At 40.9% G+C, this 72,089-nt stretch overlaps 1 protein-coding gene and 1 long non-coding RNA gene across 2 annotated transcripts; both read right to left on the bottom strand.

Moving 5' to 3' along the window:
- Positions 1-20,792: 20,792 nt before the first annotated feature.
- On the bottom strand, positions 20,793-22,971 carry LOC308382349 (NACHT, LRR and PYD domains-containing protein 1 homolog; the record flags this gene model as incomplete). Its single annotated transcript, XM_080860069.1, has 3 exons — positions 20,793-21,058; positions 21,479-22,389; positions 22,910-22,971. 3 exons carry the CDS (start codon positions 22,969-22,971, stop codon positions 20,793-20,795), a joined length of 1,239 nt encoding a protein of 412 aa, XP_080716195.1.
- Positions 22,972-60,358: 37,387 nt separating this feature from the next.
- Positions 60,359-61,315, bottom strand: LOC308382431. Its single transcript, XR_013969054.1, has 3 exons — positions 61,202-61,315; positions 60,639-60,704; positions 60,359-60,474 (listed from the first exon to the last, which is right to left on the bottom strand). It is a non-coding gene; the product is annotated as an uncharacterized lncRNA (long non-coding RNA).
- Between the last annotated feature and the right edge of the window lie 10,774 nt (positions 61,316-72,089).

Below are 72,089 nucleotides of genomic sequence, written 5' to 3' on the forward strand. Positions count from 1 at the left end.
TTGAAACACAAAAGCTGTAAACCTTCAACAAGCGGCCCCTGCAAGGTCCACTGCCTCCCCGGAGCCAGGCGTGTTCCAATCGCAGATGGAAGTGGAACTATCCCTCCCCACCCCCACCACTCTGCACGTAGTCTCTCTACCTGGTCTACCTAGAGAAACCCTCGGCCAACCGCACCCACCGCCACTGCATTGCCGTACACCTACTCTACCCAATAGCCTATGCTAGCATTTATATACAATATACATTATTGCCTCCACCGAAATGTTTCTCTGTCCCTACATCCCTTACCCCTGTAACAGTAACCCTATTGGCACAGTAATCTGGTCTTGTCTGTATCATGTATTTACCACCAGATGTATGTATACATATGTCCAGTGACCAAATGCTGGCTGTGTATTGCCCCTGTTGCTTCCTTTCCGCTTCTGCCACACAATCCTTCCCCTTCCCCCCTTCCCCCCGTCCCACCTTCCTGTCTCCACCCGGCCGACCTCAAGCAGATGGGTCCCCCCTTATGTGCCGTGGTTCTGCTTAAGGTTTCTTCCTGCCTTACAGGGAGTTTTTCCTTGCCCCTGTTGCCGTTGTGCATGCACTAAGGGGGTTCAGGCTCCGGGCTCTGTTAAGCGCCGAGAGGCAATTGTATTGTTATGGCGCTATACAAATAAAATTGAATTGAATTGAATTGAATTAAACCCCATAATCAATCGGGGCTATTGGGGCAGGTCAACATCATGGCAAAGCTGTTGGAACATTTTAAAGCACAAAAAAACAGAAAGAGGACAATCGTTATATACTGGGGAGGCTGATATCGTGCATAAAGCTCTGTGGGGAGTGCAAACTTTGAGGCGATGTTTGAGGGCGACACCAGGCTGAAAAGCCACTGCGATTCTGTAAGTCAAACTTTTTTTTTCTGGAGCTGATTGATGTATCAATGCAATCTGCAAGAACAAAGTTTTGTTCATTTACAGGCATGTTTTGTTGCTGTTAATTGTTTCAGTCGTGCCTTTTGCTTCATATTGTATGCAACACGTGTGCCACAACCTTAATAAATTATGCAAGTTATTTGAGCTATGTGTCTGTCTAATCTGTTTACTTTGTTGCAATCATTTTACTTTAATGCTGTATTATGGGCAACATCTACAATACAATCAATAGTATAACTTACTAGTCTATATAGGCCTACTGCTTATAATAATCAGCTACCTTTTTTTTGTATCGGTGACATGACGTCATACAAAATTGCCCCACCAGAAACTGGACCAAGCATTGGTTGGTCGCCATGCTTCTCAATAGCGCAGATAACAACTGAAATCCACCTAATCTAAGCAACAGAAAAATGCTAAATAAGCATTGCTGAGACAGTCCCAATGTTGAAATGAGCTCTCTTCCCAAATACTGCATTAATTAAACACACAAAGCAAAGTTTAAGAGCATTGGTTTACATGTCCATTAAATTAGCATTTAAAAGGCCAAGCAGGTTTTGACTGGTATTTACTTTGTCCTAAAACTCCTGGATACAGTTTTTTTCATGCAGTGCATATTTAATTGAACTAGGCATTGATATTGAAATAATATAATGAAATTTCTAAATGTTTTGCATAGCGTATTTAAAATACCAACCGTTAAACAGAAGAAGAATACGAAACATAGCCTACCTTCAACTTGGTGAAGCAGAAGAAAATAGGATATTCTTGAGACTTTTTATTTAGATGCCCACGTCAACTCCCTCTGTAGCCTCCTCGTGGGCCACATCCTGTTATATTGGCACTTTGATGTCAACCTCTGTGTTTACAGATAATTATAGCACCACAAGCAGACTGTCTTATAAGCAGATGTCTTATGAGAATCCAAAAGAAGACACACACAAGCAGGGGCGGACTGGGACAAAAAAATCGGCCCGGGCATTTTGAACCAGACCGGCCCACTAAATTCGATAACACACCTTTTTAATCTTGAATGTCTACACCAACCAGGCTTATCTCGCAGGGCGTCTGCTCTATAGTCTACTAAAAAATAAGAAGAAACGGGACGCCCTACTTTTAGGCAGGACGGCCTAAAGACGCCCTATTTTTCTCCCGTTTTACCTGTTAACTTCGCTGAATGTGATCAAAATTCACCGTTTCAGTCGCTTCAGTGCTTAGCGAAGTCTAGAATCATACATATGACCTGCCAATTAGAAAATACAAATAGCATTGCTGTATTCCCGCTACAACAACGTTACATCATGATTCCAACGAAACATTGATTCACGGGCTAGCAGAAGCTCCAGAAGACAGCTGTCTCACCGCACGTCACTGAACCTACTACTGTATGGGTTCAACAAGAGTTTGTGTGTTAAGGTGGTGGTCTTAATTAATCTAAATGCAATACACATCATACACTTTAAAGCTTTGTTCAGAATACGGAGGTATAAGATCGGTCGATATTTTCCATGAAAATAGCGACTGAAGAACCCCCTGTTCTCGTCTCCGAGAGGACAGGCTGTATTGCTCCCTTTTCTAGAAGGGAGTCTATTTCCTCCTGTAGGAAACGCGCTTGATGAGGTGGCATTAACGTTTGAACTACGCCCCTGAACTTCGGGGGGGACGGGAAAACTGGAGCGTATAACGGGCTATCATAATTCGGTATCTGGACAAATTGGCATATTTTCGGAATACCAGGGTTTGGGAATACTGGGCTTTCGGAACAATTGACATGGCACCGCGCACCACTCAAACACACAACATAGAGTGTAGGCTAACGGCTGGCTGTTTCAGAGTACAGTAGGCTGAGGGCTAGCAACAGCTACAGACTTGTCTTGTATTTAGCTATGCAAACGAACTTGGCCATAGAACATAGGTTCTAAGTCAAACATATTTTAGAGACGTTTTAATTCATGATCAGTAAGCTTACCGTAGGTCGTTGTATCGTATCTCCCTGGCTGTAGCCACCAGCACTGTCATCCACGGGAGCTGATGGCAAAGTTTAGCTAAAGGTAGAAGGTGTTTGCTGATATGATTGGACGAGACCCTAGTCACTCAAGAAGACGGCCAATGGGCCGCAGACTAGCGTGCGCGTGTCAAGCATGTCAAGGCCATGGGCCACGCTGTTTACCGTCCTAATGCATTATGTAGGCAGGTCCAAATCGAAAGGGGTTTGTGTTGGGTCAGCCCAGGGGATGTGATTGGGCCAGCCCAGTGTCAGTAGGGCCGCTGATGAACTAATTTCGTGGGCCAGCCGGTCAGACCATTATATGGGGAAAAAAATAAAAAATTAAAATTCGGGACCATCGGCCCATATTGCACCCCGGCCCAGCGGGCAAACGCTCGGTATGCCCGATGGCCAGTCAGTCCCTGCACACAAGACTGAGAAATCACCTTGTACATTCAGTACATTTTGAGTGTCATGGATTTACTGCACTGTATTATCTCTCTGTTTGATGACACCATATTAGCATACAGTGGGGAAAATAAGTATTTGAACCCCTGCCGACTTCGCAAGTTTGGCCACTTGCAGAGAAATGTGTGATCTAGAATTGTAATGGTAGGTGTATTTTAACAGTGAGAAACAGAATATCAACAAAAAAATCCAGAAAACTGCATCTTATAAGATTTATGACTTTATTTGCATTTAATGCAAAAAATAAGTATTTGAACCCCCAAGCAAACAGCAAGAATTCTGGCTCCCAATGGCCAGTTATGTGCCCAAAAAGCACACAGATTAGTCCTCATTAGGTCTAACAAGGTATACCTGATCTCAACTGGTGACCTGTATAAAAGAAACCTGTCCAAAGACTCATACTTCACACCTTCAACCTCACCACCATGGGCAAGACCAAAGAGCTGTCCAAGGACGTCAGAGATAAGATTGTAGACCTGCACAAGGCTGGAATGGGCTATAAAACCACCGACAAGCAGCTTGGTAAGAAGCAGATAACTATTGGTGCGATTATTCATAAATGGAAGCAACACCAAACAACTGTCACCCGCTCTAGGTCTGGGGCTCCATGCAAGATATCCCCTCGTGCGGAATCAGTGATCATTCGAAAGGTGCAGAATAACCCCAGAACTACACAGGGGGAGCTTGTGAATGATCTCAAGGCTGCTGGGACCAGAGTCACCAAGAAAACCATTGGCAACACACCACGACGTAATTTTTTGAAGTACTGCAGCACTCGCAAGGTCCCCCTGCTCAAGGAAGCGCATGTACAGGGCCATCTGAAGTTTACCATTGCACACTTGAATGATTCTAGGGAGGATTGGGAGTCAGAATTTGGTCAGATGATACCAAAATCAAGCTCTTTGGCATCAACTCGACTTGCCGTGTTTGACAGGGGGGGGAATGCTGAATATGACCCCAAGAGTACATCATACCCACCATCAAGCATGGAGGTGGAAACATTATGCTTTGGGGCTGTTTCTCTGCCAAGGGTACAGGACGACTCCACCACATCAAGGGGACTGGATGGGGCCATGTAACGTGGAATATTGGGCTTGAACCTCATTCCCTCATTCCATTGAAAACACAACCTTAAAGATTTGGAGAGGATCTGGAAAGAGGAGTGGACCAAAATCCCTCCTGAGATGTTTGTAAACCTGGTGACCAACTACAAGAAACGTCTGACTTCTGTGCTTGCCAATAAGGGTTATTCCACCAAGTACTAAGTCATTTTTGTCAGTCAGTTTTGGGGGTTCAAATACTTATTTTTTGCATCAAATGAAAATAAAGTCATAAATGTTATAAAATGCATTTTTCCGGATTTTTTTGTTGATATTCTGTTTCTCACTGTTAATATACAACTACCATTACAATTATAGATCACACATTTCTTTGCAAGTGGCCAAACTTGTGAAATCGCAAGGGGTTCAAATACTTATTTTCCCCACTGTATCTATTTCTGATCACAAAACGTTTTATTCCGTCAGTCAGCATGACGTGTTGATTGTGTAAAATCAGCGTAAAATGAAAAGTCTCGTTGTGTGTATCTGCCCCTCAGTTGCTCTTTCTGTATATGTTCCTGAGACACGAACACATTCTCTCTCATTCTCTCTCCATTACAGCTGAGTAAACCTCTGTGCAATATCATTTAAATGTAAACCAATTCGAAATTATATCACCTAATAGTAATTGCATTACCTCTAAGTTAACAGTTGGTGACATATTACAAATTTAAAACTAACAGTTTAGATTGGCTACACTAAAATACAGGCCCCACAGTAGAACCTTAATGCAACCAAAGTCAGAACACCTTTCATTATTGAGATTTAAAATAATTTTTTCAATACTTCAAACGTTTCTTTTTTATGACTCGATCCTCTTCGGCATGGAGGATGCCAAAACCTTTGGCACTCATGCAGCCCCATGTCATCACACTCCCGCCTCCGTGCTTCACTGTAAGGACTTTGCATTCGCTGTAGCAGTCCTGGCCGGGTTCAGGCCAAACATGCTGAACCCCATCTGATCTGAACAGCTGTTCTTCATAAGACTAAAAGATTAAACTTTGACAAAAATCTCCCCTTTACGTTGCTTTGGACAAAAGCATCTGCTAAATGACTAAATGTAAATAATATTCTTTCAAAAAGAGTACATGAGATGAGGTCAAGATAAAAATGTTTTTCCTGTGGCAACACTTGCTATCTCATCTACATGCAATGCAGGTATTATCTCCTGTCTGCCAGAGAGACACAGGCAGTACCAGACATAGAAGGTATTGTTTGTTCTTACTCCTTGGTCCCCTTTGGCATGGAGACAAAAAACCCTTTTGCACTCATGCAGCCCCATATTATCCCGCCTCAGTGCTTCACTGCCGCCCCGGGATGATGCTTTCGCTGTGGTAGTCCTGACCGGGTTCAGGCCAAACATGCTGAACAACTCTTCTGCATAGAACTGCAAGATTAAACTATTTTTAAAGCCTGGTGAATATTGGGAGCACATTATTTGGTCAGATCAGACCAAGAAATAAAAATGTGGCCTCTGTCAACATTTTCCATCTCAGCTGCATGCGATGCTGGTATTACATGCCTTACCTGCCTTATCATTTCCATCGGCTCAATTTTAGACACAACAACAACAACAAGAACTTGTGTCCTGTAGATGAAGCATTCACCACAGAGCAGAAGTACCTCAGCAGCCAGTTCACCAGGTTAAAATCTCATAAAGAATGCAACGTCAAATTGAAACTTGCAAACATCAACAGACCAGGCGCCCATGGGGGTGAGCGGTGATCCGTGGACCAAAACACAGTATCTCCCAAAGTCTGGGCTTGATCACACCCAGCTGTCATCCATTGTGACTCAGCACGGATAGAGAGGATCCGCTCTGGCTCTCACTCTGTGTTTGTGTTTGTGTTTGTGTTTGTGTGTGTGTGTGTGTGTGTGTGTGTGTGTGTGTGTGTGTGTTCCGTGGGAAAGCATTGATCTCATCTTCATGGCATCACCACAGTTGTTTCCTCCCTGTTTCACATTTAGTCCTTTTTACAATTTTGACATTTAGTTGTAAATTGAGTTGCTTCTAAACAACAAAGTCTCTTTTATACAAAGCATCTGTTATCTTCTTGATGGCTCTCATGCCATGCAGTCCCCTAATTTCCAGCTACTTACATTTTGAGCATATGTTGACTAGACTTTGTTTCTTCAGGTTACCCTAGTTTTTGCTGCTTTGAACTAAACAAGTTCAAGTATTTTGTTGTCAGATGCACAGAACAATACAGAGTCAGACTGGGCACTGAAATTCTTAAGAATAGACACTGCACAATAACCTACCATAGCATAACATAAAATAACATACACGTAAGTATTCTGAACATAAATTACACATATAATAATTATATAATAAATCTACTAAATATAAATAATAAATAAACAATACAATCTGCTCAACATATAATACTCATATAGTAACCTATTCTAACCTAATATACCTATACTAACCAAAAGGTAAATAAAGTGTGCTGGTATCAGGTAGTCCAATTTTACTGAAAGTGCAAACAGTAGACTTAACTGTAACATGTAAAGAGGCGATACTGTATCACTGTCCATTTAAAAGCCAAATGGCCCTTGGAAAGAAACTGCTCTCCAATCTAGGTGTGCTTCAGCAGTGCAATGAGGAAAAAAGTCTAAAGTATGGATGGTAGCAGTCTTTAAGGATCCTGCCAGCTTTTTTGATGCATCGTGTGTTGAAGATGTCTTGCAGGGCTGGGAGCTCCCTGATGATGAACTTTAAAGTCCCAGCCGCTAAACAGAAGAAGAATACGAAACATAGCCCATCTGCAACTTGGTGAACCAGAAAAAAGTAGGATAATTTTTTATTTAGATGCCCATGTCATTAACTCCCTCTGTAGCCTAACTTGTGGGCCCAGCCTGTTATATCCAAAAGTGGCACATTGAGGTCCACCTCTGTGTTTATGCATAATTGTAGCATCACAAGCAGACTGTCTTATAAGCAGATGTCTTATAAGAATCCAAAATAAGATATTTTCACCAGATGTGCCAATGTGGAGCAAAACACTTCTTCACCAGTTTTCAGTGGATTTCATTATGGCAACTTCTCAACCAAGATGGCGCCGCGGATGGCTGGCGCCGCGGATGGCTGACACGCAGGGCTCGAAATTGGCACCCGCCAAGCGCCAATGGCGTGTAGATTTTGGGGCTGGCGACTAAATTGTCTCCGATGCTCCGCCACTTGGCGAGTGACATTGCGGAGCAAATCTCCCGAGTATTGCGCCCGTCATGGTTGAAAATAGCTTGCAACGCCAATACGAACAGTGGGAGAAGGGAGGGGGTAACATAAAGTTCTTAGAATTTTAATACAACAATTTTGCCAGCGAATAAAGTTCTAATACTTTGCCGCGAATACAAAGGTTATAAAGTTCTAATATTTCGAGCGCGATTTTAAAGTTGAAACCGACTTAGTTGACCACACGCAAGTTAACGCAGTTAAACGAAAGCTAAAATAATGTGCTGATTCATTGCCGTTGCATCACCTCAAGCAAAGGTGCAGAGAACATCTAGGGAGGAAGAAACAACAGCAGCTACAGCTACACCAAGGGCATGTTGCAGTAGGTGGCTCATTGTATTTTGTGTAAAACATGTATAACATCAAGCCTTTCGCCCACTACACTTTCATGCTCCGGTAAGTTTTTTTCCTTTGCTCTCGCACGCCCCCTTCAGTGAAGCAGAGGTACTGTTTGCCTTCCCTTTGTTTTTTAAATGCGGTTTTTTTGTCAGATCAGTAAGACTATAGTATAATAAGCTTTTGAATATCCATGCTGTAGTGTTAGTTGGACAATATTTATCTATCATATAGGTGTCATTTAAAAGCTTAATTTAGATTTTTTTTTAGTAGACCTAATGCAGCGCTTCTTATGAGGTTAAATGAATTCATCTGAAGTACATTTTTCATAGCCAACTCTTGAATGTGCTTTAAAAAATTGTGGTCATGCAAAAGTAAATTAAATAATGAATGTATCGTGAAGGAGGGCCTTTAAGGATTCCCGGGTATAGCACACGGTGTTGTGCTCTCTCATGCTTTTTATGTTTTTGTTTATTTATAGGGTCATCAGTACTCCATCTACGATAACTTTTTTTCAGAGGACAACTTATGAATGTTTGACATTCCATTTCTCAAACTCTTTCACCGGACTTCACAGACCAATGACAATACAGGGCATCTCATCCACTGTTATAATACAACCCCTCAACTGCCCGTTTGCCCTCCTCGACTGAAGTTGCCCCTCCAAAGGAAATATCTATACTTTTAAAAATAGTATTACGGCTGCAGAACTTCATGTATGCCTTAGATAAAATAAATGCGAAATAAGTGTCCAGGGGACGGGGTGTGGTGGCGACGGTTAGTGAGAGTTTAAAATTATATTGGCAAAATATGCGTCCAGGGGACCGGGGCATAGCAGCGGCAGTGACAAACATTATTCCAGGGCAGAGCGACTGCCCTTCAAAATTCCTGTGCACGTCCCTGCATGATAGTTGTTTTTGCAAGACAAGAGATAGCAAAAAGTGCTGTTGTTCAAACTTGTTCTATTCTCTATAACACATGTATCTAACCATACTTAAAGTCCTCCGCTGACTGCAGCACTCATCTTTCCCTACAAGGGCCCAGAATCTGTCCACTCTCTGTTCCTGCGGTAACTCCTTGCTGATATGTTTTTGAGACATGTTGACGGATGCCATTTTTACTGCCGTGCCCTATGCTGAAATTGATACGATAAGCTTTGCAAAGAGCATGACTATTATCTAGATGACTGCTCGATATGCATGGAAACTTTTCTTTCCATCAAAACTTAAATTTACAAAAGTATTTCACCTTCATCGGTTATACACTGGCATCGACTTCTGCCATTTTCCCTTTCAGTTTGAACTTTTTCAACAGAAAAATCAACTGCGCAATAGGATGTAGGTTGCCAGATTGACAAATGGGTTGAAAAGAGGAAATTGTATTTATTGTGTAAGTCATGATTGTATTTCATACATGGTCTGACAACTTAAGCTCATTGGACAAACATTTTGATTAGATTTTTAATAAAATACGTTTGGAACCCGTAATATACGGGGGATTACCGGGAGAAATGACAAAACGGGAGAAGGGCTGGAGATGGTTCAGAAATGCGGGATAAACCCGGGAAAACGAGGGACTTGGCAGGTCTGGTGCTTAGTCCACTCTCGGGCTACCAACATATTTAGTTGAAATGGGTGTTGAAATTAAATAAAACGGAATATCGAAATTGTTGGCATAGTCTATTTAAAGTCCCAGCCGCTAAACAGAAGAAGAATACGAAACATAGCCCTCCTGCAACTTGGTGAACCAGAAAAAAGTAGGATATTTTTTTATTTAGATGCCCATGTCATTAACTCCCTCTGTAGCCTACCTCGTGGGCCAAATCCTGTTGGTGGCACTTTGATGTCAACCTCAAGTCTTTCTTTATGGATAATTGTAGCATCACAAGCAGACTTAAAATCATCCAAAAGAAGGTTTTTGCAAGACAAACAAACAATTTTAAATCCTTATTGATAATGGTAAGCCTACTTTACATTGGTGGACAGTTAAACAGTCTGTTAAGGAGCATCACAGTATGTTATTTTCACGGGACGTGCCAACGTTGACAAAAACACAACTTTGCCAGTTTTCAGTGGTTTTCATTATGGCAACTTCTCTTAAAGAGATATGAACAATTGTATTCAACCAACACCGACAACATAATTCAGTATTGGAGTATTAAAGTCTAGAGTCATTGACTGACTCAGGTGATGATGCTGTTTTTATAGTCCTGCTCATAATTACTAATGCAGATTTCTTACAATACTCCTCCTCTAGTAATCTCTTCTGCTGGTGGTAACAGAACTCTCTTTTTTTGTTCTGTCTTTTACACCTCTGCTCCACCAGAGGGCGCCCTCACAGCAGAATCTCCTGCTCCTTCCGTCTGCTGCAGGTCCATAGTACACCTGGGGGAATCCTCAGAGTGGAGGTTGTTATGGAGATGTAATCATAACTCCTTTAAGGTGGAGTCCTTGATTATAATCCAATACACCTTTGATGAATTCAGTTCTTTACACTATCCTCTACCTGTCCACCCAGTCTGTGTGATCAAAACAAAACTCCTGTGTTCCTGCACAGTCATATGGACATGGAAAGCAAGTAGCTTCGACCGAGCACTACACTATTCAAGTAAATCAACAACATGGATCCATGTGTACAGAATAAGGTGATGTATATGATTGGCTGTTGAGCTGAAATATCCATAACCTTTTGCCAGAATCGTGGACTTTGCCTTTAATGACCCAGTGTGTTGTTTGCCATTAAAAACAATATTCACCGAGAAAGAGCAGAAACTGAAGCAGAGAAAGCACACACTGGTATTGAAACGTGTGACCAACAACTGCTTTGGTGTAGTTCTGGATGTACTCACAATTTTTGAGAGCAAGAAAACAGAACAGAACAGAATTAGAATGACAATCATTATCAGTCCTTAACATAATCTGGAGCTATTGATAATAATGTCAAAACATCTTTAACAGAATAGAGCTATTAATGATAATGTCACAGCATTATCCGTTTTTAACAGAATAGTAGAGCTACTAATAATACAAATAATAATAATAATAAATAATCAGTTCTTTAAACCAGCACTAAGGAGATTTTGGCTTGGAGCTCCCCCTAGCCTCAACCTGTTGAAATGTGCTTTCCACGTTTATGACAACCTAGCGATCAACTTCTTTGCTAACACAGTCATGAAAACATGGCTAGCTCTGAATCAAACTTGTATCCAAATGTGTCTTTCAGCTCCCGAGAGAGAGAGAGAGAGAGAGAGAGAGAGAGAGAGAGAGAGAGAGAGAGAGAGACCTTCACTTGACAGATTTGGTCTTCAGTGCGCCAAAGGCCAATTAAAGGTGTAAGGGCTATTTAGCGTGGTTAGCTATTTAGCGTGGTTAGCTAGTAAAGCACATTTCATTTCCATTTAACGTCCATCGGATAAATGACTTCTTTGTCAATTCTTAGTATCTCTTTAATGAGAGCATCAAACCTCCTCCCCTTCCTTTTCCTCCCTCTCATCAGTTGTAAATACATGTGGGTTGTTGCACTGCATCATTGGATCACAGTGAAGTGAATCATCCAAACCAGACTTTGTCAAATGTGATTCTCCGTAAACCGTGTAGATGTAGAATCTGAACCCATTTTAAACACTGAGTCGTGCCTTACAAATCATGGCAGTGAACTATATCACGGAAATCTGTCGACACACACACACAGCTGGAGTATCGTAGAATAAAGATCCACATCTGAGGGCACACACACACACTCAAACACACATTTTTTTTTATACAAACAACCTCCTTTTTATATAGCTAATATGTATCAGATTTCTGTAGACATGCCCGAAGTGCATGACTGAAACACAAACGGTTATTTCACTTTGCTATGTCACTGCTTACAGCTGTTAAACCACAAATCAAATGAATACTGGTAATACAGTTAAACTGTGTGAAGTGTGGGTCAACCTGGAATCCGTCCACTGTGTTTGTTTATAATCATTTAGTTAGATTACAAATGCTCTTTTTTGTATTTATATTATATACACTTATCTTTTTAATGTTACACAAAAATGAATGCTGCCAACCTCTTCTATTCAATACTCCAAAGACCTTCAACCTTGCTATTAACAAGGTAACTTTGGTTGTAGTTTTAAAGTGAATTATTAATCAGATGATGTGGCGAGAATAGGATCTCACTACACATTTTCTTTCAATCAGAAGACCAGAGGCAGGATGTAGAAATCTGGAGGTTTATTATTGTAATCAATAAGCTACAATAAGGAGATGGTCCATGGATTAGCTCGATCTCCTCGTATGAATGGTCTGCAGGCCATTTTAAGGCCTGTCAATTGTGGGGTGTGTTCTATCTGGTTGTCTGCCAAAACCAATCAGAAATAACTATTCCCTCTTCTCTAACTCCTCTGAAACCTCCTTGGTGTGTGTGTGTGTGTCGTGACAGGCACCCCCCAGGACCCCCTCCTTTCTTGGAATGTGCCTGTGTAGTAACTTTATTGCTCCCTCTAACATCAGTGAATCCTTTCTAAGGCTAAGTTACTATTTCCCCCTAGTATGTCTTTCCTAAGTGAGACTTTCATACAGATGAGTTAATCCATGTTCATCTAAACATAAAATAGATCCTACATATCCCCCCTATGTGTCTAATTGACACACAAAATATTTTATGATATCATAGAAAGTACACACTATCAATACACTTGCAGAAATAAAAGCCCATCCTAACGTCTGCACAGCAAAAACCCAATAGCTAACCTTATTTTAAACATCTGTAAATTTAAACTATCAATACGTGTTCATACGGAATTCCATTACACTCCAATATAACATATTATTTTTCCTCCAGATTAACACTCGTTCAACAATTATAAAAGACCATCGGGTCAGTCCCGAATGGTTAAGGCACATAATATGGTGTACAACATGTGAAAGCATATAAAAAGAAAAAACATAGATCTTGTGACAACACACCCGTATACTTCAGTAAATCTTGTAAGAGGTATATAACTGTCCGTATCCCGTATCTTACAGACACAATTAGAATATAGTACCATTATATTTGTAAAATTTTTATTTTCTAAAACACTTCATCATTCAAAAATCATTATAGCAATAAAATACAATCATCCCCAGACAATTTTCCTGGAGAAGTCTTCATACGCAGAACGGCAACTACTCTAACAATACCGAACCCCCCTATGTATATAACATATATGATCCCATTATATAATACTACAGCGTACTAACCACCATCCCATCAGTCTATGAATTGTCCAGTGTATGTATTCAGTGTATATTGTATAACTACCGGTGTGCGAAGTCTTCAGCTTCTGTAAGCCGTCGAAGGGCAGAGGTTATGGCTGAGTTTTCACTCACGACCATCCCGCTGGCAAGGCAGGGCCAGCACTTAACCCTGACGCGTTATTTGTTTTTTAATTTTTAATCCAGGACTTATTTGGTCTGGTCACCCAGTTCCCACACATCACCGTTGCAGTCAGGTTTGCCTCCTGACCCATCTTGTTCTGAGCTGCACAATACCTGTAACATTTCCAAAGCCTTATCTTTTGCACATGACATTGTTAAACCAACTTTATTATCGTCCAAATTATCAAACATCACAATCATTTAAGTGAACCTAGAGGCTCTTGCCCGTACTGCAAGGAATTTAAAACAGGGAAGACCACAACACACCACTGCTATGACCATGTTATGTGTTGCATCAGTTCCCTTCCCCCAATGATAAAAAGCATCCATTCACTGCAGCATTTCCATAACCTAACAGCACCTCGCCCAGGTCGAGCTGCTGCAACAGAATGCTCCCCATTCTAACCCTGAAACTATAAATTGAGGTAGTCCCACCACCTTGTATTCCTGAAATTTTACAAAAAGTTAGTACAATATTACACAGTAGAACCTGACTTCTCACCACCATTGGCTGGAAGCTCTTTTTATTTAAAACCTTCAACTATACCCAGTCTGCTGACTGGACCAGTCCATATGCGTCCACCTGTGTATATGTAATCTCAAAAAATTAGAAACAACAGATACACATAATTTCCACACGCCCTCTAAACATGCACTAAAAGTGTGCTATATGATTGCCAACATTTGCAGTAAGTTTATTTCATACTTCTCATAAATTCTTATTGTTATACTAAAATCATTGCTGTAATGCTAAAAACATAATAATGTCACATATTAAAAATATACTTACCCTCTCTCAGTTTTGGTCCTGTCCTCAAACATTCCTCAATCCATCATATGAATCCATTCATATCTCCCATAGCTTTTCATATCTATGTAGTACATAACTACCTATACAATTACACCTTCCATTGTAAAATATTACCCAAAAGTTTTATTGGTACTCCTTTTCTCTGATTAAAGATGCTACAAACATAGCATTATGCAAATTTTATTTTCCAAAACTTCCCATAGCCTAAATAAAATGACCAAAAGCCCATGAATCTAATTTTCTGTAACCTCCCCCCTTACACACTTAGACCTAAAAGTGTGTGCACATAAACAAGGCAGATAACATATATGGAATTACCATGTGGCCACGATAGTAAGTCCATAATTTACCAAGCCTGCATTTTAACCCACTTTGAAATACACTTGGTCTATTCCCCTGACCTAATGTCATCACAGATATACACAATATCATTGACTACTAAGCTTGACTATAACTGAATTACTGAGGACACTGTTTTGCAAGACATCCTGCACACGTGGCTTATCAAAGCATAAAGGCTGACCCCCCTTAGTCACATAATAATAACAAAAGGACTTATACTGGTGTTCACAATTTGTATACTACATCAACCCTACTCATACCAAGATATATCACTAGTAAACTTAAACCTAACAGGGCATGGCATTCCTTCCTCATGCCCATCACACACTGAAAGTACAATTATCCATAGTATACCTTCCTTTGAAGCCATTTCTCTTCCTCAACCAAAATCACTTATCGTAGATATTACAGCCAAGCCTGTAAGAGACACTTAAAACCACATATTTACATACACTTTTGAGGAGTTGACACAAAACCAAAACAATTCCTCATGCAGATCTTTAAATATAAGCCATTTGACTCCATACTCAAACTGGCCTGCTTCTAAGTTTCACTGACGCATGCGCAGGGGAACCCCTTCTCTGTCATTCTCCACCCAACTCTATAACTAAGAACACTGATAAGAGAAGCTCTCCATACTCTACTCTTTTTCTCCTTCTCTCTTTTGCCACTGTATCTATCTGTTTTAACATGTCTATCTTTCAAAATATAAATGCATATCCGGTTAAATCTGTTAGTGTTGGTGTTGAGCATAATCTAATCTTTTAAACCCTCAACAATCCTATCTATATAACATATTGTAGCTATAGTCACTATTAAAATGTATAATTTACCCTTAACCTGTGTATTTCTGGTGTAACAACAGTCTGAAGGACCATAGTATCACCTGCAGCTCAGTTCTCTATCAGCTTGGTTTAATAACATATGTGGTGTGGGAAGTGCTTGAAGAATCATGGTGAGGCGTGGTGTCTGATTAGTCAAAGAAAATCCATCTGAGGTACACTCAATTTCAACTCCCATACAGCAAAACACATAGTGCCCTAACAGATTAATAAGAGTATGATTTTAAATCAATATAGGCATCCTTACTTTCTTCCCACTCACTTCAATTGACACTAGAGCTGTTAAATTCCCTAAGACGCTTTAAAACTGCATACCCCCGTACAGGGAAACTAGACCCCCGGTTTCACCCATTTGTGGCTGAGCATATCCCCGTCCTACCACATCGTACCTCTAGGTGCACATCCTTGAGAAAAGTCCTTGTTGTGTGTGGTCATGCCAGAGGCCTATTATCCTGCCACCTCCCTTCACCCCTCTCCCTCTGCCTTTTCTCATGAGGAGGCCCTTTCCTCTGAGGGCTGCTGCCACTGATGAGATGGCTGTGTCCAGTTCGATTGTTCATAGGCTGAGGGTGGCTGAGGGTGCCATAAACCTGTTGGGGAGGGGGAGCTGTGGGGGATATTGAGCAGACACTGGTCCAGGACCAGACCCAGTGCAGGGGCTTGAGCTGTCTCTCAGCTGTCCCTTTCACATAGTCCAGTTCGGTTTGAATTCAGATCTTAGGCTTAGATCCAAGCAAGATGTTTTCTTTCCATCTCACTCTCCAGACGAGTTATATTGGAGCACTTTCTTGCAAAATGGGTAGTCCTAGAGGTCAGCCCAGCCACAACTTGATGTCCCCAAAGTTAATCATTTGTACGTGTGCAGACCTTTCTTTTATCCTTTCTATCTACACTTCCCTCAAAACCTATTTTTTATTCAGCTCTGTTATAAAGCATTGTTTTGCTATTTCTGATTCTTCCCCTGAGTTACTGCCTCTCTGTCCTTACTCTATTCTTGAATTCTCTTAGCACTTTCCCTAATGGACTTTGTGCTGTCTCTTTCACTGCTGTTTTAAACCTTAATGGGAGCACTAGTGTTAACAAATCTGGCTGTGGACCTTTGTCCTTTTCCACCTCACTACTAAAATTACCCAAAAGTGCATCAATTACTCTTTATTTTAAGTTGTACTGTTTTCTTGTCTTGATTTCCACTACGTGTCCCCTTTTCTGGACTGATTCTGACACCCAGACATGTCCACGCCTCATCCTGCATTCTCCGCAAATGTATTATTTGTTTTGTCATTATATCAAACATCTTATGTCCTAATCCTACTCGTCCTGACTTTAGTCAGTGAAGCCTGCCCTCTTATTGCTTGTGCTACATGATCATTCAATTCAGTAAACTTTATCTCTCTCATGTCCCAGAATGATTCTAGGTCTGTTGTGTTCTGTCTCTCATTTCTCCTGCATGACATTCCTCCCTGGGACCCCTGTGCCCGTCCATCGTCAAATTCTGTCAATACTATGTCAACCCCCATGACCTTGTCTCCACACCTCTCTCTTTCCTGTGTTTCCTGCCTTCTCTTTGTCTCTCGTTTCTGACAAACCCTCTTCTGGTCATCTCTTTATAAATAACCATAATTCTTTTCACCTTCCTGTGTCTCTTCTGCCAAACATACTGGTGGGGATGGAGTCCCCTCTGACCTCACCTCCTCTCCACTGTTTACATTTTCAACATCTTTATGACTGGCATAGTCGGCAGATGGCTCTGCGGATCGCTTTCTCAGTGTTGGCACCCTGACCTCACAAACATCTGCTGGTGATATCTCAATACTTATCTCCCCTTCTTACTAGTGTCAGTGATACTCCAAAATGTTCCTCTTCTCCTCAGCTTTCTCCTTTGTTAACTTTATAAATTCCTTCAAAGTCTGCAGTATCACATTTGCTTATGACTAATACAATACAACTACCTCCTGTAAAAGTGTATTTGGTTCCATGTCTAACAAAGGCATTTCTAAATTCAAACAATATCACAACACTATATCTAATCTGACTTTCCTCTCACCCCCTCTCCTTCTACATACGAACGTGTGTGTGAGGCCACAGTCCTCTGTGACCCCTGAGCTAACAGCCCCCACCTTTGTGCTTTTCTGTCCCTGTCTTTCTATTCCAAACAAATCTGTTATCAGCAAGGTTTTCTTAACAATCAATCACAATGGTTTGTTTAAGAAGTCAAAGTTACTTGTTTACGATGTCACGTCTTATAATCAAACTACAGCACTTCGGGCAATGTTAGTCATGATGGCACTCAGTACTTTTGCGCAAATAATTGGTCTACACATACACAACACAATTCCTACTTCCACTTTTCCCAATTCAAAGTCTTATGTAATCACACAACTTCTCTGCTAATCAAAAACTATTTCAAGACACAAGGTCTTACATCTATTTCTGATTCAATAATACAACTCCTACTTTACATCTGTCTTACACATGCTCTACATAAAGAAATCTCCTTTTTATCTATGTTTGTCAAAGCATGTATTTTCCAATCAATTGTTCCTTCAAACCATTTCCAAACCTTTTCAATCTCCTAACTTACTTTAACACACAAGAACAACGGTAATCAAGTAATTCACAATTTCACAACTTATGCAATGACACGTTTTGCCAGTCACAACTTATCCAAAAGATAACTTTCCACGTCTGTTTTTCACACACTATGTAAAAATTGAAGAATCAACATGAATGTTTTGAACTGAATGTGTCTTGCATATGTCGGAGATTTCTCATTCATTCATTTACCCAGCATCCACATCAAACTAGAAGCATTTAGAATAACTAGAAATCTCAAAATGAAACTTCTTATAATTCACTGAACTTTTTATCAGGAATGTAAACAATCCTTCAGTGAATTTATAATGCTCCTTATTAATCACTGCAATTATTAGGTACTTTAATTTTCACGACCTGCAGTGATATCACAGAATTTTCAATCAATCACTCTCACTCATACACCTTGTGTGTTCTCCACCTCTCAGCTATTGAATGTAATTAACCTTTCAGTTTAAGTGTTTCACAGATCAAATATCACAATAATTCACAATGCTTATATTTCCTGAAAAATAAAACAAGTTCAGCATATCCCACATCAACCAATGATTTTGACCAACAAATCCACTTTTCTCCAGCTTACACACCCGCACAATTACTGATTACCAATATCAGTATTTGATAACAGACCAAACATTAATCACAACTCAATGAGTCATTTTACAGGTCCTCTTATGCTTAAGAGAAACTTTCACTCAACAAACTCCACAAGACTAGCCCAAAACTATCCCTTGTACATAAAACAAACTCCACAAGACTAGCCCAAAACTATCCCTTGTACATAAAACAAACTCCACAAGACTAGCCCAAAACTATCCCTTGTACATAAAACAAACTCCACAAGACTAGCCCAAAACTATCCCTTGTACATAAAACAAACCTTGCACAGACGAGGTGTACATCCCCTCTGTGCCTAGACGAACAATCAGACAATTCTCAATTTGTCTACCAATTTCCTATTGGTTTCCGGACGCGCTATTCCACATTAATATAAAACAAAAACCTTCCTGCATAAATAGTTCCCTAACACATGCAAATATAATTCCCATGCAAAAATGATTACCCAACAGTTTCTTACCACAGATCTGCAAACTGGTTCTATTTTAACCTGAACAGTTTTACCACAGACCTGCAAACTGGCTTTTACCCCCAAATAAAACCCTTTTTCCTAATACACTCCAGATCTACACATTCAGCCTCTGGTGAGTTCTTGCCTGAAGGACTTTTGTCCGGCTTCTCTTGTGCTGAGTATTCTAATTGACTTATTCAACCAGACTATTATTAAAACTTGCTTACCATTTTTTTTAAGAAAGGTGCCTTCTGGTTGAATTCATCAATCGGTTTACTCGCACCCCGGAGCTCGGTCCTTTGTCAGGTCCCTTCTTGGTCGGCCAATTATGATGTGGCGAGAATAGGATCTCACTACACATTTTCTTTCAATCAGAAGACCAGAGGCAGGATGTAGAAATCTGGAGGTTTATTATTGTAATCAATAAGCTACAATAAGGAGATGGTCCATGGATTAGCTCGATCTCCTCGTATGAATGGTCTGCAGGCCATTTTAAGGCCTGTCAATTGTGGGGTGTGTTCTATCTGGTTGTCTGCCAAAACCAATCAGAAATAACTATTCCCTCTTCTCTAACTCCTCTGAAACCTCCTTGGTGTGTGTGTGTGTGTCGTGACAGGCACCCCCCAGGACCCCCTCCTTTCTTGGAATGTGCCTGTGTAGTAACTTTATTGCTCCCTCTAACATCAGTGAATCCTTTCTAAGGCTAAGTTACTATTTCCCCCTAGTATGTCTTTCCTAAGTGAGACTTTCATACAGATGAGTTAATCCATGTTCATCTAAACATAAAATAGATCCTACACAGAGTTCCAAATTGATAGCACTGTGGAGGACACTACACTGTGTGTGACGACCCTAGGTGTTCAACTTAATTGATCTACCTTTGTTTTGAATGGTTGATACCTGTCCAATCGAGTGAAATTGCCAACATGTTGGTGCTGTTGTCAGGATAGTACTAGTGTGTCTTGGTGGCCTTCGTGAAGACGGTATCACTATTTACACACAATTGTACCAACGTTTTTCTGGCGCCTGCTCACAAAGTAAGGTACCTAGATTACTTTTGTGCCTGTGTAAGGATAGTACCAATTGTACCCACAAAAGCATACCAGGGCCTTTAGGCTGTATTTACACAACCCAGTAAATAATCAGCTCTGAGATGACACAAACAGGACAAGTGCCACGCCAGTGTTAGCAGGGAAACACAAGGTGGCAGCACTGTGGTGACCACACAAACCTAGAGATTTGGAGTACTGTTGAGCTGGCATCATAATTTTGTGAATATAAAAGTCATACGTGATTCTTCATCATAACTTAATCACCACACTGTCCAAATTACTGGAGCTTTTATTTATTTGTTGATATTTACATACCAAGATCATGTTAGTTGGTATTTTACCAATTTAAAATATAATTTCTAGTTTGAAACTATACATTTTTAATATTGTTTTTCAATGTTAATAGATATTGCAGAAAGTACATTGTGGGTTTATAAATTAAATCACATACATTCATTAAAAAACTCATACATCAAATATTTGCAGAAAACTCATCTATGCAGTGATCAAACATTTAGCCGAAAATGATCAAGCCCTAATGACCTTAGAGGCACTGACTGAGTTCTTCTTCTGTTTCAGTGCTGACACACTGAGCACAGGGTAACACGGGCGCCCCCTGCAGGAGCTCACAGGCACAGGTCTCTGTAAAGGTAGGGGTCCAGTTCTTCCAGCAGGGCCAGCATGATGCCACAGGCTGAATCTCCCTTCTTGTGCACCATGTCGATGAGGCAGGTCACCTGGTCTTGCAGCACCTGGTTCGCCTGCAGGACCTCATCTGCCTCCCTGGAATTCAACACAGGGGGATTCTGGGCCTGGAGATCCTCCAGCATGCTCCTCAGAACACCTCTGGAGGTTCGAGCGCTGAGGCTGGGCCGCAACCTCCACACTCGCTCTGATTACAAGAGAGAAGATGGTGTGCTGTTTGCTGATTTTGTGCTATTATTTTTGACTTGGGTAAAATCCACTCTAGCCTCGTCTGCATGTCATTGTCTTCATCCTTTAAAAAAATAAATACTTCTTACAGTATATCCCTAGCCTTCAAAGTTTGCCTTAGTGAATTATCTTCTCATATCGCTAGCCTTCAAATCTTGCCTTAGTGAATTAGCTAGCTAGCTACCATCAGGTGCCAACAATGACAAGCCCTGTAACCGGTGTGCGTGTGCCATCTAGTGTGCCATGTAGTGTAAAGTAGTTCTGCTGCTTAGATGGCACACAGTGTGTGCGAGTGTGTGTTTCTTTTGTTTGTGAGAGTACCTGTGTGTGTGTGTGTGTGTGTGTGTGTGTGTGTGAGCAGCTGTGTATTTGGAAGTACCTGTGTTAGGTATTGAGCCAGCCTCCCTCTGGCTGACCTGTCCTTGACTGCTGCTGGGCTGCCAGTCGCGTCTGCGGATCTTAGCTCTCCAGATGGGCTCGTTGGGCTGAGAGCTGATGACCTCCATATCAAAGCTCTCCTCTGGCTCCTCTATGTAGACCTCACAGTAGTTACCAGTGGAGAGCGGCCACAGGTTCATTCTCTCAGGGGTGATCTCCGACTGGCATGACGTCCTCACAGAGACGCTGGCCCTCAGCATGATTGAGCCCACAGTGCTGGGTTTGTCGATCCAAAACCGCTTAGTCTCCTTCTCGTGGATGGCCTTAATATGAGCCGGGTCGTTGGGCACTATGTAGGCGTGGAGAGTCAGGGATGTTGAGCGGTTGCAGAAGAGCAGCACCTCAAAGTGGACTTTGGGAGGAAACAGACAGTCATACACCAGCCCTAACAGTGAAAAGGAGGGGTGGAGAAGCCTGGCATGGTATCGGGCCAGCTCACACACCTCCACACACACTCCGCTATCCCGCCCATGCAGGACTCTCACAGCATCACGCACAGATGCTTCACAACCCCCCAAACAAAGGAAATGGGGCAGATGGATCTCCTCCAGATTTCCTGACATGAGCTTGATGTCCATCAGAGAACTAGCTGGTCTTAGCTGCATGTGGGCCAACTCTTCAGCAAAGACATGCCAGTCCATAAAGTGGTACTGCAGGGTGATTGGATCAGTACACGACCAGCGCAGGCCAGACTCTGAGCACTCAAAGCTCCCTGCAGGAGAGCTCAGGATGTAGGTTGAGACCCCCTTCTCTTTAGTTACTTCAGGCTCCACCAGGACGCAGTGGCTGGTATCTGGAACTTCATCACAGGATTCACAGCTCCTCTGTGGGTCATCTTTGTGGCGATCCTCCCTTTAACACACACACATATATGTATACATTTATTTAGAAATATCTAGGAGGTTCACACAGATAACGGCAAGACTAGATTACTCTCCTCTCCTGTCTCGATGTAGAAACAACTCAATGAAGAGCCTCCAGCTTATACAGAACGCTGCTACTCACACTCACTAGAACTAAGAAATATGAATATCTCTCACCTGTACTTGCCTCCTGTACATTTGTTGTCCCCTATTAACCACCAATATCACTTTGCTACCATAGTGCAGGTCTCCTTTTAATTCCAAGAATATCAAAAAGCACAACAGGATGCAGAGCCTTCAGCTATTGAGACCCCCTCTTGAGGAAAAATCTTCCTTCTTCCATCGGAGATGCAGACACCCTTCCCATAATCAAATCAAGACTTAATACATTCCTCTTTAGTGCATCCCATACTTATGAATAATACATCAAAATCCTGTCACCTGTCGCAACATTCTTCAAGTCTTCTCGCTGGCCATGTTGTTGTTTCTACAGAATCTGCATATTGTACCAGGAGGGAGTGCCTTTACGGATCCTGGGTACAGCATACGGGCGGCGTGTGTTGCCTCTCATGCCAGCCAGTTGTGCCCTGCTATTGTATCCTGTCACCTTCAAATGCTTATATACTGTGAGTAAAATTCCCCATGCACCAAGTAAGCCAACATACCTAAACATAACATAAAATTCCCAATACTGGGCTATAGACAGTAAATATTGTACCTTGAAGGATCCCGGGTACTAGCCTGGCCATTACCAGCCTGTGACTCCATTTCATTCCGTCTTTCAGTCTGGGCCAACCCAATGCATTTTGGTTTCCGAGATGGGCGGGTGCTTATCTTGAGGTTTAAAATCATTGGAGTTCCCTTAACCAATCAGCAACGTTTAGTAAGCATTCGGTAGATTAAACTCTTCCCAAAGCCAGTTGGGAGAAGAGCTACGACGTCCTTTCCAATCATAAAACTTACAAGAAAATACTCTTGTTCTCCTTTTAATTTTCTGATGTTCTCGAGAGTTGAGACAACTTTTCCGATAGCTTTTCGTGTCTTTTCCTCCAAGGCGAGTTTTGCGTCACAGCTCTGAACTGTTCGCTGATTGGTCCTGCAAAATTTTGAGTTCTGGAGTGGAGACGATTGTCAATGGGGTTGGGCCAGACTGAGTATGAGCTTGAAATCAATTCAGGCGGAAATACGTAGGCTGGTGTCACCAGGCTACCCGGATACAGCATGTTCACTAACTTTACAAACCTCTGACGGCCTAAATGTCAGACCTTTAACTAAGCTAATCAAGATACTGGTCTTGAGATACAGCACTTGTAAATAAAGAATATATGAGGTCTTCTTATGTGTATTTCAAATCTCCATTTTCTTCTTCCCATAATTGTGGCTCAAGACATTCACAAGATGGGGAGACCTGAATACCATTAAACCACACATTTATGACTTACAAAAAGCTACAAACTGCACATCTGATTATGATCAATCATGAGAGCAGAATCTTTATTTGAACATTCAGTTCTGGTGTATTGTTATTCCTTGAGATTCAGTTGAAATTGGTCCACTTCAATTCATTTTAAAGATATAATACTGAAACTTACTCCCACACCTGCAAGGTTGTGATAGATGCCATGGGACCTGGAATCAGATTTAGATGGGAAACTGTGATCAATAAAACAGTCCTGAGGTAGATCATCTCAATGTATTTGATCAGATCTGCTCGCTCATTTCCGATCCACTTACTGTCATGGAGATCAAGCTTTGTCAATGATGTAGAAAGTCGCAGCTCTTTCTTTTTTCCTAAAATTTTTTTTTTTTAAGCCAGAATAGAATACAATAACTAGATGTCAACATCAGCTATTAGTCCCACTGGCATATGTTTGTGTCATTACAGTTTACAGTACACATGCAAATATTATTAAAATGTGATATTTGGACCTACTTATGCCTTCCACCAACCCCTCCAGTTCAGATTTCTCTATGGGAAGACAACAGGCAACGAAATGTAATCGAAGTAAATATTGCTGTTACTTGAGCCTCATTGAGGTAAATCACTTTACACAAACCTGGTACTACCTTATTTATTACGGTCAATTCCAAATCATAAATTAATTGATTCATGGTTAGGGTTAATGTTTTTTAACAGTTAGTATTTCCATAAACTACATTATACCCAAGGTCATACAATAAAGTGTGACCACAATGTGTCTTCAGACTATTTGGCTGAATTCATTCATAGAGATAGACTTCTTGTTTCCACTCACTCCTCTTCAGTCCTCTCCTATCTCTGGATGACAGCCCGACTGGGTTCACAATAGATCTACTGAAATCTGTGTGACAAAGCATGTCAGCCAGTTCTCATCAAACCATCACCATCACCACCGTCGGCTCAACAATTTAGATATGTATTCATAAGTAAAGTTCATAAGTTATATGCTATTACAGAAACACTGACCTATAATAATACATAATAGAGATTAATACATTCTAAAGATTATTACCTAAAGATTGCACCGGATCAGCTCTATTCTTTGATAGTATCTCCCTGATGAGATGTAACCCTGATTCCAAGGGTGTGAGAAGATTTGTGATATCAACACCATCCTCTAGAAGATGCTGTATTTCATCTGCGTTTTTCAAGAGATGTGCAATCAGCTCTCCTGTATCCTGATCACTGAGCAGAAAAATGAATCAGAGAGGTTTAATAATGTCATATTGTTGCATTCATTGATCCATTCTCAGAAACAGAGTGAGATTTAAAAAAAAATTGATTTGTAAATGATGAAGAGACTATGAACAAATGCTTTTTATATGGTTTATTAACAAAGGTTATTCTAAAGCGTAACCGAATTGGATCACTTCATACTTCTTTGTATAAACTGCAGATTATGTTACACTTCTTTAAAAACTGTTTTCATATCCATGACTATGACCCTTTAACACAGACAGCAGTCTCCAAATTATAATAAATCAAACATGTTTTTACATTATCAAAAGAAGTTACAGGTAAAGTTGTGTGACCTTTTGTTGTCTTGGGAGGTCCTGATGAGCTGTGAGACATCATTGAGGCTCTGTTTGTATTCCTTTAGAACACTGTTCAGTCTTTCTGCACTCCAGGTCTCTTCAGTCATGTCTGTGGCTGCTACAATACAACATGAGGAGAAAATATCTTGTGTAGGGCACAGCAGGACATGTTGTCATACATTACAGTTCATTTTTCTCACAATGACTGGACTGGACTACTCTCTAAAGAAGCGCTGTATAAAATTGATGATGATTGATTGACTGACTGACCTAGTTAAGCAGGAAATAAGGACAGGTGGCTAGTGAAATGCCTGCATGTGTGTGTGTGTGTGTGTCTGTGTGTCTGTGTGAGTGTGTGTGTGTGTGTGTGTGTGTGTGTGTGTGTGTGTGTGTGTGTGTGTGTGTGTGTGTGTGAGACCAATGCCCATCTCCCACTTGTAAGAGTTTTTTGTACACTCTGCATGATGGTTTAGGACTTGGAAAAGTACGGCAGTACGAAGTTTTTGTTGTGACAAGGTAGAGCTTTACTTGATAAGTTGAAACACAAATACAGTTCAGTTGAACAAGACCAATTTCATCAAGTCAAAACACAACCGGAGTCTCTGGAGTCTGATCTGATACAGAGAAAGTCTCAGTTCTTATAGCCTATCTTTACAGCGAGATTTCACTTTCACACAAACTCATAATCTATTCATTGTTATCCATCCTGTAATCATTTTCACTATATTCATTTGGTTTTTATATCACTATAGAAACCAAGGTTAACAAGGTTGAAGGTTCACAGTAACAAGGCTATTCACATCTATCACGGGTTACAGTCATCAGAAGAATCATGGCTTTGGAACGTGATAAGCATATGACATGGCTGTGTGTGTGTGTGTGTGCATCAATAAATCTTTTATTGGGAATCTTGCAATTGGCACCTCAGAGAACAGCCCTTGACTGTTCTGTGAAGTGCACACACACTCTCAGACACACACACTCAGAGACAAACACACTCACAGGCACACAAACTCACACACACACAAACTCACAGGCACACAGACACAGACACACACACACACTCACAGGCACACAAACTCACACACACACAAACTCACAGGCACACAGACACAGACACACACAAACACACTCACAGGCACACAAACTCACTGGCAACCACACTCACAGGCAAACTCACTGGCAGGCACAAACTGGCTCACAAACACACAGAGTGTGCAGTATGCAAAATATGAGTTCTCTGTTAACCACTGTTATGCCACTTGCTGAGATATCCATCTGATAATAAGTTGTAAAATCTTAAAGCAGGCAGCTAGAGAGCGTGGCTCTCCTGGACCTTGAACTGCATCTTATTACCATTGACTGAAAAGGATCCTCTTTAGATGGCTTCTGCACCTCTGCACTGCACTTCTGCTGCAAATTAGTTAACTGTCCACTTACAATAGAAGCTGTTCTTGTTCTGTTGTCATTTTCTTGATATATGACCTTGACCTTCCTTTAACATTTTGAAATGAACACATGAAAAACACTAAAAGTTGCTTTTAAAGACAGAAATCTCCCCTCTGAATAATTAATAAAAGCCAATCCTACTTGATTTAATCCTGTGTTGATTCAGTCCAGATTGATGTGTTAGATAGCTGAAGAAGAGGCAGAACAGGACGTCTAACGTCTGACGTTGTGATTGTAGATGAAGTGCAGCTGGGAATGTGAACGTGACTGTGTGATTGAGCTGTAGCGGAGTTGAGTTGTATGAGTCCAAAGGTGAAGAAAGGGGGCGTGGCCGGAGCTCGGTTCAGGAGAGACGTGACAGCAGCTGCTTGTCACACAGCAGGACATGCAGATTGAACTCCATTTTCCCCCTTTACATTAATAAATATAGTTCTAAATTAAGTGTTGGTCTTTTGAGTTCATAATGTTGTTTCCCTACGATCAGGGTTGTAACAGTAACTCCTGCAGGTAGCCCAGCAGATTATCAAATATCAGCTTGCATTCTCTGGGTTGCTGGTGAAGTGATAGAGCGCTCTGATTGGTTCCTCTGGGTTGCTGGTGAAGTGATGGAGCTCTCTGATTGGTTCCTCTGGGCTGCTGGTGAAGTGATGGAGCTCTCTGATTGGTTCCTCTGGGTTGCTGGTGAAGTGACAGAGATCTCTGACTGGTTCCTCTGGGTTGCTGGTGAAGAGAAGGAGCTCTCTGATTGGGTCCTCTGGCTTGCTGGTAAAGTGACGGAGCTCTCTGATTGGTTCCTCTGGGTTGCTGGTGAAGTGAAGGAGCTCTCTGATTGGTTCCTCTGGGTTGCTGGTGAAGTGACGGAGCTCTCTGATTGGTTCTGTGTGTTTCAGTGGAAGATCAGTCAGTGCTTCAGTACTGTGCCCCTTTCTGCCACCTGACAAGTAGAAGTGAGATCCTCTCAGTGTTTCTAGTAGAAGTGAGATCCTCTCAGTGTTTCTAGTGCACACAGATCAATGCCAACATGGCTAACATACACAGGGCAAAAACCGGTTTGGCTAGCTACAGTAGCCAAGGTCAGTGCTGGTGAGTGATATGAACGTGTGGAAAAATGTGAGGCAGATATCACATACTGAATTGTTAATGTTGATTTTTACCACTGCTCAGAAAAAACACTAAATAAGTAATCGTGATAAAATATTGGGTGATTTCAATATATGACCAAACTAATTGTGACTATGATTTTTGCCGTAATCAAGCAGCCCAAGGCCTTGCTATGTTGGCCGCTTCAGTGAGGGCCAGTCATTTTTTCCTCTTCTGTGAATAACTTAAAGCAATAGTATTTTTACCACTTTTTAAACTGCTTTTGATATCATCTAGCCTGCTAGTTTCATACCAAAACTCCTGACTGATTCTTTTATACAGGTAGATAGGGTAGTGATATTCACAAGATTGGGAGTTTCATTATCTGATTCAATGGGATGTTTTAATATTCAGGTAGTATCGGGTAGTAATACACACAAGATTGGGAGTGTCATTACCTGATTCAATGGGATGCCTTTCATCACCCTGGACAGATCTTCTTCAGTTAATCTCTGTGTGTCACACATTTCCATACACAAAAACACAACATCTGAAACTTTGTTTCTAATTTAAATATACCAACACGGAAACATTGAATAAACTGTAAACTCCAATCCATCGTTTTTTTTGTTTTTTTGTTTAGCTTATTTCCATAGGGTGCCAATCATGCCAAATGTGGACTTTATTCATACTACTACAGCTCCCCCTAATGGTGAAGGACAGTAAATGTTATGTCATGTTGTCAAACACAAGGTGGCAGACCTCCAAGGAGCAGTACGTCAGTTTGCCTGGTCATGTCTAGTGACATTCTGTTGAAGTGTATGTATTGTGCTGGTCTGGAGATGACTGGTCTCATCTAGTGACATTCTGTTGATTTATACGTTCTGTGCTGATCTGGAGACGTGGTTAATGAGAGAAAAGAAAAGCCATGAAAAGCATTAGTCTGAGAGGAGACTGCTTTTACTTCATGCAAATACAAACACAGACTTGCATTCTTGCATGTATTTGACAAGTATACTGTGTTATTTTCGGTGTTCTTAGAAGATTAATGGAATCTATAGAACTTGTGAATACTGAAGCATTAGAAGTGAACATTAAACAACATGACTTAGTTTTCTGTTGGGGAATACATCATTTTTTACCTTAGTTTCAGATGGTTCCAAATTAACTGTATTCATACTCCTAGAGCTCCCCCTAAGGGTAAAGGAGAGTAAATATTACATAATGTCACGTTGACAAACCCAAAGTGGCAAACTGATGACAGCTGTAGGTGGGAGTTTTAACTTGATGTAAGAGATTTAACTGGATTATCTTGCATTCAAGCACACACACAGCAGCAAACAAATACACTAAAGCACATATGCAGATGTACACACACTCTCTCTCTCACACACACACGTATTTCACATGTGTTATTTTAGGTGTTTTTAGACTAAAGGTATCTATAGAACTATCTCAGATGATTGATAGCATGTACACATTTTTCTATAGTACTGAATACGAAGTGCCATATAGTATACTCATTTTGTTTCCAGTCCATGGCCAGTTAGCACTTGCGTCTCCGGCAGTCATCCTTCTTATCTGTTGGCTGCAATGGGTAGTCTGCCACCTTGTGTTTGACAACATGACATATTGTAACATTTACTCTCCTTCACCATTAGGGGGAGCTGTAGTAGTATGCATACAGTAGTACTTATTATTTTGTTATTACTTAGTTGATATATAAAATAAATTCTATTAATGAAAATTATAGAAGAAGTGGTAGACAGGACGTCCAGCCCACTCAGCAACAATAGCTGGGAAGCCAGGATTTTCTGTTCTGTTCAATTTGAGTGTAACTCTTGTGTATTTAATAGCACAAGGGAAAAAGGGGTTACACTGGTATGGCAACAAGCTTGTAATTAATGCTTATTTGACTGTGAACATCGTAAGTAAATATAACAGGAACATGTACATTGTGTTCATAAACACAGGCACTGCACTGCCACAATCTGAAAGAGCATAAAGGACCAACACACAAAACAAGTGACTGTGTGTTTATGAAATGCTGTAGTTACAGTAGGGTCGAGGCTGTTGCTACTTGTTTAGTCAGTGAGAACAGCCGTGTATCCAGAACAATTATTGGTTGCTGACTCCACCGATCACAGTTCTGAAGGATCACAGTTCTGAAGGGTCACAGTTCTGAAAGCTCACAGTTCTGAAAGCTCACAGTTCTGAAAGCTCACAGTTCTAAAAAAGAGCACAGTTCTGAAGGATCACAACATCTCCTCAATCTAAAGTATCACCCCATTTATACCTGGATCTAATAATACACCATTACAGCTTTGGTGATATACAGTAGATGCATAGGTGTTCAGTGTTCATTTGTGTTCTGATTATGCCACTAACTTAAATACAAGCTGTTTAAATGATACATCATATCATATCCAAGAGGGTCTCACCTATTTTAGGGATCTGACACTCCAGTCAGAATTTGGCACTTTGATGTCAAATATCAAAATATCACGTTATCTCAATTTTAATTTGTTATTATTCGTTTCTATGGGGCCCTCTGTTGGACACATGATGCCTCAAATTATTTTTTTAAGGAGGAACAAGAGGCCTGTGAGGGACCAAGGTGCCACGCCACGCTTTGGGATGTGGGCGACTGGACTTGGTGGTGTAGCCAAGAAGAAGGCTGCAGGAGATGGTGGGTTTTTGTACCACAGTATTCATATTTATTTAAAAGGAGGACTCTGCGGGATCAGCACCCAAACATGTGCCCACAAAATAAACAAACATTAATCAAAATACAAACAGTATGCACCAACTAGGCACAATTTCTAGGAACAATCAGCACAATTTCAAGGCACAATAATTAGGCACAAATCTGTATCCATGCATCTAAATACAGCCTACACTTAACCTCACACCAGGTAATAGGTATAAGTGTTCTTTCTCTCATAATCAAATTATATAAACATATGGCCAAATGTTGGACAGAGTATCATTGTCCACATCAATAGTAATATCATGGACATACAGTGTTGTTCATCTGTTTTTCAGGGCACAGGTTGTTTTGCATTAAATATTTACAGTGATCAATCCTCCCTAAACACCCCTCTTTGGTAGTTGGCAAAAGAAACAGGTGTATTCATTTGATTTGCTGTATTGTGCAATATCTAGATTTAACTGAATGTAATACCTATAATCCTATCAAAGAAGTAATACATTAATTTATGGGCAGCCGTTTCATTGTATTATATGACATCCAAGGACTCATACAACTGAATAGTTGCCAAAGGAATAACAATGGACAGTCTTTATTATGATACGTTTCTGTTACACACAGAGCTTGATTAAAGTAATATACTGAAGACAAATATCCCCTATCATTCAAATCAATAATAATCAAAGTCCACTGCCAGCACTTGGTCATTATCTTGTGTGAGGGGCTCTGGTGGACCAAAACATGTGCTTGACTAGGAGTTCTCAATCCTGCCTTTAGGAGACACCAACAGTACTGACATATTCATGGCTAGTTATGTGTGAGATGGCTGACACCTAGAGGTAGAGCCCCACCTAACAATCTGGCACATTAATAGGGCGGTTATGTCATCACAGAAGTTTAATCTTTGTTAAAGGAGAGTCTGTCTGTGCACTGGTCACTCTGAACTGCATGTCTTCAATGTTTACCTGCTCAGCATGTCTTTCTGAAATAATCAGTGGCACTGTTGATTATCTGAACACACCTGATTGAGCTAATCAATAGCATTGTAATAACACTGACTTCAATCAGGTGTCCTTGCAGCAGGGATAAAGGGATGATGTGAAAAACAGGGGTCCCCACTAAAGGCAGGATTGAGAACTCCTAGTCAAGCACATGTGTTGGTGGGCCATCACACACCTGTTTCCTTCAGCTCCTCCATGATGAGGGGCTCCAGCTCAGTAAGCACATCACATAGGCAGTCTTTGCCTTTTGTACTGGAGTGAATACTGCCTAGTTTAAAGAGCGCCCTCATTTTATCGATACTGGTGGACTTGCTGCAGATGTGACTGATGTGCTCTCGGGTGATGACGTTCTTCAACATCAGACGATCCAGGATGGGTTCCACTGTGGAGACACTTTCGATCAGCCGAATGCGATGCTTGTCGATGAAGTGCTGACCTACACAACAAGGGAGGGTGAAGTGGAGGGACAAGATGAATACTTGGTGGAGGTGGAAGTGAGGAATAGAGAAAGCATTGTGTTTGAAGAGAGGAGGATATTTTGAGAGTTTCTTCAGAGCCACTCTAACTGGCTGTAGAAATCGAAACATGATGTACACTTTAGTCAAACACCTTCAAGCGTAATCATTTATTAAATCACTGTTGTTACAAGTTACACAGTGTAAAGGTTTCTTACCTCCAATCTTATATTTTGTCCAGCGCTCAGAATAGTCTTGACTTGAACCAGCTGCAGCTGCAGCATCTAACCACAAAGAGGTACAATGAGTAGGCCTATCCAGAACTGTTGTTACAGGCTACACAGTGTAAAGGTTCCTTACCTCCCTCCAGCATATATTCCGTCCGGCTCTCAGAACTGGCTTGACTTGAACCAGATGCAGCTGCAACATCTAACCACAAAGAGGTACAATGAGTAGGCCTATCCAGCACATACCAAAACTGCATACAGTCTGTCTCCCTATAGCCTATTAACAATTTGTCATTCACATTTCATGTATTAATACAAAGTAAAATGGCAAGTATAAACATATATCGGTTTGTTACATAACCATCAATTTAAAGAAATGGTAAACATAAGGAAGCAAAGAGAAATGGTGACGGTGAAAAGTAAATATATTTATTGACAAACCAAAAGTTAACTGATGAAGAAGGTGGTGGTGAAAATAACGGGTAACAAAAGGGAAAGCAAACCCTCACACTGTCTGCGTAAGAAATCAAAAGGGAATCTAAACCGCTCCCGTTCAAACAAAAGGACATGAGAATGTGGTGAGTCTTCCGGGAATCTTCCTTCTACTCTAAACTTAAACTGAGCTTAAAGCGTGCAAAAAACCCACCACCAAACACCACCAAACCTACAATGTACATAAAGCAAAATGTAAACGTTAAACTAAACCCAACCAGGTAGATCGCGTCCAAACGAAACAATGACAATAAACTACGATAAAGCAGGGCGCCAGCGGAGCGCTGTGCAGCAGGCCCAATGGAACACGGAAGCGTAGACGGGGTGTAGCTGGATGAAAGGGGGGGAGCCGGAGAGCCAGAGAGAGGGATGAAATGTGAAATGGGCGTCTTTTATAGGCGAAGGTCCACCCACAAATGCAGCCCAATCAGACACCAGGTCACCTGTAGAGGTGGACAGATAGAACAAGCGCACAGATGTGCACAATACGGCTCCCCACGTAACAGGGTTGCATACTCAATCATGTATCAAAAGAGAGGCAACCATAATTACACCAGCATGTAGGCTTTTCCTATACCCAAACCTCTAGCACATCCTTCCACATTAATGATCTTTTCTAGTGTTGTTAGGTTTCCTGGGCAAAAAAAAGTGCTTGTAGATAACTATTAGTTGTTGTGGCAGTAGGCCTAAACAAAATGGTACACTGACTTAATATTGTTAACTGAAAAGTGTCTATGCGTTATATGCTAATGTTGCATTGCTTATCTAAAATTATCTTTTATAAACTTTCCAAGTTTTTGATCCATCTGGTTTAGGGAAATTAAAAACTGAAGACTGTTTTTAAAGTGAAACTGACACATGTGAAGCCCTTCCCTCAGAACTTTTTTTCAGGAAGTGATCTCTTTCTTTTAAATATGCTTTCATGTTGGTCTAGCTGTTTGTTAGTAAGTGTGTGTGTGTGTGTGTGTGTGTGTGTGTGTGTGTGTGTGTCTGTGTGTGTGTGTGCGTGTGTATGTGTGTGTGTGTGTGTGTGTGTGTGTGTGTGTGTGTGTGTGTGTGTGTGTGTGCGTGTGTGTGTGTGTGTGTGTTTAAACAGGTTCTTCACAGAAGTAGCTCAAAGGCCTATTCAGGCAAAAAAAAAATATTAATTGAGTAAACATTGAAAATGGGACACAACGACAACAGAGGGGTCAAATAATTAAGTAATTAAAACACTCGTGGTTCTGAGACAAGTTGTTGTATCTTTCTCTGTAGAAACAAAATGCAGAGTAAATATGGCTATTATGAGTGGAATATCTACATAATGTAAGAATTTGATAAATTTATTATTTTAATATATTTAAATATATCAAACATATTTTTATTCTGCATAGTATGGATTTATTTTAATCCTAACCTTCAATGTTGACCACACTGTTCCACAGTACCGTTTTTCCATCCTTCAGGATAAGCTTCACCTTTTTCTCTGTACTGCAAAGTACTGTGAATGTCGGAGGAAAGTTTTGACTGCACTCAACATACTGAGCTTTCTGTTAAAAAGAGAAATATAACTCATAAATGACAATATATAACAAGACATATGTAAAAAATATGAATACATTTAGATTGTAGGACCAACGATTCAAAGCTGGAACTATAGGCCTGCTTTGACTGCACTGCCTGTGTTTTTGAGGCCACATCTACATCGCTGGACGAACTCCCGGACACTGTGATGTCATACATCAGTTTTTGCGAAGGCATGTGTGTACCCACCAAAACGTACCACATCTTGGTAGTGGGCACAGGATCCTGTACAACCAGGCCAGAAACACACTGACTAAGGAGATCAGAGTAGCAAAGAGAAGCTACTCTGAAAAGCTGAAAAGGGGTTTTCAGCTAACGACCCTGGTTCAGTGTGGAGAGGCCTGCAGGACATCACCAACTATAGGACATTTCCACCCCACTCCATTGAGAACCTTCAACTGGCTGACGATCTGAATGTGTTTTACTGCAGGTTTGATCACCCCTCACCCACTCCATCTCAGACTTCACACAATCACCTGCACCCCCTGTTATCACCTACCCCTCCCCCTGCACTGATGGTCTGTGAAGAGGATGTGTGCCAGCTTTTTCAGAGACAGAAGACAAAACGCTCCACCACTGAAACACTACATCACTGGACTGAATGACTACAGGCCCGTCGTCCTGACGTCTGTGGTCATGAAGTCCTTTGAAAGACTGGTGTTGACCTATCTGAAGGGCATCACAGTACCCCTGCTGGACCCTCTGTAGTTTGCCTACCGGGCAAACAGATCAGTTGGTGATGCAGTCAACATGGGGCTGCACTACATCCTGCAACACCATCACTCCCCAGGGACCTATGCAAGAATGCTGTTCATGGACTTCAGCTCGGCATTCAACACCAGAAGTCCTCCTGTGAAAATGGGTGAAACAACACCCAGCACCCGTTCAGTCAGCACTAGTGCACCTCAGGGATGCGTGCTCTCCCCACTGCTCTTCTCACTCTACACAAATGACTGCACCCATCTGATAAACTTTGTTAAATTTGCAGACGACACATCAGTCATCGGCCTCAGCCGTGAGGATGATGAGTCTGCATATAAGCAGGAAGTTGAACAGCTGGCCCTGTAGTGCGGTCGTAACAATCAGGAGCTTGACACGCTTAAACTGTAGAGATCACAGTGGACTTCAGGAGGAGCCCCCCAGCACTGCCACCCCTCACCATACTCAACAGTACTGTGTTGGCTGTGCAATCCTTCAGGTTTCTGGGATCCACAATCTCCCAGAACCTGAAGTGGGAAACCAACATCAACACCATCATCAAGAAGGCCCAGCAGAGGATGTACTTCCTGCGCCAGCTTAGTACAACCTGCCTCAGGAGCTGCTGATCCTATTCTACACCGCTGTCATTGAGTCTATCCTTTGCACATCCATCACTGTCTGGTTTGGATCGGCCACCAAACTGGATAAGAATACACTTCAACGGACAGTCAGGTCTGCAGAAAAGCTCATTGGAGCCAACCTGCCCACCATTGAAGACCTGTTCACCTCCAGAGACAGGAAACAGGCAGGTAAAATAACTGCAGACCCCTCATACCCTGGACACAACCTATTCCAACTCCTCCCCTCTGGTAGAGGCTACAGATCTCTGTTCGCCAAAACATCCAGACACAAAAACTGTTTCTTCCCTCTCGCCGTTTCTCTACTGAACAGGTACAATGTGGTACAATGTACAATTACTCCCTCAACCATATTTATTTATTTCACCCTTACTGTATAACTGTCATACTCATACTGTATAGTATTTATTTATTGCTGCACTTTCTGGACACTCATCTTCTTTGCACTATTCCTCCTTGTATTTACTTTTTTTAGACTTTTTAGACTTCTTGGACTGTTAGACCATTGCACTGTTGTATTGTTTTGCACTGTTGTATTGTCTTGTGTTGTGATGTATATTTTGTGTAATATGTGTAAGCACATCTAACCATTCAGAATGAACCGTAGAACATACTTTCAACATTTATATAAAAAAACAACCATTTCAAAGGTCAAGATTTGATTCAATGCATTCTCTGTTGACTCACATCAGGTGTCACATCTAGTCCAGGTTGCTCTGTGACAAGGCTGTAATATTTGTTTGTGTTGATTTCACAGTAAGGATTTCTCTCAATGTAGATTTCTTTTTGTGGCTGGTTCATCGCTTCTCTCTTTTTCTTAACCTGATGGAGTTATACAAGAGCAGGTAAAACAGTGTGAACAGTTACAAATAGTGCTGTTATGATTACAAAGTGACAGTCAATGAACTTTGATTTCCATAGTTGTGACAAACCGTCATTATGCCAGTGTTTCTTGGCAACAGCAAGACTTGAACTGTTGGCTCATGATTTGTTTGAAGAAAAAGCAGCACCATGGCCTGGATGTTCTTTCCCCAAAAATAGTGAATCAAATTACTGAAAAATGAAGGAAAACAACAAAGTCCAAACAGAGATAAGCCAGTAATGTTGATAACCACATGAGACTCTGTTATCTCTGTGGGAGTAATGATCTCCAGACCATCACCAGTAATATGAGCAACACTTAGATGCCCCAGCTTCCCATCTGTGTAAGACAAGGAGAAAGGAATCCATCAAAAATACTGTTACCATTAATTAATGGAACTGTTTTGTGATATGCCAATGGTGGAAGGTGAACTCATCAGCGAGATGTGCAGGGTATGTTGAGTCATTCACCTGAAATAACCTCACAGTGTGGTAAATGTATCTGGACAGGAGTCCCAGGGAAGCAGTTGATGTTGTAAAGGGGTCCTGCTGGTTCACAGTGAAGATTTTCCAGCTTGTTTTCCCATGGTACTGAGTGATACTCCACCTCACCTGCCATCTCCATCTTAAACTTCAGACTGGTGAACTTGCACTTGAACAGACCAGCAGTGGGGCATCTTAACCTGTAATGAAAATGAATTGATGGTGAGGATATTTGGTAATGTTTGGTTAAAAATATATATTATACATTTTGACTGATACAACGAAAATGGATTTATTAAATATTCATTCATTCATTCATTCATTCATTCAGTTTGGAGGGCCTGAATAGAAATATTTTATAAAATCCACCGCGTAGTACATAAATAATAAAAATACTGGGAAACCTATTATTCATGTCCTCAGGATATATCAGGGTTAGATTGCACATTATTTAGTTTTTACTTATCTGCATTTGTAAATAAAGAATATATGTTATGTCTTCTTACGTGTATTTCAAATCTCCATTTTTTTCTTCCAGTAATAGTGGCTCAAGACATTCACAAGATGGGGAGACCTGAATTGTATTAAACCACACATTTATGACTTGCAAATAACTACAAACTGCATATCTGATTATGATCAATCATAAGAGCAGAATCTTAATGAGAACATTCAGTTCTGGTGATTTGTTATTCCTTTATATTCAGTTCAAATTGGTCATATGTATTCATTTTAAAGATAGAATCTTCAGACTTACTCCCACATCTGCACAGGTTGGAATACATGTGATGGGGCCTGGAATCAGATTTACAAGGGAAACTGATCAATAAAATAGTCCTGTGGTAGATAATCTCAATGCATTTGATCAGATCCACTCACTGTCATGGAGATCAGGATTTATCAATGATGTAGTAAGTCGCAGCTCTTCCTTTATACCTAGAGAAAAAACATTAAGCCAGAAAAGAATACTATCACCATACAGATGTGTCAACATCAGCTATTAGTCTCACTGGCATATGTTCATGTCATTGCAATTTACAATACACATGTAATTATTATTAATATGTGATGTTTGGACTCATGTATGACTGCCAACAGCCCTTCCAGTTCAGATTCATCTATGGGAAGAACACAGTCATTTTGCTGTTACTTTAGCCTTATAGTGGAAAATCACTCAAGACACACTTGGTTCCACCTTATTTTGAATTATGGCAGTTTTACTAAGCAGCAACACTGGTAAAATCCAGTAAATCATGACTAAATTGATTCATGGTTAGGTTTAATGTATTTAACAGTTTGCATTTACATCAACTACAATATACCCAAAGGCCATACAATAAATTGTGACCCAAATGTATCTTCAGACTATTTGGCTGCATTTATTCAAAGAGATTGACTTCTTGATTTCTCACTCACGCCTCTCACTTGGTGACAGCCCCACTGGGTGCACAGTAGATTCATGGGAAGCTGTGTCATGATTCTTCGGTAGTATATCCCCGAGGACACGGTACCCTGGTGCCATGGTTGTGCGAGGCTTTCTGATAACAGATCCATCCTCTTGCAAATGCTGTATTTCAGCTGCCTTTTTCGAGACACATGCAATCACCTCTCTTGTTTCCTGATAACTGAGCAGAATAATGATTCAGAGTTTAATGATGTTATATTGTTGCATTCAGTGATCCATTCTCCACAACAGAGTGAGACTTATTGATTGTTTTTAAATTGTTACTTATTAAGACTTTTGATAAGAGATATTTAATTATAAAATTGGCAATGTAGAGATAACAAATAACAGAATGCTGATATGACTGTATTACAACTGAAATGTACAGTGTGACTGTTCTACACAGTAGTGACTATGCAGTTTGCTGTCAGTCTGACAATAAGGTTTATGTCACGTCATTTTACTTTGTAGAAACTGCATATTATGTTACACTTCTTTAAGAGCAGTTTGCAGAGGATTTAGCACTGTATCAAATCTGACCCAAATTATAATGAAATGTTTTTACATTATCAGCTTCTTGGTGAAATGCATGAGTGACAAGTCAAGTTGTGTGACCTTGTGTTGTGTTGGGAGGTCCCGGTGAGCTGTGAGACATCATTGCGGCTTTGTTTGTGTTCCTCTAGAACACTGTTTGGGCTTCCTGCACCACAGCTCTCGTCACTCATGTCTGCAACTGCTATAAAAATGAGGAGAACATATTGTGTGTAGGGGAGAGCATGTTGTCATACGTTCCAGTTTTTTTCCTCACAGTGACTGCAAATGATACACCTTAATGGAGAAAAATTGTGCCAATTTTGTGATTTTATTGTTATGTAATTGTAACCCTCTCTCTCCACTTATCCAAATAAAATAATAAAACGGCTGCGGCGCTGCCTAGCGGCGTGGCACATTCACTACCTTACATAATATTTCAGTGCAAAACATTTTGTCACATGAAGTTTAGACTCAGATATGGGTTTTCAGGTGTACAGAGTTTATTAGGGATTACAGCCATGCAGGGAACAGGGGAATACACACAAACAGGGAGGACGAACAAACAAAGGGGAAAGGACAGAAGAATCATTACCTCTTGACAAGAGTCTCACTCTGGAAAACTAACAAACACTTACATAATAAAATAAAGTATTAACTCAAAATGCAATGGGAAAACTAAACCAAGATACACAGGGTATAACACCGGGCCGGGCAGTCACCCCATGTTCTTTTTAGGGATATGGCGACTGGACATGGTATTGTAGTGGGGAAGAAGGGTGCAGGAGAAGGTAACTTCCTATGAAAATATAGATCTATTTATTTACAAGGGCACCCCAAAACATGTGCCCATTAAATTAAAGAAACAAATCAAACTTACCAACCGTACTCACAGGAACTCAAGTGCCTGGCACCCTGGGCACCTGCTTGGCCGATTAGGCCCAAATATCGGCACCTTCCCAAGGCCCAAGCCAGGCCCCAAACTAGGCCTAGGCACAAAGCCCGGAACTAAGTACATATACTGGCCATATAGACAATACATTATACACAAGGTACAACACAAGGCACAAAGACAAGGCACACAGAACCAGGAACACAAAACAAGGCAAACGGTGCCCACACATCTAGACCCAAAACACTTCACCTCACAACAGGAAAGTGTTTACCTTAATGCCTCAACAAGTCCCCTTGGTGCTCTTTACTGCCTCTCTGAAAATGTCTCTCTCAGCCAGTCTCTCCCTCATGAACATGAGGCACCTTTTAAATAGGGCAATGGAGGACAAAAACTGAGGAAAAAAACAACAGAGTCGAACTCTGGCTAATTGGCGAGAGGGTGCGCAACAGAAATACACGGCTCGGAGCCGTACAATAAAGACCTGCGGTCGTGAGCATGGAACCCTGGGGAGTGTAGGCGAGGACTCCAGGATGCACGGGATTCGCTGAAGAGGAAGGCAGGGAGCAGGGAAAACGTGCTTGGATGGAAGCAGGCGGGGAAGGAGGCTGTAGTTGCGAATGGCCTGGAGGCAGAATCCCAGGAATGACGAATGGTTCGCGGAGCTGGTCGTCTCGGGCATCAACTCCATCCTTTTAGCGATGAGACCAGACATGAAGTGAGGGGAGTGAGGACTATATGAAGGTGTGAGACATGTGTGTGTGATTGTGTGATTAGGGGACTGAATGCAGTGCAGCTAGTGAGTGTGCTGAAGGGGGCGTGGCTGGAGTGGATGTCAACGCAGACATGATAGATTTGAAGGAAGGCAACTCCACTGTGATGATTGTTATGAGATCACACACACAGGCACACTCTGAGGGCCTCATTTACTAACAGAAACAGAATTGTGCCCACTTCAGGACATGGAACCGAATTTACAAAGGCGGCGTTCTTGAGTAGAAACGCAAATTGCCTGCTGTTTGGAGGGTATAAGGGAAAGTGGGTCTTCATCGCAGAGAGATGGAAGGAGATGCGTAAAGTGTCCTTAATTATGTATTAGTAACGAAACAATTGATTTGGATCGTCTATTTGTGTAGAGTAAAACATTTATAGAAAATATACATTAATGCACAACCGTGTAGTACCATTTAAATAATAAATTATACAGTTCACGAAAAGTGCCATACTGCCGGATTGTGAAACAATTATGAAACGAGGTAAATTATAACAAACACATAATTAAAAGGTACAAAGGCAACTTACTTATATATGGCTGCACACAATTACAACCAAGTGCAACGTACAACAGGTGAAAAAATGCCACTCCATCCAAATGTGAAGTGAAGCAAACCAAAACAACTGTATTGTGCAGACTGAAGTCACGTGGCCAACATAATTACCACGTATTGTAATTTACAAAAACACGCTTTATCTGGGCAATTTAACAACTACTTACTATGGCCTTTCCCTTAATAGTGTGCCGCATAGCTTGATAGCTCACAAAAATGTTGCACTTTTATTGCAGTTTCCTGTGATAACAGGTGTCTCGCCCTTTCAGGTATAGATTCTGGAGATTGCTTATCTTGTGACTTTGTGTCGCCTTTTTGCCCCGTGGTTTATCAGAAAAGGTATCTTTGCCACGTGGTTTATCAGAAAAGGTATCTTTGCCACGTGGTTTATCAGAAAAGGTCCTTCTGCCGTCCGGCAGCCTTCTCTTCAAACTGCTACTTCTATCTGTTGAGATGTCCATGTTCCAGTACCAGTAATACACACATTATTCAACAATACAGTCATAAGACAGTAAAAATATGAAATTCTGCATGTCTGCTTAGGGCTGGCAGGTTTGGTCATGTTTTTGCCACCATAGAATTGGATCCTTATATCAGGGACAAGATATCCAACTACTCTATAAAGAATTCTCACAGGACAGACAAGGATCCTTATCTCAGGGAACCAGTTTTTCCTCAGAAAAGCTTGATACTGTGTCACAACTAGTCAATGCATGAAACACAGAAAAGAGCACGTGCCATCTCAGGCCCAAGTACTGTACATCTGAGATTTCATGGGCTGCTAGGTATTAAAACTTTTCCCAGTAGCAAATGCCAACCAAAGCTCATCTGCTGGCTTTTGGTCTTGAGCTGCTTCCACCTCCAAAACGAAAACATCGGCATAAACAGTTTGGATCATAATTATCTGGTGACCATGCTGTGCTGCATGAGCCATGTGTAATAACATGCGGGGAGCTTCCTTGCGTGTGCATAGAGAAATTAAGGACAGATCAGCTCAGCTAGAGGTGGTGTGCTGAGGACTGCTACATCATCTGTGAAAACAAGCTGTTTATACTCCTGCACAACATCAAGGCATCTAAGCAGAGCACCTGAGAGGAAGGTGAACAACTCAGTCTTATTGCTGCCTACTCTGAGAAAATGTTCAAAAAAGTTTCTGACTAGTCAGTGACTCGGGCCACACCCTTTCGATAGGGAGGGGGAGAGAGCTGTCCACAGTTTCGAAGTTGGCATTAGCACGTCGACTGTTTCCTTGTAAAAGGCTGTCAATGGAACTTAATAAAAAGTGTCTCCCTTTATCTTAAGATTTTCCTTCTTGACCTGGGCCTACAGGCGCGCTGGAACCTCTTTCATGCCGGGGGTGCTGTGACGTCCCCCCCCCCCCCCCCCCCCACTATAAAGTTGTCGTCCCCCCCCCCCACTATAAAGTTGTCGTCCCCCCCCCCCCCAACAATAATTGTAAACACAAATAAATAATTTTGAATAATATAGTAATATGAAATAAAAGCCCGCCAACACAAGCGGTGCTAATTATAAGCATAAAACAATGTGTTTTTTAAGTGTTGAAAAATCATGATCCCCTATTCCTCAAAGTGTTTTGGTTCACATGCTATTTCCAACGGGCGGGGCTACCAATTCTGGCCCGCCAGCGCTTTTTTGGGAAAAAGGAAGTTTCTTGATGATGTAGCAATCTGTGTTCGAAAGAAAAAGGGAGTTTCTTTTGTGGTTGATGCAGCAATCTGTCTTTCTTCCAGTAAAGTGCGCAATCTTTTTTCCAGTAAAGTGAGCAATATTTATTCACGTAAAGTGCAGTAACGAAGCACGTTAAACATACCCCGGATTCAGCGTGCAGCTTGCAGATCTGAATAGGTCCAGACGACAACTTTTTCACTACTCTTTACTTCATTACTCTTTGAAATGTTACCATACATTGTCCCCCCCCTACAAAAATGGGATCATCACTTACAAGTATTGCCTATCGCCAATGAGAATCTAAACATGTAAACAGATCCAAAAAAATAAATGATCAACAACAACAAAACATACAACACGATCGATTATGTGGCATGTTCCAGATCTCGGCATAAATTATAAACGTCATTAACATTCACAACTCCTGTGAATCCACAATAAAGAATTCGAAAGTTTGGTCTTATTTTTTGGCTTATTGCTAGTCATTGCGACAGTAATGTGTGGGTGGAAAGTAGAAGAAGGTGCTGCAGCATCTCCATCTTCTAACTAGTCGCATTTTTGCCAAAATACGTTTTTCTTCATCAGTTACAGTACCAACTTCGGCACACACACGTGAACCTCATATAGCAAGATCTCCATGTATGCCTGTGATAACTAAAAACTAGCAAACCCATTTGTTTAACATTTATTTTCTTCCCCAACGCAAAAATATGTATTAAACCGTTTAAATATATATTTAATACATAATAATGAGTAAGAGCTTATTTATTTTTCCGGGCCTGGAGCTATAGGGGGAGCTACAGCGCCCTCAGCACCCCCCTTCCCGCGCCACTGTGGGCCTAGTTTCCCGAACGCTAAAAAGGACTTGAAATAGGTCGTAAGAGGGATATTGCAGAGCGGTTTCCCGACGCCGCACTTACGGTAATGATGAGTCTATGATGTCGCCAAAATCCACGTAGGCCGTTAAGATACGTCGTTATCGGGAAACGAGTTATCTTTTTAAAAATATACATATAACTCAACCCCTTCATAGAGGCATTCATAAAATGACTGTTACGAAGGAGGTAAAATAACCCTTTAATTTTTCAGTAAAGGACAACAAGTTTTGAAAAGATTAAAGTCAATATTTTACAGTGCATTAGCGAAAATATAGCACATAGGCCTATCTGTGTCTGTGATATCTTTCTAACAAGTACAGTCTCATATAAACCGCAACCTACCATTTCGAACTGGCGTTGGCATGTTAACTTTTTATGAAGAACAGGGTATTAACTTGGAGTTTGGACAAGTTACATCATTTGACGTATTGTTCGTATTAACGGTGCTTTGGCATTCACATTCACATGAACCAATAGCCTAATGAAGTTGCATAAAGCACGCAACCTAAATGTAAGCCTCCTTCTTCGTGTTCGTTTATGATGCCCCAGCTCCTAAAATGTGCTTTGCAAGGAAGCCACCACGTCATTGCAGTAATCAATATCTTAACGCAGTTTAAACACGAAGGGGTATAGATTATTGAATTCATCATATGGACCAAGCTCTGTCTCATTAATATTAACGTCTTGATATTAATTTATCTAACAAAGGCTAAGCAGGTTTTGACGGGTATCTACTTTACTGTCCTAAAACTCCTGGATACACCTTTTTCACGTGGTATTTAGTCCGCTGTCGGACTACCATCATAATTAGTTGAACTGGGCGTTGATATTGAGAAAATAATATAAAATGGATTTTTTTTTGCCACAGTCTATCTAAAATACCAGCCGCTAAACAGAAGAAGAATACGAAACATAGCCTACCTGCACCTTGGTTAAGCAAACAAAAGTAGGATATTTGAGTTTTTTCATTTAGATGCCATCATCAACTCTCTCTGTAGCCTACCCCTCTTAGGCCCAATCCCATTTCTCATCTCTACCGCTACCCCTTCGCCTTCGCTTTTTCAAACGGAGCGGTAGCGGAAGGGGTTGAAACCATAGACATGTATAGGTAGACCCCGCCTCCACTGCTTCTCGGTGAAACGCGTCGCCGCCATTTTGGGAAAGGTGCTCTCTGCCGTCAGAGGTCTGTCAGACGTGTCAAACTAGCGCAAGTTGCCAGGAGCTGCGGTTTATCTGGATAAAAATCACGATAACCTTTTACATTTCGCAACCAATTTCATGGAGTATTCAAGGTTTTATGCTCTACGTGAAGTGTGTGAAAAAGATTTGCCTCTACGTTACTTTGAACCTCGCTAGTTTAATACATGTGCATGGGTCTATAATAAACGCTCGTGCATTTTGAAAATACTGAGAAGATCTATAAACTATCGAAATAGTGCTTCTTTAGTTACTACGTATTGACCATCATTAAGAGAAAGAGCAAACATCAAATAGTGAGAAACTGGCAGTCAGTGTGTTTTTCATAGTTTAATAGTTCCTTTTCAAGTATGTGCATTAAGAAACCTTGAACTGTGCAATTGGCAATACACAGTTATTTCACAAATCAACATTAGGCTACAAAAAAAATCTATATATTTCTATAGCAGTAAAAATATACACATCTCAATATATACATAGCCTACACATCTCAATAGTTGAACTGTAATATAAATAACATAGCATATGTATAATACAATATAATATAATGACTCAGTATAATGTGCAATGGAATAACATATGATATATCACTTGATATATTTTATATATATGATATATCACTTGCAGGACTTTCTGTTCTTCTTTAAGCTGAAGATAGTTGTTAATGACATTGGCTGTATGTTTGGGGTTATGTTCCTGCTGCAGAATACATTTGGTGCCAATCATACGCCTCCCTGATGGTATTGCATGATGGATTAGTATCTGCCTGTATTTCTCAGCATTGAGGACATCATTCATCCTGACCAAATCTCCAACTCCACTTGCAGAAATGCAGCCCCAAACTGGAAAGGAACCTTTACCATGCTTCACTGTTGCCTGCAGACTCTCATTATTGTACCTCTCTCCAGCCTCCAGCGAACAAACTGCCTTCTTCTACAGCCAAATATTTCTAATTTTGACTCATCAGTCCAGAGCACCTTCTGCCATGTTTCTGCACCCTATAGTTTCTATGTTTACGTGCTTAGTTCAGTCACTTGGCCTTGTTTCCTTGTCGGGGTAGAGCTTTTTGGCTGCAACTCTTCCATGAAGACCACTTCTGGCCAGACTTCCCCGGACAGTAAATGTCTGTACCTGGGTGCCACTGGTTTCTGCCAGTTCTGAGCTGATGCCACTGCTTGAAATCTTCCGGTTTCGAAGGTAAATAAGCTTGATGTGTTTTTCATCAGCTGCATTAAGTTTCCTTGGCTGAACACTGCGTCTACGATCCTCAACGTCTTCTTCAAAAGAGCTGGAACTGCACATTTTGAAACCCCTGTCTGCTTTGAAATCTTTGTCTGGGAGAGACCCTGCTGATGCAGTATAACTACGTTGTGTCTTGTTGCTGTGCTCAGTCTTACCATGTAAATGGATAAAAAATAAACATTTATTGTTTACATTTTTCAAAGCATTCTTAGTTCATAGCATTTTTTCACACCTGCCTAAAACTTTTGCACAGTACTGTATATATATGTACATTTGTACAATTTGACATAATATACAATCATGCTCTTAACCAGGGGTTAAATTGGGATTTTCTATGTAGGGGGGCTCTGATCCGGAGGGGCAAATTTCACAAATCTTTCGAGGATTATGCAGTAAATAAGTTGCCAAATTAAACAAAAAACACATCACCGTTAAAGTTAACTTTGTGAAAAGTAACCTACTAACAAATACTTTCCATTTTCCACCACTTGTTTGTCATGTCATCCATTCATATGGATGTGAATCAATCAATATTAATACAATTATTAGTATTTGTTAGTAGGTTACTTTTCTAAAAAAATATTCACAGGGTCAATGCTAAAATACACTACTCACCCAAAAGCCAGATATCACTAACTTTTTGTGAGTAGTGTATGTTCAAGGACCAATGCATAGCCAGGAGGAAGATTCAGATGATGAGCAACCATCCACAAGCAGTGAAGCAAGCAGCCAACAACAACACAGCATTTTTTATATGTTGCTTAATATGTACTCTGTAGATTTTGAGTGTGTTTGATGAGGACACATTAAGAGCTGATTCATTGATACAAATAAGTTTGAAATTCATCCAGCTAGGAATGAGAAATGTGATTCGGAGATCGCATAGACTACTTGCTAAATCATTTAGAATTAGCAGCATTGTTCTTTTTAACTAGCGCTTGCGAGTTGACACACCAGTAGCAGGCTATCCCTGCATGTCTAAGGTTAATTTTTCCTGCTTAATGAAAATGCAAGCCCATATCTAATGATATTAGCCTATTGGTGATGATCGACCTCTTTCAAAATACCGTGCACCTTTAATTTTGTTTCTCTTACCTCGCCATTCACCTGTCTACTACGATATGTCTGATGATGACCGATTGACGTTGTGTTGTCTGATCGCGGAGGAGGAGCTGCTGCGCAAGTTTCGTGCGCGATATGCCTACTTCTCAAACTTGCTCCAGATGTCTAGGCCAGCCTTTCCCTACCATTATTTAGATTTGTGTTTTAAAACAACATAGATTTGCAATGGAAAAGTTGTAAATGAGTAGGACAACATTGCTTGTGAATGGACTAGGCAGATTGCCAAAATCGGCTGGAGCTGCTGCGCAGCAGATCTGCTTTGCAGAACTCCAGACCCGGCAGCAATGTGCCGGGGCTCCGCCCCGGACAGCCCCGGCCCAATTTAACCACTGCTCTTAACATTTTCAGATCTATGCAGTGCAATTGACACAATATATAATTGTGAAATAACTGTGTATTGCCAATTGCACTGTTCAAGGTTTCTTAATGCACATACTTGAAAAGGAATTAAACTATGAAAAACACACTGACTGCCAGTTTCTCACTATTTGATGTATGCTCTTTCTCTTAATGATGGTCAATACTAGTAACTAAAGAAGCACTATTTCGATAGTTTATAGATCTTCTCAGTATTTTCAAAATGCACGAGTTTTGAAAGAAAAGTGAGCGTTTATCATAGACCCATGCACATGTATGACTGGCGATTTGACTAGCGAGATTCAAAGTAACGTAGAGGCAAATCTTTTTCACACACTTCACGTAGAGCATAAACCTTTGAATACTCCATGAAATTGGTTGCGAAATGTAAAAGGTTATCGTGATTTTTATCCAGAAAAACCGCAGCTCCTGGCAACTTGCGCTTGTTTGACACGTCTGACAGACCTCTGACGGCAGAGAGCTCCTTTCCCAAAATGGCGGCGACGCGTTTCGCCGAGGCAACGGGCTGAAGCAGTGGAGGCGGTGTCTATGTATACATGTCTATGGTTGAAACGCTAGCCCTTCGAATTGGGATAGCACTTCAACAATTACGTACATCATCAGTAAGAAGCGTCAGCTGTTACGTTACCGGAGAGCGACAGCTGTCACTCACCAGACATAAACAAACATGGCGCCTGCAGCTGTTATTTACACAATGCAACATTTCATCAAACAAGTTTTAAAATCATGAATTACAAAGAAAATACTTTCATTTGTGTGATGCTTTCCCTGCTGTTTCCGACATTTTTAAATGGACTCGCGCGATGTTTGTTCTTTAATGATCACGGGTTCGCAATGCATTGAGGGAAATCAGTCTACCCCTCCGTTTGAAGTGTGCCCTCGGAAAATCTCCGTTTGGAGCGGTAGAAAGCGCTTCCCCTTCCCCTACCCCTCTGTCTTAACGTGAATTGGGACAGCCCTACCCCTCCACATGAACGCGCAAAACGGAGGGGAAGGGGAAAGACGAAGGGGTAGCGGGAGAAATGGGATTCAGCCTTAGTCTCAAACTTATAAACAAGAGTCAGGAGGCTGGATGCGTAGATCAGAAGTTCACTGTTGTCGTCCCGTCCAGCAAAGGAGGTGGTTCATGAAGCATCTCGGTGTGTGTGTGCTGAGCAAGATGTTTTAAAGGTCCCTACTCCTCCTATAATGTTTGTTGTGTGTGGCAGTGGCTGCCCTGGCCAATCAGAATTACTTTCACTTTTGTCTTTGGTCTAACATCAGTCAGTGACCGCCTGGTTCACACACTGAACTGCTCCATGTTTACAGATAATAAACATCACACAAGTATTTATAGACGACGTATGTATAAGTTAGTCTTCAGTATATAAATAAATACACAATAACTATATGTATTAACACATTTTTGTATTAACCTCCCCTATCCTCTTCGGCATCGAGGATGCCAAAACCTTTTTCACTGATGCAGCCCAAGATAAAAAATGTTGGCCTCTGTCAACATTTACCATCGCAGCTGCATGTAATGCTGGTATTGTCTGCCTTATCTGCCTTATCATTTCCATCGGGCTCAATTTTAGTCAAAACAACAACAAGAACCGGCGCCAAAGAGCAAAAGTGCCTCAGCGGCCACCCAATAGGCCTTTGATGTTCTATGATGCCAAAGCTGTCAACATTAGTTCTGCTCCATGAGCTTTTAATACCAAGCCCAACAGGCAGCCAAAAAAAGGAGCTGGTGTCCCACGTGTGAATGAGGCGTGTTTGCAAGTCCTTTTATGGTACAGTGAAGATCATTTTAAGCTATGAACCCTAATATCACCCCTCACCCCCATAGGCGCCTGGACGCCTTCTCTGGGGCATTGGTGATATTCTTGATGGCTCTCATGCCATGCAGTCCCCTAATTTCCAGCCACTTACATTTTGAACATACTATGTTGACTAGACTTTGTTTCATCAGGTTACCCTAGTTTTTGCTGCTTTGAATTAAACAAGTTCAAGTATTTTATTGTCAGATGCACAGAACAACACAGAGTCAGACTGGGCACTGAAATTCTTAAGAAAAGACACTGCACAATAACCTACCATAGCATAACATAAAATAACATATACATAAGTATTCTGAACATAAATTACACATATAATAAACATATAATAAATCTACTAAATATTAAAACAATAAATAAACAATACAATCTGCTAAACATATAATGAACATATAGTAACCTATACTAACCTAATATACCTACACTAACCAAAAGGCAAATCAAGTGTGCCTGGTATCACGTAGTGCAATAATACTGAAAGTGCAATCAGTATATGAAACTGTAACATGTAAAGTGCCGAGACTGTATCACTGTCCATTTAAAAGCCTGAAGAAGCTGCTTACCTCACAGCGCCGTATAAATACAGTTTGTTTTGATGATTTGATTAGACAGCAGAACACGCAGATTGCACTCCACACATCTGTGTGTTTCAGCGGAAGATCAGTCAGTGTTTCAGTACTGTGCCCCTTTCTGCCACCTGACAAGTAGAAGTGAGATCCTCTCAGTGTTTCTAGTGCACACAGATCTATGCCAACATGGCTGGACATATCCATACATAGACAGGGCAAACGACAGACATGGCAAAAACCGGTTTGGCTTGCTACAGTAGCCAAGCTCAATGCTGTTGATTGATATGAACGTGTGGAAAAATGCGAGGCAGATATTACATATTGAATTGTTAATGTTGATTTTTACCACTGCTCAGAAAAAACTTAGAGGAAACACTGAATAAGTAATCGTGATAAAATATTGTGATTTCAATATATGACCAAACTAACTGTGACTGATTTCTGCAGTAATCGAGCAGCCCAAGGCCTTGCTATGTTGGCTGCTTCAGCGAGGGCCAGTCCTTTTTTCCTCTTCTGTGAATAACTAAAAGCAATAGTATGCAGGAATTTACCACTCTTCAAACTACTTTTGATATCATCTAGCCTGCTAGTTTCATACCAAAACTCCTGACTGCTTCTTTAATATCCAGGTAGTATCGGGTAGTGATACACACAAGATTGAGATTTCATTATCTGATTCAATGAGATGCTTTAATATTCAGGTAGTAATAGGGTAGTGATACACACAAGATTGGGAGTGTCATTACCTGATTAAATGAGATGTTTTAATATTCAGGTAGTAATAGGGTAGTAATACACACTAGATTGGGAGTTTCATTACCTGATTAAATGAGATGTTTTAATATTCAGGTAGTAATAGGGTAGTAATACACACTAGATTGGGAGTGTCATTACCTGATTAAATGGGATGCCTTTCATTACCCTGGACAGATGATCTCTGTTAGCGGACACATAGACACCTTCAAAAGGCAGCTTAAAACCTATCTTTTTACCAAAGCATTTTATTAATTTTATCTGGCACTTTTTATTTCTCTGTTCTCTTTGAAACTGTTTTAAGGGTTTTATGACTTTTATTACTTTTACTATTTCTCTGTAAAACTGTTTTGAGGGTACCATGGCACTGTCGGAAACCATATTGTGGCTCAATATATCACATATTATTCTCAGAGATATTTCCATAACAAATGTTCTAGTCCCCTAGGTGCAGTCACCTTCCTTAAGCCTGTAAAAGAGAGCTAGTGTCTCTCCCGAAGCCCTGAAGTGCGTTCGGTGGAAGAAGACGAAGAGGCCTCTGAAGGAAGGGTATAGAAGGAAGGGTGGCCTTTGGCCGGGGAAACATAGCTAGGGAAAATATTTAACAGGGTAGGTCGGAATCTATGGAGCAGCACTATGGTTTCGACTGCGCTAAATACCAGGCAGAAGGGTTTTATTACTTTTATTATGATTTTAATATTTTAAGCCTATCGGAACATCAGGTTCTGATACGATGTTGACCAATATTTTATTGCTCCTGCTGCTTGCTCTTATTGATTTTATGTAAAGCACTTTGAATTGCAACTCCTGTACGAAATGTGCTATAAGTAAGTCTTACTTACTTACTTACTTACTTACATATCCATACACAAAAACACATCTTTTAAATCTTTGTTTGTGATTTAAATATCACCAATACGGAAAACATACACTTAACTCTAAACTGCAATCCATCATTTTCTTTTTTTTTTTCAGCTTATTTCCATAGGGTGCCAATCATGCCAAATGAAGTGGACTTTATTCATACTACTACAGCTCTCCCTAATGGTGAAGGAGAGTAAATGTTATGTAATTTTGTCAAACACAAGGTGGCAGACTACCAAGGAGCAGTACGTCACAGCCTGGTCACATCTAGTGGCATTCTGTTGAAGCATATGTGTTGTGCTGGTCAGTAAATGACTGGTCACATCTAGTGACATTCTGTTGAAGTATATGTGTTGTGCTGGTCAGTAAATGACTGGTCATATCTAGTGACATTCTGTTGAAGTATATGTGTTGTGCTGGTCAGTAAATGACTGGTCATATCTAGTGACATTCTGTTGAAGTATATGTGTTGTGCTGATCTGGAGATGACTGGTCATATCTAGTGGCATTCTGTTGAAGTATATGTGTTGTGCTGGTCTGGAGATGACTGGTCATATCTAGTGGCATTCTGTTGAAGTATATGTGTTGTGCTGGTCTGGAGATGACTGGTCACATCTAGTGACATTCTGTTGAAGTATATGTGTTGTGCTGGTCGGGAGACGAGGTTAACGAGAGCAACATGAAAAGCATTAGTCAGAGAGGAGACTGCTTTTACCTCATGCAGTCAGATACACACACACACTTGCATTCATGCATGTGTTTGATAAGTATACTGTGTTATTTTGGGTGTTTTGAGAAGACGAAAGGGTTCTATAGAACTTGTGAATACTGAAGCATTAGAAGCGAACTCTAAACAACAATCCATTTAAATACAGTTGAATTGAGAGAGACAGAGAGAAGAGAAGCCTTGGAATTGGTGCAGGCGTCAGTGAAGCACAGGTGCAAGCCAGTTTAATTACCCTATTATGATGTCACATATAGTGATGCCATCTGTTGGACACCTGTTGCTCCACTCTGTTTTTCAAAAAGTGAAATCTCTATTTTAATAATGTTTTATCTCACCTATTTTATGGATCTGACACTTGTCACTGTGATACAAAATATAAAAATCTACATTTTGATTTGATTTTCATTAGTTTCTCTGGGGCCTTACAGTTCTAAAGGATCATTGTTCTGAAGGATCACAGTTCTGTAAAGTTTTTCATTCTGACATCTCCTCAAGCTGAAGTATCACCCCATTTATACCTGGATCTAATAATACACCATAACAGCTTTGGTGATATACAGTAGATGCATAGGTGTTCAGTGTTCATTTGTGTTCTGATTATGCCACTAACTTAAGTCCAAGCTGTTTTAATGATACATCATATCCAAGAGGGTCTCACCTATTTTGGGGATCTGACACCTATTTTTGGGGATCTGACGATGTCATACTCATAATTCTAGTCAGAATATCTGATACTGAGTCTGATACTGCTCCATTGAGCTGTGATTATGGGGCGTGTTTCAACTAACCAGGAAAGAAAATGCCTCTTCGCTCAATTGGATGCCTAGAACCAATCAGAGCAACGTAGTATGACCATCTTATACAACTTTTACAGGATCCCGTAGGAAGGACGGTAAAACATCGTTTCGATCGGCAAAATAATCGCGTTTCTCTGTTCCTCTTTCAAAATGTATGCGCTATCAATATCTGAGATATGTATGCCTACGTTATACTTATTAGCAGCGAGGCTAGCTAGCTACTATGTGTTTCAATGGATTTTTGGTCTAAGTGTTAGCAATAACCTAACAATAATGGTCTAGAGCAGAGGTGACCAACCCGTCGATCACGATCAACGTGTCGATCTCGGAGACTTTCCCTGTCGATCTCCAAAATCATTTTCATTTTCGAACTGTTTTCTTACGGATTTCGGATGACCAGACAGAAAATATCTCTGAACACAGCTGAAGTGTTCTCAGGAGGATTCTTAAATTGAACTTGAACTTGAATAAGGTGCCAGATTTCTAGAGACTTCAAGGCAAAAAACACATCGTTAACAGCCCTGTAGCCAGTTTTGCCCAAACAGTAGATGCTGCGTGTGCTTTCTATTACTGTGTATGCATGGCAAGAGTGAGAGTGGCGAAGTTGTGTAGTGGCCGCGAGCTGTATTGCAGACAGATGGAGTTTTCAAATTGGATATGAAGATGAAATCTGACACATAGTTTTCAGCGTTAAACTAATAAAATAATTGCTGTCTGTGGTTCTATATGGGCTGTGGAAATAATTAAGGAAAATTATAGTTTGAGATGGATTGATAATTGATATAATTGAGAATCCCTGGTTAAATGTGTTCTCGGTCACATCAATTTGAAAGCTGGACGAAAGTGTTTGATTTAATTCAATTACAACTAGGCCCAATACAAAGATAAGCTGTAAGTGCAGTTTGGAGTCTGGACAGTCATTTTCTCTCAACGCCTCAATAGGTAGATCTTGCCTTCACCAAGGCAAAGGTCGGTGATTTAGGGCCTAAAAAGTTTGGGTACCACTGGTCTAGAGCTTCAGTTAAGACCTACAATTCTTTGCAACATTCGTGTTGCACATACACAACTAACTGAGTCATGTAGACATAAAAAAGTTGCGTGGATAGCTTAATTCACATAAAACATTTCCCACTAACAGGCTCCTGAGATGCCGCCATCTTGGTATGATCTACCGTTAATTCAACTCAAGCCATCTGTCCATCATCGTATAAAGCCCGCCCTGACAATTTGATTGGCTAGATCCATTTTGGATCTGAGATAATTTCTCCCCAACGGAGCAGTGCTAGACCGAACTTCCAGACCAAAAATGTTGTGGGTGGGGTTCAGTCTGGTATCCAGGCTAGAAGAAGGGTGCAGGAGATGGTGGGGTTTTATACAAAAATATTCATATTTATTTAAAAGGAGGACTCTCTGGTATCAGCCCCCAAACATGTGCCCACAAAATAAACAAAATGCCCCAACTAGACACATTTTCTAGGCACAATAACTAGGCACAAATCTGTATCCATGCATCTAAATACAGCCTACACTTAAACACACCAGGTAAGTTTTCTTTCTCTCATGATGAAATTATAAAATCATATGGCCAAACGATGGAAAGAGTATCATTGTCCACATCAATAGTAATATTATGAACATACTGTGTTGTTCATCTGTTTTTCAGGGCACAGGTTGTTTTGTCTTAAATATTTACATTTCTTTCCTTAAGAATTATACTTTAAAGTGTATATCAGTCCTCCCTAAACACCCCTTTTGGTGGTAAGCAAAAGAAACAGGTGTATTAATTTCATTTACATTGTAATGTGCAGTTTTCAGATATAACTGAATGTAATACCTATAATCCCATCAAAGAAGTTATACATTAATTTATGGGCAGACGTTTTCATTGTATTATGACATCCAGGGACTCATACAAATGAATAGTTGCCAAAGGAAAAGATATTCTCAATTATGACACATTTCACTTACACAGAGAGCTTGATAAAAAACATGGAATGAAAAAAAAAACATACTTGAGACAAATCTTCCCTATCATATAAAATAATTTACACTAATTTACATTTATTGAAGACCTCTGCCCACACTTGGTCATTATCTTGTGCGAGGGCTCTGGAGGACCCAGATGCTGCTAGTGTTCACACCAACAGTACTGACATATTCATGACTAGTTATGTGTGAGATGGCTGACACCTAGAGGTAGAGCCCCACCAAACAATCTGGCACATTAATTGAGTGGATATGCCTTCACAGAGGTTTGGTCTTTGTCAAAGGTGAGTCTCTCTGTGCACTGGTCAATCTGTACTGCATGTCTTCCATGTTTACCTGCTCTGAATACCTTACTGAAATAATCAGTATCACTCTTGAGCTAATCAATAGCATTGTAATAACACTGACTTCAAGCAGGTGTCCTTGCAGCAGGGGTAAAGGGATGACATGAAAAACAGGGGTACCCCCTAAAGGCAGGATTGAGAACTCCTAGTCAAGCACATGTTTTGTCCATCACACACCTGTTCCCTTCAGGTCTTCCATGATGAGGGGCTCTAACTCCATAAGCACATCATATAGGCAGTCTTTGCCTTTTGTAGTGGAGCGAATACTGCCTAGTTCAAAGAGCTCCCTCATTTTCTGGATACTGGTGGACGTCTTGCTGATGTAACTGTAGTGCTCTTGGGAGATGACATTCTTCGCCAACAGACGATCCAGGATGGGTGCCACCATGGAGATACTCTCGATCAGCCGAATGCGATGCTTGTTGATGAAGTGCTGACCTACACAACAAGGGAGAGTTAAGTGGAGGGACAAGATGAATACTTGTTGGAGGTGGAAGTGGGGAATAGAGCAAGCATTGTGTTTGAAGCGAGGAGGATATTATGTGAGTTTGCTTCTTCAGAGCCACTCTTACTGGCTGTAGATATCAAAACATGAGAATTAACACTTTAGTCAAACACCTTCAAGTATATGAACTTATTAAATTACTGTTGTTACAGGCTACACAGTGTAAAGGTTTCTTACCTCCGATCATATACTTTGTCCGTCTCTTAGAATTGGCTTGACTTGTACCAGCTGCAGCTGCAGCATCTAACCACAAGGAGGCACAATGAGTAGGCCTATCCAGAACATATGGAAACTTCATACAGCCTGTCTCCCTATTGCGTAATGTTAGATTTCATTGAATAAGTTTCATCACATTATTTAGTTCAGTTTAAACAAATCACAACAACAGATCAATTCTGCCTATTCAGGCTGAAAAAAATATGAATTGAGTAAACATTAGAAATGGGACTCAAACACAAGAGAGGGGCCACAAATGAAGTAATTAAAACTCACCTGGTTTCTCGTTGGGGGTATCTTTCTCTATGGAAAAAAAATGTGGATTAAATATGCCTATTATTATGAGTGAAATATCTTCATAATGTATGGATTTGATACATGTATTATTTTATTTTACATATATACTGTATATACGTATATACTAACCTTCAATGTTGACCACACTACTCCACAGTTCCTTTGTCTCATCCTCTTCATCCATCAGGGTTAGTGTCAGCTCTTTCTCTGTACTGCAAATTACTGTGAATGCTGGAAGGAAGTTTGGACTGCACTCAACATACTCAGCCCTCTGTTAAAAAGACATATATTACTTATAAATGACCATAAAAAGACGTATATAACTAATATTCATAAATGCAAATTTGGGGAACTCCATGAGCAGACAAAAAAATATCAAAGAAAGAGCTCTCGTCCTTTTTTAACAGCATATATTGAAATCTAACCATTCGGAATTACGTTTACACCTCTCAAAACAATGTCTGGTATGGAACCAACATCAGTTGACATTTTTATCAAGAAAGAGCTATTTCAAGTTGGTCATACTGTAGTAGTTTGATTCAATGCATTCTCTGTTGACTCACATTAGGTGTCACAGTTAGTCCCGGTGGGTCGGTGAAAAGTCTGTAATGTCTGTGTGTGTTGATTTCACAGTAAGGATTTCTCTCAATGTAGATCTCTTTACGAGGATGGATCATTTTTTTTCTCCTTTTCTTCACCTAATGAGGTTCATACAAGAGCAGGTAAAACATTATGAACAGATGTACTAATAATACTGTTATGACTACTAAGTGAAACGCAATGAACTTTGATTTCCATAACTGTGACAAACCATTCTTATGTCAGTGTTTCTTGACAACAGCAAGACTTGAAGTTTTGGCTCAGAACTTGTTTGAAGAAAAGGCAGCACCATAGCCCGGATATTCCTTCCGAAAAGGGTCTTCAAAAATGACTTGACTTTATTAAAAAAAATAAGTCCATACTCAGATAAGCCTGTGACGTCGATAACCACATGAGACTCTGTTATCCTTTTGGGTTTGATGACCTCCAGAGCATCACCAGTAATATGAGCAACACGTAGATTCCCTAGCTTCCCATCTATGTAAGACAAGGAGAAAGGAATCCACAAAAATACTGTTACCACTGAAATCAGTTCAACTGTTTTGTGATATGCCTATGGTGGAAGGTGACCTCATCAGCAACATGTGCAGGATATGTTGTGTCATTTACCTGAAATAACCTCACAGTGTGGTAGATGTATCTGAACAGGAGTCACAGGGAAGGAGCTGATGCTATAAAGGGGTCCTGCTGGTTCACAGTGATGATTGTCCAGCTTGTTTTCCCATGGTACTGAGTGATACTCCACCTCACCTGCCGTCTCCATCTTAAACATTAGACTGGTGAACTCGCACTTAAAAAGACCAGCAGAATGGCACCTCAACCTGTAATGTAAATGCATTGATGGTGAGGATATTTGGTAATGTTTGGTTCAAAATATATATTTTACAAATTTTGGCCACAATACTGATACATCAAAAATGTTATATTCACCAATATTTTGGGTGTTCTTAGTACTTTAAATTACTTTGCTGATATAGGGCACTTCATTAATGGTCCCTAACAGAAGTAATTGTTCAAATATTCATTAACTTATTTAGTAAGGAGGGCCTGAATAGAAATATATATTATTATAAAACAATTGGGTTCTATGGCGTTATTTAGCTGTTTCTGATTGGAGAGAGACGTTCCATGCTATAGATCAGTGGTTCTTAACCTGGGTTCGATCGAACCCCAGCGGTTCGTTGAGTCACTCTCAGGGGTTCGGCAGGAGTCAAGACACACACAGTATAGCGCGGTCCACACTAGCAATGTCGGGTCGTTTTTTACCTACGTTTTGAAGAAATCGTATTTAATTTTTCAAATACGAAGGGTTTGGCGGATGCCCTGATGAAGCTTGCAGGGTTCAGTACCTCCAATAGGGTTAAGAACCACTGCTATAGATTATCCGTCAACAACAGGGACTTTTCACAGCTAATAAATAAATCACTCTGCGATGAAATATTCTATATTCTACGGCCTTGGTGGCTACGGCCGAACACCACCCGTGGGATTATCCCTTACCTACCCCACTCCCACTCGTGCTATATTGCTTAAATAAACCTACTGTGTAGTAGAGTAATCACAAGAATACTGGGGAAACTATTAATTATGTCTTCAGGATATCTCATGAGAGTTGATATTATAATTGTGTTGATTGATATAACTTGTGTACAAACAGCACTTGTAAATAAAGAACATGAGGTCTTCTTACATGTATTTCAAATCTCCATTTTCTTCTTCCCGTAATTGTGGCTCAAGACATTCATAAGATTTGGAGTGCTGAATTGCATTAAACCACACATTAATGACTGTTACAAATAGCTGAACTGAACATTTGATTATGATCAATCATAAGCGCAAAATTTAGTTCATGTAAAATGTTTCTTTGAACATTCAATTCTAGTGTATTGCTAGTCCTTTAAATTCAGTTGAAATTGGTCAAATGTATTTATTTTAATTAAAGGTAGGATCCTCAAACTTACCCCCACGTCTGCAAAGGTTGGAATACATGTGATGGGTCCTGGAATCAGATTTAGAAGGGAAACTGTAACAAAATAAAATAAATAAAATAGTCCTGAGGTAGATAATGTCAATGTATTTGATCAGATCCACTTACTGTGTTGGAGATCAGGATTTGTCAATGATGGAGAAAGTCGCAGCTCCTTCTTTTTGCCTAAAGACAAAGCTTTAAGCCAGAATAGAATACAATCACCATACAGAGATGTCAACATCAGCTATTAGTCTCACTGACATATTTTTGTGTCATTACAGTTTACAGTACACATGTAAATATTATTAGTATGTGATGTTTGGACTCACATAAGGATGAAAACGCGTTCTCCAGCTCAAATTCATCTATGGAAGAACACAGGAAACTAAATGTAACTAAAATAAATGTTGCTGTTACTTAAGCCTCATAGTGGAAAATCCCTCAAGACAGCTGCAGCATCTAACCACAGAGGAATAATGAGTTGACCTATCCAGCACTGTTGTAACAGGCTACACAGTGTAAAGGTTCCTTACCTCCCTCCAGCACAGATTGTGTCAGGCTATCAGAATTGGCTTGACTTGAACCAGCTGCAGCTGCAACATCTAATCACAAAGAGGTACAATGAGTAGGCCTATCTAGCACATACCAATTCTGCATACAGTCTGTCTCCCTAAAGCCTACTAACAATTCATACACTTTTCATGTCTTCATTCTAAGTAAAATGGCCAAAGGAATAACAATGGACAATCCCAGTTATGTTCCAATTACACACGGAGCTTGATAAAATACATAGAATGATAAAACAAAACATGGAATGATAGTGTTCACACCAACAGTACTGACATATTCATGACAATAGCATTGTAATTACTGACTTCAATCACGTGTCCTTGAAGCAGGGATAAAGGGACGCCATGAAAAACAGGGGTCCCCCCTAAAGGCAGGATTGAGAACTCCTAGTCAAGCACATGTTTTGTTGAGCCATCACACACCTGTTCTCTTTAGCGTATCCATGATGAGGGGCTCCAGCTCCGTAAGCACATCATATAGGCAGTCTTTGCCATTTGTAGTGAAGCGAATACTGCCTAGTTTAAAGAGCTCCCTCATTTTCTGGGTACTGGTTGACTTTCTTCTCATGTGTCTGTAGTTCTCATGGGTGATGACTTTCTTCTCAAACAGACGATCCAGGATGGGTTCCACCGTGGTGATACCCTCGATCAGTCGAGCACGATGCTTGTCGATGAAGTGCTGACCTACACAACAAGGGAGGGTGAAGTGGAGGGACAAGATGAATACTTGGAGGTGGAAGTGGGGAATAGAGAAAGGATTGTGATGGAGATTATTTACAAACACTCTCAAGTGTAATAACTTATTAAATCACTGTTTCTACAGGCTACACAGTGTAAAGGTTTCTTACCTCCTATCATATATTTTGTCCGGCTCTCACAATTGGCGTGACTTGAACCAGCTGCAGCTGCAACATCTTACCACAAAGATGTACAATGAGTAGGCCTATCCAGCAAATGTACCAACACTTCATACAGTCTGTCTCCCTTTAGCCTACTTTGAATTTGTAATATTCATTCATATTCATGTCTTTATACAAAGTCAAATGGCACGTATAAACATGTAAGGGTTGCATAATCAAAATGGATACATTAAAAAGAGAGGCAACCATAAATACACCACCATATAGGCTATTTCTATACACAACCCTCTAGCACACTTTTTTTGTGTTTTGGTTCTCTGACTGAAAAACAGTGCTCGTAGATAACTATTATTTCATGTGGCATTAGGCCTAAAACAAAATGGTGCGCTGACTGAATAATGTTATCTGGAAAGTGTACATGCGTTATATTCCTTACGCATTGCTTATCTAAAATTATATTTTATAAACGTTCCAAGTTGATGATCCATCTGGCTTTGGGAAACTTAAACTGAAGACTGTTGTTAAAGTTTTCGTCTCTGTGACTGTCTTACCATATCTAAGCTTTTTCGCTTCAGAATGTAATCCAAGTTGAGTAAATAAGTCAATTGTTAGTTGCACAGCCTCTACCTCCGTACGAATATGTACTAAAAGACGTGCCAAATCCATTTCATCCATTTCGACCGCATCCCAGTGGTTGAGCGTTTTTTCCCGTAACTTCTGTCTGAACTTCTTAAATTCTCTGGGCCTCAGATCTCCGAAGGCGTCGGTTAGAATACATTTTACCATATCTTTTGACATGGTCTTTCAACTAAAATGTGGACGACCTTAATGATAAGACGACGTCCAAATACCTCACTATTCCTCTTGCAGCTCAACCATATGGAGTAAGGAAGCTGTCAGAATGTTCGTGTGTATAAAATAGATATGCGTGCATATTTTTTGAAGTTGAGCAGAAAATCAATATTTGTAAACTCTTACAAACAGGAAATGCAACTTCACGATTACGATTTCTTCATTACGAATATGAATTCACTACTTCCTTACTCCATACAACAACAACCGGAGGTTAGTCGCACGAACTCCACAGTATGCGAAGAGTGTCTCTCATTGGTTACTCGCGTGACTGAACAAGAGTAAGTGGTGGGCTTAGAACTCGTCATTGATGATTCATCCCTGGTGAACGAGGAACTAGTAATTGTTTACAGATGTGTACCCTGGCCCGTTCTTCACTTAAACTGAAAGGGAAGCGCTTATAGTTGGTGAGGCTAAAGGCGAAAATAAGCACACATAAGACAACATTTCCTGATCCTTAACAAACAGAAAACAGGTCATAATTAGGCACTAAACATTTGAAATTGACACTATCCAACCATCAACCCACACTCGATGCATCTCACTAACACCCAACGCCCAGTTTGGGTGCGATTTGTCCAAAAACCAGAGGGGGGGATGTTTTTTTTTTTTTTTTTTTATCATGAAAAAAAAAAACAAGCAATACATAGGCCTAATTCTCTTTATGCATCATATATGTCTATGATATGATAATCGCTGCTAGACGCTCAATTCTTGTGCTCCCTCTCATTCACGTTGAAATACTGAAACCGAAATTGAAACTGAAACGCAACTGTTTTGGACAGAACTCGCTAATTCAGTGAACAAATAGGCTATTTTCATATTCATTGTACAGTAAGGAAAGCCAGCGAGTTCTGAGAATGCCGACAGTTCGGGTAAGGTGAACGTTAGTGTCAGCGATGTAAGCAAGTGTAAGAAAACGCTGTCACAACCTGTCTGTTTTTCTTTTTCTTCTTTTTCTTAATAATTGAGGGTTATCCCCCCCATGTATGAAATTCATCCAGCTGAGGTGGGGATGTAAAAACCAGAGGGGGGGTAAATCCCCCCCATCCCCCCCGGCAAATCGCACCCTGTTGTGTGTGTGTGTGTGTGTGTGTGTTTTTTTCTAACATTCTAAACTATTTGCAAAACCAAGGAAATATGACATAAATGTTCAAATCTATTTACAAATATTTCAGTTTTACAAGTTAAGTCTCAGATGGGAAACATTTTGTCATGATGAAACAGCTAGCATTGGCTTCCCTCAAATAATGGATGCCTTTATTTCAAACAAGAGAGGTAGGTAATGAAATAAACAGGTCACAGTTCACACACTGGCAAATGTTTGTGTCATTAGAGTTTACAGTACACATGTACAGTACATATTAGTGATATGTGATGTTTGGACTCACATATGTCTGACCATGACCCCTCTAGTTTAGATTCATCTATGGGAAGAACACAGACAACGAAATGTAAATAAAGTAAATATTGCTGTTACTTTAGCCTCATTGTGGTAATCACTTAGTTACACCTTATTTTGAATAAGGTGGTTTTACAAAGCAGCAATACTAGTCAAAATCCAGTGAATCATTAATTATTGATTCATGGTTAGGCTTAATGTATTTAACAGTTTGCATTTACATAAACTACAATATACCCCAAACCATAAAGTGTGACCACATTGTGTCTTCGGACTATTTCGCTGAATTCATTCATAGAGATTGACTTCTTGTTTCCACTCACACCCATTATGTAGCCTCTTCAGTCGCCCCTTCAGTCGTCTCTTCAGTCGCCCCTTCAGTCGTCTCTTCAGTCCTCTCCTCTCTCTGGATGACAGCTCCACTGGGTGCCCAGTAGATTCACTGAAATCTTTGTGACAAAGCATGTCAGCCATTTCTCATCAAACCACCAATTGTTGTATATTTTGGTAAATCATTTCATGAAGTGTCTCGTAGAGGAAAGGAAAACCCCTGTAAGCTCAACCATTTAGATATTTATTCACAAGCAACGCTGTTATAAGGCATTACAGAAACCATTACAGAAACACTGACCTATTATAAGAAACAATACATTTGAATACATGTATGCTGAATATTAGTAGATTGTTTACTTTATTAATGATTCCCATTGGCATACTTTGAGGGACCGGGCGGTCACCCCACGTTATTTTGGGATGTGTGGTGACTGGATTTGGTGGTGAAGTTGGGAAAAACACATTGAAAGAGAATGGTAGCTTCTTATAAATATACAGTTTATGTACATTTATTTACAATGGGGGGACTCTGTCGACAACCACACCTGTGCCAACAAACATTTTGTTACAGACAGTACCCTAGTAACCTGTATCCTGGGCACCTGCTTGGCCCAAGCTAGGCCCCACACTATATAAAGGCACTTGGCATGAAACTAGGAACAACACATGGCTCAAAACAAAACACATAAACTAGGCACAAAGATGAGGCACACAGACAAGGCACACAGAACCAGCACAAAAGGGACAGGCATTATACAAGATGTGGTGGGCCGATTGCACAGTGTTAATGAATGAGCAAGTACGGGGGTTAACAGGGGTAAACACAAACCCTGTTATCATGCCAAATGAATTGGACTTTATTCATACTGTTATAGCTCCCCCTAATGGTGAAGGAGAGTACATGTTACAATATGTCATGTTGTCAAACACAAGGTGGCAGACCTCCAAGGAGCAGTACATCACAGCCTGGTCACATCTAGTGACATTCTGTTGAAGTGTATGTGTTGTGCTGGTCAGGAGACGACTGGTCACATCTAGTGACATTCTGTTGAAGTGTATGTGTTGTGCTGATCAGGAGACGAGGTTAACGAGAGCAACATGAAAAGCATTAGTCAGAGAGGAGACTGTCATTCATGCATTCATGCATGTATTTGACTTGTTATTTTGGGTGTTCTTCGAGGACTAATGGCTTCTATAGAACTTTTGAATACTGAAGCATTAGAAGTGAACTCTAAACACAATCCATCATTTTGGACCTTAGTTTCAGATGGTGCCAAATTAACTTTATTCATACTCCTACAGCTTCCCCTACTGGTAAAAAAGAGTAAATATTACGTCAAGTTGTCAAACCCAAAGTGGCAAACTGATAACAGCTGTAGGTTGGAGTTTTAGCTGGATGTAACAGATTTAACTGGATTCTCCAGCGCAAGTATCCCTGGTCACGTGTAGTGATAGTCTGTAGAACTATGTGTAGGGTCCTGGATCCAGTATACCTGGTCATGTGTAGTGATATTCTGTAGAGCTATGTGTATGGTCCTGGAGCCAGTATACCTGGTCATGTGTAGTGATATTCTGTATAACTATGTGTAAGGTCCAGTCAGTGCCAGTATCCCTGATCATGTGTAGTGGTATCCTGTAGAACTATGTGTAAGGTCCAGTCAGTGCCAGTATACCTGGTCATGTGTAGTGATATTCTGTAGAACTATATGTATGGTCCTGGAGAGATGGTTGGACACAGAGAGCAGCACTAAAAGCCTTAGTGAGAGAGGAGAAGCGCTGACCTCATGCAGTCAGAGACTTGCATCCAAGCCCACAAACACAACAACACACAAATAAATACACATACACACACACACACACACACACATATTCCACATGTAATGTGTTATTAATTATTATTTATACTATTATACTCAGTTTGTTTTCAGTCATGGCCAGTGACAGTTCAACATGGTTTAGAAATGGTATGATACCCAGTTTGTTTTCAATCATGGCCAGTTTACACCTGCGTCTCCTACCGTCATCCTTCTTATCTGTGGTCTGCAATGGGACTGAGACACCTGCGTCTCCTACCGTCATCCTTCTTATCTGTGGTCTGCAATGGGACTGAGACACCTGCGTCTCCTACCGTCATCCTTCTTATCTGTGGTCTGCAATGGGACTGAGACACCTGCGTCTCCTACCGTCATCCTTCTTCTCTGTGGTCTGCAATGGGACTGAGACACCTGCGTCTCCTACAGTCATCCTTCTTATCTGTGGTCTGCAATGGGACTGAGACACCTGCGTCTCCTACCGTCATCCTTCTTATCTGTGGTCTGCAATGGGACTGAGACACCTGCGTCTCCTACCGTCATCCTTCTCATCTGTGGTCTGCAATGGGACTGAGACACCTGCGTCTCCTACAGTCATCCTTCTTATCTGTGGTCTGCAATGGGACTGAGACACCTGCGTCTCCTACCGTCATCCTTCTTATCTGTGGTCTGCAATGGGACTGAGACACCTGCGTCTCCTACCGTCATCCTTCTTATCTGTGGTCTGCAATGGGACTGAGACACCTGCGTCTCCTACAGTCATCCTTCTTATCTGTGGTCTGCAATGGGACTGAGACACCTGCGTCTCCTACCGTCATCCTTCTTATCTGTGGTCTGCAATGGGACTGAGACACCTGCGTCTCCTACAGTCATCCTTCTCATCTGTGGTCTGCAATGGGACTGAGACACCTGCGTCTCCTACCGTCATCCTTCTTATCTGTGGTCTGCAATGGGACTGAGAGTGGCAGGTGGAATAAGAGGAAGTGAAGACCGAGCCAGAATGATAGAAATAGATGTGTGTGAGTTATAGTCAGACACACCATTGTACTCTCTACAGCCAACTTGAGCACAACGCCAGGGTACCCACGTTTCCTTGCCCAACACCATAGTGCCCACGCCTCCTTAGAAGGTAAGAACCCTTCTAAGTTTTTGCAGTGGATCCTTTTTGTACATACAGCAAATACTTTTAGTTTGCCTTTTAGGTCAACCTGTTTTTTTACATGTACAAGACTCACTACACAATGTGTCATTGAAACATGCAGGGATGTTCACTCACCAAGAGTATCACAAGAGGAAAAACATTATTATTCTGCTCTAATATCAGCTCATTTTGTTTGTGTATGTGAACTACAGTGCATCATGGACCACAAGCTAAACCTCTCCTCTGCTACTCCTGTCGAGAGTGTTTGCAACGACCTGGGATTATGGCTACAACATAAGATATTCCATCTTCCTGATAACCAGTATGTGTGTGGGTCTGCCGCTCGTGGTTTGGGCGGTGAGCGTTCTGCACCGACACCAACACAACGGGGGCAGGGCGTCGGCCTTCATCATCATACTCCTCCTGACTGACCTCCTGGAGGTGTTCCTGAGCCCTGCCATGGTGGTGTACCTCTTGTTGCCAGACGCCACGCGCAGCGGATCTGTGTTCCTGCTGTTCTTCGGGGTGAAGTACTGTGGTCTGCACCTCCACCAGATGGTGGCGCTAGAGGGAGTCCTTGCCAGGGCGTACCTGCCGTTCACATCTCTCCTGTTCTGGCGTTCTTTTTCCATCCTCTTCTGCCTTCTTGAGGGTGTGTTTCTCCTCCTGTGTGTCTGCGTTCATCCATTTCTCCAGTCGGCGGCAGTCACCTTCTCGTGGCTGTTAGTAGCTCTGGTACCACTGGGTTTCACATGTAAGCTGGCCTCTACACCCACAGGCTCTCCTCTAGACTCTGACACTGTGCAAAAGAAAGATCGCACAGTGCTGGCCATAGCTATCTTTAGTTTTTTTATGCTGTATGGTCCGTTTCTTGCATTTGTCATTGCCCAATTATTACCAGCCTTTTCCTCTGATAAATACGCCAATGGTATACTTGTGGCGATGACGGTGATCCATTCAGTCGTTTGCCTGCGACTCATTGCAGACCCTCTCTTGTGTGTGCTGGTGGTCAGAGAGCTTCCACTGGATAAGGCAACAGCCAGGATCAGTGTCTGACCACAGTTAAGGTTTTAAACTGACCAAGAGATTTCAAAGTTTTAGCAATTGTCGATCTTGTCGCCCCAAAAGTTCAATGTAATTTGTTTCTCTAAATGTGTATAGTAGTGTGTGCAGTGGCGGTCCGTGCATTTCACGACTGGGCCTTCAGCGATGTCCTACACGATGTTAAACTGAGTGAATCCACCTCCTAATACCATCATTATGACGCCATGGCTCTCGAACCATTATATTTATACAGAAAGGCAGTATAAGTGAGCATTGCATCACCTTAACATAGTCGAGTACAGCAGACTTTATTAATATTTACGGAGCTTTTAAAATCAATACACCCGTATTAACAATACATTAAGAGTAGTAAACCCTGTAAGCAAAATGACGTCCCCTAGACGTCCTGTAATGGTCTCTCTGAACGTTCTAAAAACGTAAATGTGTATGGTTCCCGTGACAACTTTAGGACGTTTTGCACGACGTTCCAAGACCGTCCCGAGGACGTTGCGGTGACAACTGGGAAACGTTTTCTATAGGTCATGGGGACGTTATGCAGGACGTTGCAAGCACCTCCCGAGGGCATTGTGGTTACGTCTGGGGAACGTGTTTCTATAGGTCCTGGGGACGTTCTGCAGGAAGTTGCAAGAACGTCCTGAGGGCATTGTGGTGACATCTGGGAAACGTGTTTTAGACGTCCTGGGCACGTTATTCAAGGATGCACCGCGGACGTAGCAGGCACGACCGTTTTTGCTGAGCTAAATGAAGAAAATAAAATAATAATAGATCGCGGAGCCGTCATTTTGCTTACAGGGAGCACACACACACAAGTTCAAGTTCATTTATTTTACACATTTCATATGATATGCATAGACACATACACAGACGGGCATGGGAATTGAACCGTAAACCTTCCTATTACTAAACGAGATCGCTACCTACTGTCCTAACACTGTCTGATTACAATTGTGTCACTTTAACAGGTTTATCACAGTGTGAGACAGCCAACAAACTTAGTCTTTTTTCCGAGGGTTTGAGGAAAAGCATATTGTAGCAATCTCAGTCACTACGCATTGAGGGTTTTCCGTAATGATTACTTTTTAAATTAACATCCATGGCACATCACGGACGTGCGGGCAGGGAGGCAGAATAACTAGCCAAACTAAGAATGATGAAATAAAATAAATATGAATGCTTCTTTACTGATCTGTGCTATAAATGTAATGTCTGCATGATTCCAATACAATGCATACATAGGAAGGTGTCCAAGTGTCTAGCTTTAACATATTGAGCTTTCCATAGGCCTTCAAAGATGCTGCAACAGAACGAAGAGCTCACCGGTCAAATTGTCTGATTGGAATTTCTTTAAAAATCCCGTCTCGCAAGCAGAATCTGGATTTGACAACAATTCTAATATTTAGGCCTATAAAGCAAACGTGCACTGCCCTTATTATGTTTTAAAGGAACAGCCTAATATGCCGTTAGAAAGTTATTTAACAACACGCATATGCTGCATTTTAAATAAAGCGCAAACCCTCGGTTTCAAACGAGGAGCGAACTGAGTGAGAAGGATCCAACATGGCCAAGCAGACTAGCCTTAAAAGCTTTTTTTCAGAGGCCAACTGAACTGAACAACAGTGATGAGGGTAAACCTTCTGACGAGGATGAACCTGTCCTGTAATACCTGCAGTGTTGCGCGTTTCCTTTTATTATAGGCCTACTGCGCGCCGAAGAGCCGCGAGCGGTATTGCAGACAGAGATTTCGAAAAATTATAGCACTCGCAGCATATTGAAAATTGGAGCTTTGAACTTAGTTCAAAATTTTGAATTATGAACAATGAACTGAGCAAGTTCATGTAGAAAGTGAACTTTCCAAACACTGAATACCTGACTCATTGAACAGAGCAATGACCATGTTGCGGCGCTCATTTTAACGCCACAGCAGGCTGCGCTTAAAGGCCACTTATTGACGCGCATCAGACATAAATGTTTTTGTTTCCCATTGTAAACTTAGGAAAATAAACATGTTGCATTCTAAACTACCTGATTATGTTATTATTTAAGCTATGCAGGCGGTCAGTTTTCTTCAATAGGCTAATTTAGAAGCAGAAATAGGTTAGATATTTGGCCGGCTTTTCATTAAAATGTCGGTCAAATGAAAAACATTTTTCTGGTTCAGAGAGGACCATCAGAGGACGTCAAGGGGACGTTTTGGAAGGACCAAATGCGAATGTCCCGCAGAGGACCACAGGTAAAGGTTATGGGGACGTTTTTAAATGACGTCCTGGGGACGTGTGCTGAGTGACCAAATTATAACGTTCCTTAATAGTCCGTTTTAAGGCTCATGCGAACGTCACGCAGAGGACCTGCAGGTAAAGGTTACGGGGACGTTTTTAAAGGACATCCTGGGGACATGTGCTGATCAAATTATAACGTTCCTTAATAGTCCGTTTTAAGGCTCATGCGAACGTCACGCAGAGGACCTTCAGGTAAAGGTTATGGGGACGTTTTTAAATGACGTCCTGGGGACGTGTGCTGAGTGACCAAATTATAACATTCCCTAATAGTCCGTTTTAAGGCTCATGCGAACGTCACGCAGAGGACCTGCAGGTAAAGGTTACGGGGACTTTTTTAAATGACGTCCTGGGTACGTGTGCTGAGTGACCAAATTATAACGTTCCTTAATAGTCCGTTTTAAGGCTGATGCGAACGTCACGCAGAGGACCTGCAGGTAAAGGTTACGGGGACGTTTTTAAATGACGTCCTGGGGAGGTGTGCTGACAGACCAAATTATAAGGTTCTCTAAAAGTCCGATTTAAGACTCATGCGAACGTCACAGAAGGACCAAACGTAGACTTGCTACGAACGTCAAAAACGTTCTGGTAACGTCCTCTAGCGAACGTTGTGGCGGGGACCAATTTGGGACGATTGGGGACCTTGCGAATGTCCTGTTAACGTTCTGGGGACGTTCCCTGTTTGCGGGGAACTCTCAGTTATGATCGCTTGGATATTACTGTCACAACTTAAAAATAAAAGGCGATTTTCAGGGATTAGTCTACAAAGTTTTATTAAGTCCACCGAGAGTAGCCTATGTGAGCTTAAACAAGTTTGTCCACTAAACATCGCATTGTCCCACCTGCAAAGCAGTTTCATTAAACTTCCCATCCTCACGATATCCAGTTTTTCTTGAAAGTTCCGTCTTGAAAATGGCGTTGTAATTGTATCAAAAACTGGAATTATCAAGTTGGTGTAAACTAGTTTATTTGAGTTGGTTAATGTAATTATATTTAGTCTTACCAATTGAAACAACTAGCATAATAAGCATTGAAACCGATGTAGGTCGTTTTCGCATTAGCCAGCTAAACTGAGCACTGAAGCACTGCACCGGTCTGCCTCAGTATCCAATCAAAGGACGTTTACGTGTCACGTTCAACGAGAGGTAAGAAATCTTCCGGGGCTTCTAGAAGGCCCAGTGTCGCCAACTCGAAATCTGATTGGTTGTCACAACTGTCTGTTTCAGTTCATTCAACTTAAATGAACTGAAACAGCCAGTGGTGAAAACCAATCAGATGTACACGGGCCTTCAATGTGAATTCTGAAGGCCTCAGGGAAGAATTCTGTTCTCGGGGAAGGTTTCTCGGAGCGTGGCAACACATGATAGCTGAAATATGATTGGATGAAAGCTCTAACATACATTAACAATGCTGGAAGCTATGAAATGAAGATAATGGACTATGGGGAATAATTTAATACATATTTATGAAAAGAAAATGTTAAAATTAAATGTATTTTATTACATTTATTTTCTGATGATGTTTAGGCCAGCAGAGAAGGCCTTGAAGGCCCTGACGGACCACCACTGAGTGTGTGCATTTCAGTGGACTTTTTGATTTCTTGATACACTTTCCTCTCATTTGTCTTTGAAAACAATTACATTATATTTCATTTAATTTTCCTGTACTTAACAGCATTCCTATCCTAGACATTGTTGACAAATAAACTTTTCTGCTGCTTCTCACTGAACAATCTGTGTTGTCTGTTTCTGTGTGCTGAACTTGAGATATACTAAGAGACATGAAGTGCTTCTTCAAACCCACCCCTCCCTACTCTCCCACACACACACACACATTCCCGCCTCACACACACACACTCACTCCTCACACACACACTCACTCCTCACACACACTCCTCACACACACACACACACTCCTCACACACACACACACACAGACACACAGACACACAAACTCTGCTTCCTTACACACACACAGTCCCTCCTCTCTCACACACAGTGCAGAAGTGAAACTCAGACTAGGATAACCAGGTTTCAGATTTGATCTATTTGTGTCTTTGAGGTCAGACAGTTACCCATTCAGAAGACCTCACAGCTGATGTCAGCACGGATTCAACGATACTCAAAGTTACTAAACGAGATTTGTTACCAATTATTTACAACTGCCTTAATGGAAAATAGGAGATAATATACCCTCTAGATTGTGCTATTTGATGCCACTGTTTTAAATAAAATAAGTCTTGATTATGAAATCAGAAGAAGGGTCTCACTATTTATACTACTTGCATAATCATGCTGCAATTAATAACATGTAATAATATGTATTGGCAGTATATATATACTGCATACTGTTACTAACCCGAACTTCAAGGAAGTTTTCAAATGGACTACTATAGAAAAGTGCGTTACACCAGTTAAGGAGACTTATAATAAAGTGTGGCAAGATCAAATTCAGAAAGGCAGATCAAAATTAAATCTGAAAGCTTTAGTGAGTAATAAAGCAGACACCAAACCTGATCAAGTCTGTGTGTGTGTATGCGTGTGTATGTGTGTGTGTGTGTGT

The sequence above is a fragment of the Sprattus sprattus genome, assembly GCF_963457725.1.
Source record: "Sprattus sprattus genome assembly, chromosome: 21".
Classification (NCBI taxonomy): domain Eukaryota; kingdom Metazoa; phylum Chordata; class Actinopteri; order Clupeiformes; family Clupeidae; genus Sprattus; species Sprattus sprattus.